The 72,089-nt window shown below is 34.2% G+C and overlaps 3 protein-coding genes and 3 long non-coding RNA genes across 11 annotated transcripts in view; 3 read left to right on the top strand and 3 right to left on the bottom strand.

The window, feature by feature from the left end:
- Positions 1–5,352: 5,352 nt before the first annotated feature.
- LOC127837514 (uncharacterized) lies at positions 5,353–14,870 on the bottom strand. 2 transcript variants are annotated; one of them, XR_008029323.1, is made up of 3 exons: positions 14,300–14,870; positions 8,238–9,374; positions 5,353–7,324 (listed from the first exon to the last, which is right to left on the bottom strand). XR_008029323.1 is itself a non-coding variant. In XM_052364666.1 (3 exons), the coding sequence occupies exons 1-2, from the start codon at positions 14,629–14,631 to the stop codon at positions 8,363–8,365; spliced, it is 1,326 nt and encodes a 441-aa protein (XP_052220626.1). In that variant the 5' UTR covers positions 14,632–14,870; the 3' UTR covers positions 5,353–7,324; positions 8,238–8,362. The 2 variants fall into 2 exon arrangements, 1 of the variants encoding a protein (XP_052220626.1); XM_052364666.1 differs by having other exon boundaries at positions 14,318–14,870.
- LOC127837519 (uncharacterized) lies at positions 14,866–19,329 on the top strand. 3 transcript variants are annotated; one of them, XR_008029328.1, is made up of 5 exons: positions 14,866–14,999; positions 16,073–16,125; positions 16,608–16,684; positions 16,928–16,990; positions 18,325–19,329. It is a non-coding gene; the product is annotated as an uncharacterized LOC127837519 (long non-coding RNA). The 3 variants fall into 3 exon arrangements; XR_008029329.1 differs by lacking the exon at positions 14,866–14,999 and adding an exon at positions 15,053–15,296; XR_008029327.1 differs by lacking the exon at positions 14,866–14,999 and adding an exon at positions 15,303–15,513.
- Positions 19,330–25,555: 6,226 nt separating this feature from the next.
- LOC127837516 (uncharacterized) lies at positions 25,556–34,948 on the bottom strand. 3 transcript variants are annotated; one of them, XM_052364671.1, is made up of 7 exons: positions 34,604–34,927; positions 31,520–31,666; positions 30,882–31,034; positions 30,616–30,765; positions 30,111–30,263; positions 26,234–26,398; positions 25,556–25,758 (listed from the first exon to the last, which is right to left on the bottom strand). In XM_052364671.1, exons 1-7 carry the CDS (start codon positions 34,656–34,658, stop codon positions 25,571–25,573), a joined length of 1,011 nt encoding a protein of 336 aa, XP_052220631.1. In that variant the 5' UTR covers positions 34,659–34,927; the 3' UTR covers positions 25,556–25,570. The 3 variants fall into 3 exon arrangements, with proteins under 3 accessions (XP_052220631.1, XP_052220633.1, XP_052220632.1); XM_052364672.1 differs by lacking the exons at positions 25,556–25,758; positions 26,234–26,398 and adding exons at positions 28,861–29,562; positions 29,848–29,994 and having other exon boundaries at positions 34,604–34,867; XM_052364673.1 differs by lacking the exon at positions 30,616–30,765 and having other exon boundaries at positions 34,604–34,948.
- On the top strand, positions 34,750–37,755 carry LOC127837517 (uncharacterized). Its single transcript, XR_008029324.1, has 2 exons — positions 34,750–35,053; positions 36,278–37,755. It is a non-coding gene; the product is annotated as an uncharacterized LOC127837517 (long non-coding RNA).
- Positions 37,756–50,924: 13,169 nt separating this feature from the next.
- LOC127839084 (uncharacterized) lies at positions 50,925–55,071 on the bottom strand. The gene is made up of 3 exons (XR_008030144.1): positions 54,923–55,071; positions 53,095–53,235; positions 50,925–51,271 (listed from the first exon to the last, which is right to left on the bottom strand). It is a non-coding gene; the product is annotated as an uncharacterized LOC127839084 (long non-coding RNA).
- A 7,109-nt stretch (positions 55,072–62,180) lies between these two features.
- Positions 62,181–72,089, top strand: part of LOC127838464 (NMDA receptor synaptonuclear signaling and neuronal migration factor-like) — a 12,623-nt gene continuing 2,714 nt past the window's right edge. Inside the window, exons 1-11 of the mRNA XM_052366248.1 lie at positions 62,181–62,426; positions 63,047–63,500; positions 65,928–66,064; positions 66,656–66,882; positions 67,377–67,498; positions 67,886–67,960; positions 68,875–68,908; positions 69,199–69,269; positions 69,921–70,006; positions 71,028–71,130; positions 71,646–71,721. Of these exons, the coding sequence (XP_052222208.1) occupies positions 66,804–66,882; positions 67,377–67,498; positions 67,886–67,960; positions 68,875–68,908; positions 69,199–69,269; positions 69,921–70,006; positions 71,028–71,130; positions 71,646–71,721 (646 nt within the window). The 5' untranslated portion in view covers positions 62,181–62,426; positions 63,047–63,500; positions 65,928–66,064; positions 66,656–66,803. The remainder of the gene's footprint in view (positions 62,427–63,046; positions 63,501–65,927; positions 66,065–66,655; positions 66,883–67,376; positions 67,499–67,885; positions 67,961–68,874; positions 68,909–69,198; positions 69,270–69,920; positions 70,007–71,027; positions 71,131–71,645; positions 71,722–72,089) is intronic.

The following is a 72,089-nucleotide window of genomic DNA, read 5'->3' as shown; positions in this document are numbered from 1 at the left end:
TATTTTTTTCATTGTGTTCAACATGCTGTGCACGTGCTCGTAGTATTATTCCATTGAGATGTGTATGATAAATTCCTTCTAATACTTGTTTTTTTGATGTTATTTCCTTTTCAATTGCTTTGGTATCGTTTGTGTTTGTTTCATGAAATTGTTTTTCAAGTGTTTCAATGATTTTGATGGTTTCAGTTTCACGTTTGTGTGCTTCTTTTTGTTCAAATGATGTGTATCAAATCGTTGTGTTACGTATATTTCCTTTAATTACTTCCCATACGGTGTTTGGGTTCGCATCTTTATTATTTTGAACAGTATTGAATATTTCTTGTTTTATTTGCGTTTGATGTTGTATATCTAATAGGATGCTGTTATTAATTTTAAAGTATCCTGGGCCTCGTTCATGTTGTATTTTGAGCAGTTTAAGTTCAACTAGAGAGTGGTCAGTCATAAATCCTGGTTTTATGCTACATGTGACAATTATGTTGCAAAGTGACTCAGATATTAAAATGGTCTAATCTACAAAATATTGTTGGTTTTGTGTTTGAGTGCCAGGTGAATTTGCTTTCATTTGTATTTACTGTACGCCAGATGTCTATCTTATTGTAGTTTTCAATTATGTTATTTAAAATGTTTCTATTTTTAGGATGAGTACAAAGATTTCCCTTGTTTTTATCTAATAATGTGTTAAGAACAGTATGAAATCGCCACCGACTATAATATTTTTATCTTGGTTATTAATTATAAAGGATTGTAATGTTTCGTAAAAAGCGGAATCATCATGTTAGGGCCGTAAACGTTGATTTATGTTAATTGTTTTTCGTTTATTTTGATATCTATATTTGCTTGTCTGCCAATTATTATACCGTTAAAGTTATCGACTGTGATCCCCATATTATTTTGTATCAGAAAGGCAATGCCTTGTTTGTTAGTATGTTGTCCACTGAGAAATATGTCTCCGCCCCATTCATCTTTTATGGTTAGTGCTTAAGTATGTGTCAAGTGACTTTCTTGTAATAGGCATATGCTATACTTTTTTCGTCTAACCATTTGAAGATTTTAATGCGTTTGTCTTTATTGTTAAGCCCTTTTACATTCAAAGTACATAATTTAATCATTTAAAGAGGTGAATGGTGTTGTAATATAAAAAAAATGATAATGTGTGTGTGTTTGTCCAGTTAGTTCTATTATAAAACATGTCCAGTTGGTTTATATTATATGATATAAGATGTCCACACATACAAACAAAAATAGAAAACATAAAATAGGGATACAAAAAGATGAATATTCCATAGAAATGAAGAAGTAAAAAGAAATAACAGCAAAAAAGTATAAACAATAAACAAACAAACATTAAAGATAAATGATTACAATATATGAGCAGCTCGGTTTAACATTGCAAAGATAAACGAGCATATGCAGATCAGTACCACATTAACTTAAAAAGTTTCATTTTTATAGAGGTGGTTTTATTTCTTAAATATATTAACCCTATTATTACATTTATTATAAGTATTAATATACACATATTATAGTATCCTGAATTCTTTAAATTAATTTTGTTTGTCAAACTTTAAAAGTTTATTATTTATAAATCGTCAGTCAATAGCACTATTTAAGTGTATAATTATACAAATATAATGCAATCATGAATTTACAAGAGTGATTCTATTTGTAAAAAAACTAAATGTATATTACTAATAAATTCTTAAGGTGATTGCTTGCAGTTTCGTGTTATCAATACACTAACCTAGACAGGACAGATTCTATTTTACAATGATAATGTCATGATTGTACATATCTTAAGTAAGATTACAAAGCTGGTTACATGGATATGGTTTGTAGCAATACAAGTATACACACATACAGGAGATTAGTATACTGTCTACATGCATGTTACTAATAATTGTGTAATTTATCTACTTAAAAGAAAGAAAGTACTAAAAAAGCAACGACAGTGAATCAGACAGTGTAATTGCATTGAACATATACCATTCACTTAACACTTAAACAAGGCTTCATATGAAAGCGAAAATGAAGCAAGAGTGTTTATAACTAAAGGGAGAAATGCTAGCTTATAAGTGTTGAATGAATCAAAAACAGATTTTTTGTTCACCACTTATAGTACCTTCAAACATACGTTATATTTACAATAACAACTGAAAGGGAACCTTTGGCATTGAAGGTATCAAGTGAGTAAAACATAATGTAAGTGGTAACACTGAATGACCGGGTATTGTTATTAACATTCACAATAACCAGTTTATTTTCTAAATTTCAACGTGCACAATCACATAACATTGAGATTGTATGCAGTATCAATATTTGCGAACTTTGGTGAGAATAGTATAGATTTAGATTGCAAAAAAATCATGGATGATTGCTCAATTTACGTGCATATTTAGGCACAAGAACATTCACAATCATAAACATAATTGAATGTTCAACACATGCAAATGTAAAAAAACAACATTTATGTGGAAAGTCATACGTGAGAAATAAAACACTATTTACATAAGGCACAAGAGCATTCACAGTCATATACATAGTTGAATGTTAAACACATACAAATGTAAAATAAAACATTAAGGCAAAAGAGCATTCACTGTCATTAACATAATGGAATCTTCAAAACATACATATGTAAAAAATAAAACATTTAGGTACAAGAACATTCACAGTCATAAACATAATGAAATGTTGAAAGCATATAAATGTAAAAAAATGCATTTATGGGGAAAGGCATACTTGAGAAATAACACAATTTACTCGCATTGTATAAAGTTACAATTTTGTAATTGCAAAAATACAAATAGTATTGCCTAGTGTATTTGCGATTTCATGTATACAGACATAAACAAATACAGAAAGTTATTAAGAAAGGTAGTTCTCGTCAGATATTTTTTATTCAGATTGGTAAATATAATTTCACATCCGAATAAATTATCATTGCTTAAGTTGTTGTAGTTCATGCATATTTTAGTAAACAAACGTAAAGCAGACAGTTAGCACTTTTATAACATACATGAATACAGAATACTAAAATGCGTTCACGAAATGCACATTTAGCTAGGCAGCGAGCACGTTATTTTAGCTTTAGTATAACATTATACGTGCAGCCGTGTTAACATTGTGAAACCAATGTATTTTTGTTAAAAAGGAACGTAACTATGTACAGGGAAAACTATATTATCTGCATGTGCGTAGCATGATCAATTACTATACTAGACACAAAGAGAAATGTTTTATTTATCCATAGCATGTTCTTTTACTTTGGTTTTGTCGAATAATGTATAACATATGTTATAACATAGATTTTAATTTGTAAGTATTAAATTAGGAAGGTTAATTTTGATAGGCAGCCTGGGAGCACATTACTGTAATTCCGATACACACATAGTTTTTATAAATCTCTGCTCCAAACTGGAACAACGTTGCAAAATGCTATAGGTGTTATTCGTTAAGCCCTAAAAACTTATATTTATATAAATATATATATAGTAATATTTATATTTATTATTATATTTATATATATAGTAATCAATGTTCATCGATACACAGGTCGTACATGTGACTAGCCTTAATAAAGTTGATAAAATTTATATATTTATATTTTTATATAAATAGTAATATTTATTTATATTTATTATTATATTTATATATATAGTAATCAATGTTCATCGAAACATAGGTCGTACATGTGATTAGCGTGGTGATACTCTGTTATTGCACAAGCGGGGATCCCTACACACTCGGAGTAGGATTTTTTGGGCCACTGGTTTTCAAGCAAGGTTTTAAATTCAGAATGTTTTATTTGCGTGGCGTGTTGGTTTTCTTTTAATCGCGCGAATATTTTCCCTTTAAATGATTACGATTTTTCGACAGCGCTAGGCTGCTTCAGACGGACGGACGCTTGTACCTTTGCATTGAGCTTGGTGAGGTCCTCATTCACGAAGGTGCCAGACCCCTTGAAAAGCTTGGCTTTGCGCAGAATGTCAATCTTAGTTTGTCGCCTAACGAATCAGAAAATCACAGGCCGATTTGACTTAGGTTTGAATTGACCGAGCCTGTGGGCTATGCCAATATCATAAGGCACTATGGACATACCCAGATGCGTGTTAAACCAGTGTTACGAATTTGTTTGTTACCGACTCCGAGGACTGTCGGTCCTGGTCTTCTGGAACACCGGCTATTCTTAGGTTGTTACGCCTGTGTATTGTTCCGTGGCGTTCGCGAACTCGACATGCCTCATTGACTCATTACCTTTCTTTTGTTCTAATGCCGCATTTTGTGTTTTGAGATCCTCGATTATTTTGCTTTTCGAAGCATTTCGTTTTTAAGCACTTCGATTTCTCGTTTGTGCTCCAAAGCGTCGCTTTCAAGGATTTCAATCCGGCGAATGACGTTGCCTAGGAGTTTTTCCTTTAATTGTTCTTCGGTTTCTTTGATTATGTCTTTAATGAATGATGAGTCATCTTCGGTGAGGACGTGAGGCAATTTACTGCTTATGTCATCAAGGCGTTTCTCAATTGTTATTTCGCTTTTATCACGATTTTCATTTTGTGCACTAGTGACAAATGTCGTCATTGTTTTTTGTTTTTTCGAGTCTGCTTTCGATTGTGTCTTTGTATTTTTTACTTGACTGCTACTTTCGCTATTTTCGCCTTTTTGAAACACTGACGTTTCCAGCAAGCTTGTGTTTGTAGAGGTTTCGCTAGCTGTAGACGACAGATACCGCTTCCCGCTATTCATTGTTAATTGAGAGCGTCTTTTAAAGCGTGAAATTGTGGATAATCAATAGAGGTAAACGTAGCAGCTTGATTAATGTGATAATTTCTTCAAGCATGACGACTGATTTGCTACGTAGAGCGTGCCGGGTTACGGTATAACGGTACTTGCTAGGCGCTCAGATGCTAAAACTAGTATCAAGTGGGAAAGATTCCCCAACCGGCGAATTAAGCTTTTAGCATTCTACAGTTTATCAAATTACTTAGTTTGTATTTCATTTTATACGTACATTTTCATTGATTCACAAATCCATTATTTTCACTTTGTATTAAATACAAAGTTTCTTGACATGCCGCAATATTACATATTTGTTACTAGTGTAGCAATACTTGTAATACAGTTTATAAGCAAATTGTTGACTTAAACTAACTAAAGAATATGACAATTTTCAAAGTAACATTGCCTCTTATTATTACATAAGTGCTCTTCCCAATGTAATCATAAACATTACTAAATCATTACCAGAATTACAAACAACAACAACACATTTCATTAAAGTATTTATTATCATATTAGGAAACAATACTTAAAATATCAATATTGTTTTCAATGTTGATGACAAAAATCGTTCTTCCAAGTAATTGCTCAAAATAGAATTCGAACATATGAAGAAATATCAATCTTAAAATTGCCTGCATGTCATGTACATGTTTGGTTATCAACATACATAAAATTTCGAACTACATTTGCTTACATGTTCTTTGACACACAGTTATTGTAAATGTGTTCAAAGACAAAAATAACTTTATTTACTTTCAATTTTATGATCAGATAAGGATATGAATTTAAAATCTTATGTAATATCATTTGCACAAACGTTTGTTTAGTGAAACACACCACAATATAGTGTCTAACCTGTTTTAACGTAACCGCTTAAGTGAATTTGGTTATCTCTTGGATGGTTGATCATCCGACAGAATCATCATCATTCAAAGATAAAAACACTCAAAAATCAATAAATAATTTTAATGTATAAAGTAATAAACAAGTAAATTTCTATGTTAGACTTGCATGTACACAGAGTTGATAAACTATAAGAAACATAATGTTTAGCTTCGCAAACCTTATTAGCACACAAAATACTCACAACCAGCATTTTGTATTCAAACAACCATAGCACATCGCTAAATGTTAAATATTGAAAGAGCGACATACTATATTAATTCATGTAGGTATCTTCTAAAGCACAGTATGCATTAATTGATTAAGGAACTATCACATTTGTTGTTGACGAGACATAAACTATCAGCAGTGTTATGTGTTAATATTTTGTCCTGATAAAAAGGACGCACACATGCTGCTGCATGTATAATGGCCTGTCATCCGCATGGAAAGCGCTGGTGTATTAAATTTTTAACAAAAACATTTTAGCTCGAAAAACTTAATATTGGTTTAAAATTGTGTAGAGCATTTCAACAGAATTGCATCGCAAATAATTTGGAATTTATATGTTCATTTAAATCAAATCTTGATCTACTGATGTGACTTATTGTCGGGAAAAATAAGGTACATGTACTCAACGTTCTTAAGTTTTAATTAGCGATCATTGTATGAGCAATAATAATTTGAAACGTGTAACTCACTCTGAGTCATTTTAATTAGAATATTTTTCGTTATTTTTACTGTTGAACACACCATATCAACACCCTATTATTTGTTAACTCGCATTTGATGGGATATATTATATCACATGTTGTAACCAATATCAGATTCTGAACCCATGAGATATCTTTCGTTGTTAATTAAGCTTGTCGCATGTGCAAGGTAAACATTTAAGTCAATTGTAATTTCTAATGATTTTCGTCAGGGAGGAATCTAGACTGACCTCTTATACCAGGTAAACGCTAAAGCGAGGTGTCACAACGATACATTATCTATTAAAATTGAATCACTTATTCATACTCGTATTACTAACAAATTTACGGTCTATATGTCTGTACAATGTTATTTACTGATTGTATCTACATCTTTTATAACAATACCTTTTATATATCAAACAAGTTAAACAGATTGTTAAAGTAATTGCATTGTACAGTAACACATTAAAATGTAAAGTAAGAATTTGTAGTTTATGTAGATGAACAGAAGGTACATAACTTAACAAATAAACATCAACCCCCCCCCCAAAAAAAAAAGAAAAACACACACACAAAAACAACAACAAGCAAAAAGATTAATGTAGAAGTCAACTATTGCACTTTGAACACCAGGATACTGTCGGCTTGTCCCACAATGATAGATGATGTGGTGCTGTTGTAGCAGACTGATGCTGATTTCATAATGCCTAATCCATACCTTAGTTGTGCCAGAGTGGCTAGCTTCCTGTTGCCCTCTCTGTGTACCTGCAGGATAGGTCCGTTGAAGCTTTTATAGCACACCAGCACCTGGCCTGCAGGGGTCACATGGACACTATTTGGATATGTTAGCTCAGGGTCTCTGAAGGTAGCAAGGACTGATCCATCCCTGGCCAGGGTGATGAGCATGTGCTCAAATGTGTTGATGATGTACAACTTGTCCCCTTTGGGACTCACAGCACACTTCCATACTGCAAAACACAGTGATTGCGAGATAGTAAATTACTGTAAATTATAAATAATCTTCATAAATGGACCTCATTGATTTTGCATTAAATATGTGCTGTTATGCAAATACACATTAAATATCTTCAGGTAATTCAAATATCATAAATATTGTGACATTAATGTTCAGTGAATTGTCTGAAAGTTTAATGTGTGGATATGCTACTGGTGAGTGAGAAATAATGTGTATCACATTTGCATAAATTGAAACAATTACACAGTACACTATATTATGCAAACTTGAATGTGTCAGTGGTTTTAACTACCCTTATATATATATATATATATATATATATATATATATATATATATATATATATATATATATTGTATAAATGTACACGTGATTTTAATATGTCGACATATAAGTGAAATTGACACCAGCCATAACGATACGTCATTCATGTACAGTATTATGACTGTGATTGTGTTTTTTAGAGTTTATTACTGGACAACGATGTTTCAAAATATCCAGTATCAAAATCTTTTTTATCTTATCCATCAACATTCACAAAATAATTTTGTTAAAAATAGTCATAATTACATACATATACATACAATTGAACAAATCTTTAGGCTCAGTTACAATCTAAAAAAGATTATTTATTTTTAAAATGTTGTGAATTTTTTTTTACATATTGTACGTGTGTACTAATTTTGCAACCACAAATAGCAAGAAAAAAGTATTTGTCAGAGGAACTCTGTTATTTTTTATAGACATGTCATGTAGTGACGCTCCAAATACATGATTCCCATACTCATATATTTACAAATAAATACTTTTAAAATAAAAAAATGTACACTAAACATGTAGTTTACAACTACTTCATTATTTATATGTGTGTTGATATCAAAATGTCAATCCTCCGTAATTCTTACCTGTTTGAACACCTGATTTATCCTCGTATAGTTTACTGGTTTGTTTACCACTCGGTGAATACTTGTACACTGCTGTATCAGAAGTAATAAACAGGTCTCCCTGATGGTGGGAAATACCTATACATTCATGTTGTAGCTGAATCGTCCTTTCCGGTCACAAGCTCGCTAGTAGTGACTGTGATAAACTGGACATCATGAATTAGACTATTATTTACAGTTAATGCCACCTCTCTGGGTGTGATCTGACATATTTCACGGGAAATAGCAGCAACCCCACAGTGACTCAACAACTCGTAGTGCTGGTCCAGTAGCTTGATAGTGTGATTATTCATGTCTAGAACCAAGATCTCTTCACCAGGGAGAACACATAAGGCCGAAATAATGCACATGTTTGAATCACTTGGCATTTTTAACTTGTGCTCAGACTTCAGGCTCACAGTTAACACGTAGTTACTGCAAACTATTATCGAAAGACCGGACAGTTTGGACAGGTACTGTTCAATGTCATTGTGATGCTTCATACTCTTTACCAGCCTCCCAAGACCTGATAATTTAAATATGTACTGCTCAGTGTCTTTCATTATCTGGTTTAATACCGAACATTCTACTTCAACATAGTTTCTGTTAAAGTATGACTCAACATTCATTATTGTTGTAATACATCTCCGGATGGCTATGAAGCGGAGTTTTTTCTTGTTCTTGTCACTGCTGTATAGAAGGAGTTCATTAAGTGTTTTTAATTCATTCTGATAAAGGATGCAGGTTTTTACACTTGAATTTGTAGAAGCTTGAAGACTTAGTAGTGTCCTTCTTGTTTCATCCAAAGTGTTTTTCTCTATATTATACAAAGTGGAACGCATTGATTCATGGATTGTTTTAATCATGTTGTGCTCATTCTTAGCCGTTTTCTTCAAAGTGCTCCTCACATATTTGTCCATGGTGAAATTAATTTTCTTGTGCATTTTCCGAACCATAAGTTCTTGTTCATGGTATGAACCTTTCAGATCCTTGATTCTGGACTCACAACAACTCTGAAGCTTCTTCAATTTTAAAATGTTGATCCGAATCTTCAAAGACAGTTCATTTACGTCTGCTGAATGTTTCTTGGCTGAGTCAAGCGCCACTTTTCTGCATCCACTGAAAAAGGACTGTATTATAATAAATCTCATAAGCCAAAAAGCCCTGCGGGGCTTATCTGTTCTGAGCAGGTGATTTTTACAAGGATTCACAATATATTTAAAAGAAAAACTTTCCCAACATCGGTCAGCCATGTTGTTAAAATACAATCATTTCGAAAGTAAGCCCAGTTATAATTTTTGTGTAATGTCCTTAACAACTTTGAAGATGAATGTTTAATTTACATTTGCGACGTAATGGAAACTACTTCGCCTTATGTCATGTTTTAAACAACACGGGAATTATATCTCTATTTAGGCGGATAACTAATTAAACAAAATGTTTTGAGCAAGTTTTATGAAGATTGCGCAAACAAATCTTACTCCAGGAGTGTTCACAAACCGTTTCTTTAATTTGACCAAGTCATTTAGAACATATGCGCCCCAGTTTAAGCTGGGCTAGACCTAGATTTGTGATGGGCTAAATGGTCTCACCACCTTTTATGAAGATTCGAAAATAAATGTAGCCTCTAGTATTCATAAACTGTTTCTCTACTTTAAGATGGTGATCAAGTTTATGACCCGACATAACCCTGATTCGAAATCACCTTAGATATCAATCACCTCAGACAAATTTTGGACCAAAGGTAATGACAATAGGGCAAGGAATACGGCTTCTAGAATGTTCTCAATCCTTTATTTCATAGATCTAGTGTTTGAACCCTTGTGAGAAAGTTTTGATTTCTGACGACATATATTTGGGAAAACTGTTTTTACCAAGTATTATGCAGATTGGACTGTAAATGTGACATCTATAGTCTTCATTAGCTTTTTATTTTGACCTAGATTTTATGACGCAAAATCCCGTTTCAAACTTGGCAGAGCTATCATTGGAAAAAAAATTCTCACCAACTTCGTGAAGATTGGGCATAATATGAGATCTGAATTTTTTTTTCTATTCTTTATGTGACGTAGTTTTTGAACGCCTATTGTCAAGTTTTGAAATAAACTGAGTTATAAGTCGAACAAATGTTCTTGACGTTTTTAACTAAGCAAAATTACATGCTCTGACCAAGATTCACGAAGATTGGGCCTTACATTTTGTCTTTTGAGGGATCAAGTTTTAGATTCGTCATGACCAATCTTTTAAACTCAGCTCAGATATCATTCATGATTTGGAAACATGTTGTAACCAAGTTTTTTTTATGATTGGACTAAACATGTTGCCTCTGTAGCGTTCACAAGCTTTTTCACTTATTTGACAGAATGACCAAGTTTTTGAATCCAAATGACCAATTTAAACTTCGATAAGATATCATTGGCATAATTGTTCTGACCAAGAGCCATGAATATTGGATAATGTGGCCATCTAGAGTGTTAACAAGATTGCTTGGTAATTTGACATAGTGATCTTTTTATTTATTCCATCAGACCAATTTTTTACCAAGGATGAATTATCATTTGCATAAATGTTCTTATCAAGAATCATTTAGATGGGGCAATAATTGCCTTATGAGTGTTAAATAACTTTATATTTAATTTGAACTCTTGACTTTGTTTTACAACATGTGATCCAGTCTTAAGTTTGCTGAGATATGATTGGGACACATGTTCTGACTACGTTTCATGAGGATTGGTTTACAAGTGTGGTGTCCAGTGTGTTCATATTCTTGTTCTGTAAACTTACCTAGTGAAGTATGTTTTGACAGCTTATTACATAGATTCAAACTCAGCCGACATTTTATTAGGGAAAAATGTTCGCACCAATCTTTATGAAGATTGGACATTCAATGTGGTTTCTAAAGTGTTTATAGGCTTTTCATTTGCTTTGACATAGTCACATAGATTTTGACCCCCATGTGATCCAGTTTCAAACTTGGTCAAGATGTCATCGTGAAAAATGTTCTTAAGTTTCATATAGGTAGTTAACCATCTTTTCTTTTGTTTTGACCGAATGTTTGACACTAGGTGACTCAGTTTTGATCTCTGCAGAGAAATAACATTTTCTGACAAACATGAATGACGATTGGGCATAAAATGTGGCCTTAAGAGTATTCAAAGGGTTTATCCTTTATTCAACCTTGCGATGTACTTTTGGCCTCATATTACCCAGTTTCAAACTCAGTTGCGATATAAGTTGGACAGATGACAAATTGTACGACGATTAAGCTAGAATTGTGGTTTCTAGAGTGTTCGCAATCTTTTTCTGTAATTTGACGTAGTGACCTATCCTCATGTGACCCAGTTTCAAAATAGCGAACATACCAGTGGGCCTACAATGTCTCACCAAGCTTCATTGAGATAGGTCAATACATCTTTCTTGTGGAGTATTTACAAGTTTGATTTGACATTGTGACCTAGATTTTGACTTCATGTGACCCTGTGTCAAATTTGGTCAATACACATTTGTAAATCATTGCGATAAATGTTCTGACCGAAATTCATTAAAATTATCAACAAATGAATCATCCAGGCAGTTTTAATATTTTTTTTAATTTGACATAGATACCTCGTTTAAGATCAAAGATAAGGATTATTTTCTGAATATGTTTTATCAGGAAAAAGGATAGAAATATTGCCTGCATAGTGTTAATGGAGGTTTTTTAGTAACCTTCGTTTTGGTCACACATAACCCATATTTGAACAATTATTGGCACAAATGATCTGACCAATTTTCATAAAGATTGGGCAATACATGATGTCCTTTGAGTGTTCACGAGACAAATGTTTATAAAATTTTAACTAATTTAATTTAGTTCAATTACATCGAAAACCTAATGCTTTTTGATGCGCTCTCAAGTCCGTTTTCTGTGGTAACCCAGTACTTGGCGTCCTTTGGGGAGATCTCAAAAACGCTGCCATATTTGTGATCGAAATGGTGACCAGTGGACTCCATATCCACACGGCACGGTAACACTAAAGGCAAATTTTGGCCAACGGACATATAACAATCACAAAATAATCACTTCAGGTTAGCCAACATTTTCATAAATATAAAATACACCCTCTCGTTAAAAGGTTCATATGTATATGTGCCCATGGCAGCTATAACAAATTTTTAATGTATGCAGATTAACATAAATGGCCGTTATTCACGGGCGCGATATATTAATAAATAAGTCAATGATACTTCTGAGGAAGCTCTCAGGACCGGATGTTTTGAAATATCACGTAGTGTAATTCTACAGGGTGAGTAAGTTTTATATCTTTCTTTTCAACATATTTCGAATTATTTAAAACAAAAAATGGACAATGTAGTGCGATTCAGCGAAGATGTTTTTCACCCACATGTCTACAGATACACACAATAATAACTCATTTGAGGTGATTACCTTTATATTTCCTTTATAGTTGATGTATGGTGAAGCTTTTAAAAGGAAATCGATAAATTTTGCCTCTATGCAATCAAATTATCAACCAATGAAATCGCTTACGACGTCAAACAATTTCTTTAACATGTACACGTTGTTGCATGCACAAAAACATTAGCGTAGTGTCGATACAATGGGTTATTTTGAATTCTTCCAAAAGAGATGGAGCCAATGCCAAAGAGGTGGCGCTGATGGCAGAAGGTGGCGCCAATGCATATTTTCAGTTTTTAATTTTCGTTGCCGACAATAAATTTTGTGTGTGGTATTCCAGGTTGAATGTTAATGCTTTGTCTAAATTCGATGATAATGAAATATAATCGAAAAAGTGAAGTCCACATTATTATGCAGAAATATCTTATGCATTCAGCTTTTTGAAGGATTCTGTCATTGAATATACTATAAAACTGGAACGTAACTTAAGTATAGTAATAACAGTTAACGATTAAAAACCGACCGAGCTTATTATCGGAGATGTTAGTGGGAACAAACGACATATTGTAGCCTTATACAGATTTGTTCACCTTTGCCTTTAAGTGAATCAAGCATTTGGATAAGGGGACAAATGTGGAAAAGTAATATTATCTATCAAACGTAAGTCATTTGATGATTCATTTATCGTGCATTGGCACCACCTGCTGTCCTTAGCGCCACCTCCTTGGCATTGGCTCCATCTCTTTTGGAAAAAAACATAATTAAGTATTAGATCTTCAATACGTATTTGTACATGCAGCAACTATTATATGTTTAACGCAATCGTTCGATGTCAATAGCGTATCAATCTGATGAAAAAGTTCTTGTCACACAGGCAAAAGACATCCACCATGGCACAACTTATTAAAGTCCCCACGTTTCCCAAAAGGGTTGTGAGTGTATGCTTCTGTACATTTGTGGATGAATTAATCTGAATCGCAGTACATTGCCCGATTTTCAAAATAATGCAAACTATGTTGAAAAAGATATAAAATCAACTCACCCTTAACACCCGGTCCTTAGCGCCACCTCGCCAGTAGCATTTGCTCATTTATTAATGCAACGCCAAAAAGGTGGTGCCCGTACACATTGTGTTCCGATTTCAATGACACTTGAAGCTATCACATCTTCAAACGTATTCATGTAAACAAAAATGTTGTTACATGGTCATAGTTAGTAATTGGAAATGGTAAGGTTCTATGTCACAAATGTTTTAATTTTAACAATGGTTGTTGTTATTTTAAATGAAAAAGATGTGTAATGTGTAACTCTGAAAGTATCTAGTACCTTCCCGAATCAGTTAATTAAAGTAAATGAAAGACCGTGCTTTAAACCTGATCATCAGTGTTTTGAAGCATATATCTATTTTGTACAATTTAAACGAAGGGGCATACTTTGCATGATTTATTGTAGAAACCCATTATACCACATTACCTATTTATTTCCAAAGAGAGTAGATTATTTAGGAAATTTACTATTAACATTTGTACATACAATTGGAACAGTTTTATGTCAAGGGCAAATAAATGGACCTGAGCAGAGGATCACATATCTTGTAAAGCAGAAAGACCTCTAATTGTATGGTTTCAAATAAATTTTAAAATACCTATGCTATAAAACACACTTTGAGCAGCACAGCATACTGTCGTCTTTGCAGAACTTCTCTAGTCGTTTATTAGTGTGTATTTGACACATTCGTAAAACAGTCTCCAGCTCCTTTGAAACTGGCCAGTTCTTCATATTACTCCGGTCGTACTTGACATGTTTACTAAACAATTGATCATGTAACCCACAACACTTTCTACAAAAACACTGTTGACATCGTTCACAGTAACACACTGCATATTCAACAATTTCCTTGTCCTTGCATGATGTGCAACAAAAGAAGCTAACCCTATCAGAATCAGTACCAATGGGAGTTTGAGAATATGTCGCCATTTTGTTATCAAACTTTCAACAGAGTTATCTTAAGCATTTGTCTTAAACTGTACCGTAAGTCTTTGTTCTTTTAATGATATTTCATAAATCACGTTCATTGTCTAGAGTCCTTAGAGCGACAACACAAGAATTTAAACATCAATGAAACACAAAACTTACAAACCACTTTTATCATAAAAATATCAATAGATTAGCTCTGCCAACTTTATTGCCGGCTTTATCAGGTGATGTTTGGTCGATATCAGAGCGCCACCAGGTTTAAAGGAATGTATAACCACTTATGTGTGCATACAACTTGAAGGGTTTTCAACCTGGTAGAATTTTGACTAAAAGAAAAGTATTCATCAAAAGTTTAATATTTAAACCATGTGAGTTTAAAAAAATTTACTAATATTATATTATGAAATTTTATTCAATTAAACCATTCACATCTGAAACTGAGAAACTGCGTGTAAAGTGACACAATCAACTCCGATTACATGAAACAGGAAGTATACAATACAAGATAAGGTTGGATCATAAATATAGTTAAAAAACAACTGCCAACATTGTAAGGTACTTCACTGCGATGGACAATAACTTGAGTTTGGATGATAGTGTTCTTTAATGTGTTGTGTATGTAGCTTATATGCAGACTTTTCTTCCAAATTGAACTAAACTTATTGGTAAACATTGTTTTTTTCATAAGAACTTTTTTCTTGTTTTAAATAATAAACGCTCATCTTTATTTTTAATGTGGTGAAGTATGTTGAACAGTTTGCTTGCGTTGTCACATTTGTTTTTTAATTTAATCTATGTACTTGAAACATAAGTTACTGAAGCATGGACAGTTGTAAACGGTACTCAAACAATCCCTTGACATGCCCAAAGAAAATGAATTTAGTAAGTATAATTATTTAATCATAAACAAGTTTAGATCAATTTATAAACTAAATTGAATGTGCTTGGTATTGCGACTGTGTAGCGGGCCTGACACAATTTTTTTGTCGGTCAGGCCAAAAGTCTGGGACAAGTTTCGTGGAGACTGCTCATGTGTTGAACACAGACACATATAAAATTCAGAAATTACAGAGGTGTAAAGATAAGTTTAGACATATATTTTACATTTTACGTGCACTTTTGTACTGCGGGTATTTTTGTTTGGATTAGTGATCTTTTAAGTATAAAATACATGTTTTGGCAACAGAATTCATTCAAGTACTTTTTTCATAATTTATCACTCCATTATAAACAAATGTGCAATAGATTTGCCGTAACACTGTTTTCCATGCGTCATCTTTTGCATTAGAAAATGCATGTGTGTGCAATGTACAATTTACTTATACTGTGTCCAAAAGTCATCCTACAGGAATTAGTGTATGGAAGTTTATACATTTCTTCCCTCTAATATTGAATACACGAAGCAAATCTTTGTAATCATTGATTTAATATTTAATTTCAGCAATGTGTTAAGTGTTTCAAGACAGAAACAGAGACGGGAAATAGACACTACAGGTAAAAAACTGGAATCTAATTTAGTCCAGAATTTGTTGTATAATAAACAAACATGGTATATGATAATTAAATTTTATTTGAATGTATAAGCGCTTATGCGCATTGACTAGTATCCAGTAAGATATCAAGATTCCCAGAGCTTAAAGTGAATTTCCTGAAAAATAAGCCACAATTTTGGTTTCTGATATGTAGAAAGTAAAGCTCAAAACCCCAGGTGCTTAAAATGTTCGTCATTTACTAGGTAATTACAATACAGAATAGTACAACTCGACCTTACAGTATTTAATGCAATAACATTTACGTTTGGGAAACAACGTTTTTGATGGTTTATGGAGAATTAAACGATACAATTGTTTTCCCTTTTTTAAGAAAACTGATTGTGTCCATATATAATATATGTTTTACAACGATATCCCTCACATTAATGAACGTTTGGAGTATTTTTTATGTTCTTATAATGCTTGGTTGAACACTTGTGTCAGGGATGATGTTCATAGAATTCTCTTATACAACTGCACTGGTGACCGGGATTCCTTCACTATGATGAAGCCGTTTTTTGGTGTGTATCCGCTTTTCAATTCAAACTTTTGAAATGAGTGCACTATTATTCTAAACAAAAATTTCTTTATACATTATTAACTATTGGTAGTTTATGCTTTGTAGCCTGCGGAGTAGAAAATGAGTTTGGTATTTTGCAGAGTAAAACAGTAGATCTCACAATTTTACAAATTTTAAAATTGCATTTTTTAAATCATCTGCGTTTGTGAACTTTCTGAAAGAGATGACATGATGTTTTTTTCAGTCTTGTGGTGTTGATGCAGTACTGTTTTTTGTAATCTTGCGTATGAAATTGCTCTCAGTGCAGGTAAAGAACTTGTATAAAAAAGAACACTTCTGATTGATTGTTTAATGCTCTTGCGTATATATGTTCTTTTATTTATGTTGCAAATAGGGCCAACATGTTTTTGATTATTTATTATACTCTTATGTCATCATGGCATTGGTGGCATTAGGATTTGCACTCGTCCATACTTACATATGTTCGTTTCGTCCCGAAGTTTGTGTTCTCAGCTCATCTTTCTAACTTTAAGATGGATCCTTTCTGAAAGTTTTACAATTTAATGACCCTAATGGGTTAACGATCGGAAAAAATAGGTTGTGGCAAGTTTTGGCAGAAGTTTGGCCCATTTTCTGTTTTTTTTTTCTACAAAAGAATGAATATTCCAAATATTTTCGCTTTCAAGTCCTCTTTTGCAACAGGGTAGATTTTACTCAAACCTTTAGAGCTTTGTTACTTAAATGTTTTAGTGAAACGAATTTTAGCTGCCATAAGGTTTGGCACAATTATGGTCCTTTGTCTGTGTTTGTTTTCACTATAAAACATATGTATATGTTCTCAATATTTTCAATTATTTAAACTATTGGGTGGATTTCGATTTAACTTTTACAGTTGAGTAAACCCAAATGTGTTCACGATTGTAAATAAAGGAATTTAAGCTGCAACAAATGATGACAGAATTAATGACCTTTTTGAGTTTTTCTACTATACAATATGTAGTCCCACTATTTTGTGTTGTCAACTTGTATTTTTGTTATTGATAAATCTCGCTTTAAATTTCACAGTTGAGAAAAATTAATGTGTTCATGATTTCTAATTAAGGAATTTTAGCTGCAACTAAAATGTAGCTAAATTATGGTCATTTGTCTGATTTTCCTTTAAGAAATATATAGTCCGAACATTTTGTATTTTCAATTCCACTAACCACATAGATTTTGCTCAGATTTTCACAGCTGAGTGAGTCAAGATCACCATAAAGAGAGGAATATTGGCTGAGAACACATTTGGCTGAATTACAGCCCTTTTTCGTTTTATTCTATTGCGAAAATCTAGAGGTATTGTCTTTGGCCAAACACGTGTTGTGGAGGCATAAGTGTCTGTGACACATTTCTAGTTCATGCTGTATTGTCCACCATCATTTGGGAATACAATGATGAAATTCTGAGCATACTATTGTACAAGCACATCATTCTTTGGTCTCCGATCTTTATGTACATAATCTGTTTGTGTATATTATCAGTCATTTAAATAATAGTTTTAGGACTTTAAAAGCTGGAAATGACTTGCATTAGCTAATTATCAGTGTCTTTTTATTTGTTATTGTGTCAGTTAACACTTTCGCTTTTGAGTATATTTTGCAGATCAAACAAACAATACAGTCACTAAAGAAAACCAGTGCAAGCCATGTGTCACCAACGAAGAGAATTTCAAAGAACTCTAAAGACAACAGTACAATATGGCAGTTGTAACAAGATGGTGATGGGTGACCTTGGTACCAAGCAAATGATGCTGATAATACTGATAAACGACATGTGGAAGTCTTGATCAAAGAAAGCTTGTCCTCGGTAGGCGGAGCTAAAAAGGTCTTGTGGGATAGGCGGAAGTAAATGAATCCTTTTGGAATAGTGACAGATTTTGGGCTGTCTTGTTATGCAAGTGGATAGTTCACGTGCATCTTGACTAGGCGACCCAGATACAATCAGCGATTGCGATGCATGTGAGCTTGGTTTGTTGCCAACATACCAGACATTAGGGGTTTCCTTCGGGTACTCAGGCTTCCCCAACAGCACCATGCCTTACCAAAATTGAATATCTTTCTGTGAAAAAAATGAAAATGCTAGAAATTGCAGCTCTACTTAAAAATTCATCCCATCTTTCGCAAGTCTAGTAAGTTACTATTAAATTGTGCTGGTCAAAAATCCGGATCTTCACATAGTGCAGCCACAGGAGCAGAAGGACTTCATAATTGTCTGAACGCATACACTTGATGGATTTTTGCTCAGGACAAGTTCACAAATCATAAAATAGTGTCAATAATAATGTTGGTTTCATGAACATCTGATATATATTTACCATAGTATTTATGGGACATTGTTAACATACTATCTCGTATTGGGGAATATGTTCATAGAATAAATTGAATGTACATTTTACTCATTTGTGATTTAATCTGGTTTGTACAAAGCATAATTTATTATAATTGTGTTTAAAAGGTTTGAAACAGTTTCAGGAATACTGAAGATTGAAAGAGACCATTGTTCAAGTCACGCAATGGTATCTTTTTTAAAACAGAATTACTCTTGAAAAACGTGTATGACTATCATACAATAGGACTAATATTTAATGTTATATTTAATGAAATCAAGTTAAACGCACCTGTGGTTCATTATCAGTAAAAACAATAAATAACACAAAACGTTCTTACATACTTTTTCATTTTAATTTATTATTCAGATACGAGGTAGTGCTAAGTATTTGATATATCAAGTTAGTATGAAAAAATGTGATTTGTGTCAACTCTGTGTGATTGTGCAAAGTTCTATCACTGAACAAATATTCGTATTATGGCGAGTTCCCGTCAGTATCGCGGCCCCGAGATTTCAGTCACGTGATGAAATATGTCATCGATTCATCAATGATGGCTTTTTTTTGAGCTTTCGGTGATTGACTTTAAAAATACATATTATTACTGTAAACAAGCACGAAATGAACTTTCTGTAATTAATTCTGTAACGGTTCTTATTTAATTCTTATAAATAATAACTCACAATCTTTGACACCACGTTTTTTAGCCAAAAATTAATTTTTCGTGACTCTAAATTTTCGGACATAAGGGTTTTCGTCCATAATTTATGGCTCTAAATTTTCGGACAGTTTATTTTACAATGCTATTTTACCAGAATTATGCCCTTTGTCGCATAGCTGGTGGCACTTCGATCATGCGTTTTACAACCGGTTAAGGTCATGAAACCTGGCAGACGAATGCCTCTAGGCCATGGGTCATAACATTTGACGTGTAATGTACACGGACTATTTCTCTTCGTTATGCTGATTCAATTTGTATTATGTATCGACGAACCTCTCTCAATAGGAACAGCATTACATTAACTATGTATATCAGTAATAGACAATTGTTTAACCCAACAGCTTAAAGTAAAACATTTATAAAAGAAATGTATACCACAAGGCGTGGTATTTTACAAGCACGTGATATTATTCTTTTAAAATATTGACGCTATACATATTGAATACCATTATCCGATCGTCAATGTAATCGTCATAGTGGGTCTCTAAATTTAGGAACAATCGTATCTATTTTGTCTCTGAATTTGCGGACGCCGGTGTTTTTTAATTTGTTTTGTCTCAAAACTTTCGGACTCAAATTTATTTTTTATGTCCAGGTGTCCGAAAATTTAAAGTAATTACAGTATTTGGTGATGAAAATTATCAAATTACCTATGCATCGTTTATAGAGTTATAAGACTCGGAAGGAAATATATAAGTAGGACTATATAAATATGTTTTCATGTAACATGTTTTGACGTTACGCTTGTCATCTTATCTTGAAATATTGTCTTCAAATTTACAGACATGCTGTATCGCAAGCGTACGAGTTAATGCTTTTATCCACACTGGTTACATTGTCTACCATGAATACATGTGTTATTGCGCCATCGCAGATGTGTGTTTTAGATCTTGCTTAAATTATTATATGTTATTACTGGAGGAACCATCGATATGTTTGTTTCGTTTTGTACATTTTTATAAAAATTGTTACACGTTTTTTAATATAAAAATTTCACGCGTGTCTTTAGCGTGTACACTCGCTTGATTACAAAAAATACTTTTACATTTTATGACCTCGCACATTAGAAAGCAAGTGAAACATGTTACTTTGTTCGACGTGAATAAATTAAAAAGATGGGAAAATGGGAACAGTAGACAACATTTTTGTACTACATAGTGCTATTATGCGTCTGATAAACAATGGTAAGAAAATATATGCAGCTTTTGTCCATTTTTAACAAGGCATTTGATTACTTGGTTAGGGATGTTATTTGGTTTAAATTGATAAAAGTTGGGGTTAGAGGTAAAATGCATGATATAATTAAAGCGATGTATATTACCGTCAGATCGAAAGTAAAAAAGAAAAATCAGCTGAGGGAAGATTTTGAATGCTTTCTTGGTGTAAGACAATGTGAATCGCTCGCACCATTTTTATTTTCAATGTACCTTAACGACATTGAAGAATATTTTATATCACGTGACTTCCGAGGGCTAGATATAGGTATCTTAAAATTATTTTGCTGTTATATGCAGACGATATCGTACTGCTGTCAGAGACTTCAAAACGGATTACACTTGTTAGAAGCTTACTGTGAAAAATGAAAGCTGTGTGTAAATACTAATAAGACTAAGATTATGATTTTTAGAAAAGATACACTGATAAAAAAACGTTATTTTTAAATATATGGAGAAACGAATAGACATTGTTCAACACTTTACTTATCTTGGGATTGTCTTTACAACGGGGGGGCTCTTTTAATGGTACGTTTAGTTCACTGACAGGTCAAGCTATGAAAGCTATTTTTTAAGTAAAAAAAGTTGTTTTACAAGATTTCCCACAATGCCAATAAGTCACAAGTTAGATTTGTTCGACAAATTAATTGCACCAGTAACAGGATCAGAGGTTTGGGGGCTTAACAAAAATATCATACAAATAGAAAGAATACATTTTAAATTTTGCAAAGAACTACTCGATGTAAAGCCCCAAACACAAAATAATTTCGTATACGGGGAACTGGGCAGAACCCCAATGAAAAATAAATTTTATATAAATGTTATAAAATACTGGTTTAAAATATTACAAATGGAACCAATTAAATATGCAAAAATAGTATATAATACCATGTTAAAAAATGTAGAAAAAAAATAATGATACCAAGTCATGGGCATATAGTGTAAAGATTGTATTACAAGCTTTAGGTTTTCCCCATGTGTGGATATATCAAGGTGTTGGGGACATAGATATGTTTCTCTTCTCGTTTAAAGAAAGGATCAGGGATGTATTTTTACAAAATTGGACAAATTAATTAAACGAGTCAACAAGAGCTAGCTCATATACTATGTATTCTATTTTTAAATTACAACCATATACCAGATTAATAAAGATAGTTGTAGGATTGCGTTATCAAGATTAAGCATGTCTGCACATAATTTAGAAATTGAAGTTGGTAGATGGAAAAAACCAATACCTACCCCACGCGAAAATAGAACATGTTGTATATGCCATAAGTTAGAAGACGAATTTCATTTTTTTATTTGAATGCCTACATTACACTGAATTAAGAAAAAATACATTTATAATATTACTATGTAAGACCAAACGTACCGAAATTTATCGAACCTCTTCGGTGCAATAATAGTAAAATAAATAGAAACCTGGCAATTTTTGTTAAGAAAGCTTTCAAATTAAGAAATACATACCATACATATTATGAATTTAAGCAATTTCATAGTACATACCTCTTACACGCTCACCTAACACATAACGTGATAAATATTTTCCTCTGTACATTTATTATTCTTTATAACGTATTATATTACAAATGATGGATTGTAAAACATTTCATGAGTTCATAATTCTGTGTATGTGTTATAGAGAATATTTGTTCTTCATAACATTGTGTAACAATATGCACGTTTAATTCTGACCTTGACATCGATGTCTGTAGAACATATTTTTGTATAGTTTTGTGTACTCATGGGCATTTCTGCCCCGATGTATTTGAAAATAAATCCTGTAATAATAGTACACAATTGATCGATACATTATGTGTTTTTGCATCAATATTAAGTGACAATGCGTTATATATAAAGCCTAATCAGCTTTTTGAAAATTTGACTTGTCAGCACAGCAATATCTTAAAATTAATAACTTCTTTAGGGAATGATATTAATAAAGTATAATTATCAAGGTGATGTCGAAATAAAAAAAATCAATGGAACTTTCCACACATCAGCAATAATCAAGAATACTTTGAATAACTTCGTGCCGAGGCAGTCTATTTATTTAACAAGTGCATATATGCCGTTGCCTATTAATGATTTCTTTATCAGTACTTCTTATTGAGTACGCGTGAAAAAGATAATACATAAATCTATAGTACGAAATTAACTTTGTGATTTTAACCAAAATTATTCTGGAGATATTCATTAGCAAATTTTATGCTGATGCAGACTTTGTTTATTGCAAAGTTCATATCTGGCTTAACATGCTTACTTATTCATTATTATTTTTGCATTTTTTGTATCATTTATTAAGGAAGTACAAACATCAACCCATCAGTAAACATTGACAAATCTTTGGCTTACATGAATGCAACCACGTTTTGAAAACCAATGGGCGTAGTCTAAATATTGCATTTGCGCGTGACGTCATTTCGCAACTCGATTAGCCCTATCGAAAGTTATTTGGTTACTAGGAAAGTATGGTAAACCATCAATAATTAATCAAGGATGTATATAATTGGTTATAACTGTGTTTCCGAAAACATTTCTCTTAAATATAGACTGCTTAAACCTTGATATTTAAAAAGGTTTATATACATGTAGTTATGTCATACGTCATAGTAATGGCATCATTTGAAGAAGTATGTGTCTGAACGTCCGTCGGTATGTTGGAAGTGAAAACCTTGTCCGAGCGATAAGCGTACAATATCTAAGTGTAGATTCTAGAAATTTGGTAAGTTATCTACACTAGTTGTGTTGGCTATACGAGGCAGAGGAACTTAATTGACAAAAGTGACAGCAGGTCAAAGGTTATGGTCAAACTGCGATATTATCCAGTTCAACCCGTTTAAATGGCAACAAACGCTGTAAAAGCATTTTATTAAAACAAATCTGTTTCGCGTTGAATGATCATTTTCAATGAATTCGTGATCATAGAAAATAAATGTTATCCCTCGTGACCGCGCCATTCGTGAAAATATAATATATCTATCTCGTGGATTTGATTGATTGTTACCGAAACTTAAAAAAGAGGTCCGCTTTTAAGAAGCGCAGCGAGTCCAAGAAGAGATAAGCTTTCAAGAAGCGATTTAGTCCAAGATATCGTCAGCTTTCAAGAATAGGAGCCAATCCAAGAAGGGGTCAGCTTACAAGAAGTTCACCAAATCAAAGAAAATGTTAGCTTTCAAGAAGCTCAGCAAGTCCAAAAGAAGGTCTGCTTCCATTAAGCGCAACAAGTGCAAAAACAGCTCGACTTTAAAGTGGTGTAAAGTAGACCATCATGCTCACTTTCTAGTAAGCACCGAAAAAAGTCTACAAATACGCTCACCTACTTACTGGAATCGCAACAAGTAAACGATTTTGACTTCCTTCTTACGCCCACTTACTAATAGAAACTGCATCAACTGAACTATAACTCTCACATACTTATACGGCCGCAGCAAGTCAGCGATCACCTTACCCTCTAACAGACACCTAAGCAAGTCTACTATCACGCTCAGAAGAAGCGCAGCAAATCAAAGATGGCAACTAGACCCTAGTCGACGTTAATAGTATGACATTGCTTTCCTGTCATAGGCTCTTTCAATAATCGAAGAAGAACTTGATTTGATAGTAAAACTTAAAGTTGCCGTCATCAGACGGTTGAAATAAGTTGCATTTTCGCATGTTCTGAAAGCGCTAGACACAATTAAGAATTTACTTGTTTAACCACCAGATGGATTGGGTAAATGACATTGTCTTATATATCATTGGATAATGGCAACGTATGTTTTTTGCAAAGGCAACACGATGGCCGTATCAACAAATAATTGACTATGAAGAAAATGTTGGAACATTTTTCAGTCTATCTAGCATCATCCATTGACTGAATCTGGGCAACAAGCTTAAAGTAGCAAACGCAAGCAGCTACCAAGCACCGGAAAGCCTTGACCTTGTGGATGGAGCCATGTGGATGCTCCAAGATCCCCATTCGCACGACAAGCAGTAATGGGTTGTATCAATATTTCCGAACCAAGTAATCTGGTATCAACTATCATTTGTAACCTATTTACGCCAAGTTTTCAAAATTGCAGGTTTATCCGAAAATTTAAATATCAAGGATATTAAGAATGACAAATGAAAAGGCAATATGACTTTTATTTGCGGGGTTTTATTGTAGGGTGACCACATTGGCATACATGTACACCATGGTCATGGTTTTCGGTTATCTAACGTATTGAACTGAAATACATGTATGCATTTTCATTAGAACAGATACCAGTTTTGGAATTGTTTAAACGGATATCTGAATACGTTTTTAAAAGAAACACGTTAATACAGCATACATTTGCCGTTTTATTTGTGAAATAAAGAAGACGAGTTTAATAAAAGAACATATTCATGTTATTTTTATTCATTTCAAAATGATGGATTAATTTTTTTTGCAATAGCGCAAATTTAGTGGAAATCATACTTTGTCAGCGTTTATCTTAATAATTAAAGCTCATGCAAAGACATTTCACTAATGCGAAACGTTAGTTAAAGTTATCATTTTCAAATGTGAATTCAAAAAGTACAAAAACAAAATCCTTCGTTCTTTAAGAATTTCTCAATAATTTATGCAATTATTCGAATGAGCAAGATAAACGATACTATGCCAACTAACAAAAGCGTAGACACATAGTAGTTGGACGAGGCGGCGTTGCAGAGATCTTTCTCGCAGACACACCTCTTTATACCATCATCGCCAGTTGAACATGTGTAGTCGAACGTTCTTCCTGGAGGCACGCAGCCTCTTTGTACACCTACAAACAAAATATTTAGAGAAAAAAATATTGTAATCAATGAACGGACGTTTTAAACAATAATTGGTAAAATTAGGTAAATTCACATTCAATTATTGTTGACTACGCACTTAGTCATTATTGTATAAGTCATTTTAGTTCAACAAGAACCATATGCTTTAATAAGCGTAATTGAAACATGAGAATGTCTAGTATTTAAATGTTTAAAATAAATTTAATTTATATTTCTTTTTAGAATAACATAATGAAAACAATTACTTTTTTTGCAAATATAAATATATTGCTGACACCGAGCTTTCTCAACCGATTAAAATAAAATTTGTCACATCTGAAGATATATGATTATATATAAAAAAAACTAATAGATATCTCCAGATTTTACAACTTCATTCTCATCGGTTGAGAAAGCTCGGTGTCCACTCCATACCATAAAATCAAATACTCAGACAGGTTTTATAATTTTGCAATCACACACAATCGATAAAAATCGTTCCGCCACCGGCGTATGGCGTGTAGCATTTCTTCTGACAGTTATCTAAAACTTCGACACCAGGTGCGTTGGGGTCGATTGGATCCAAACAGCCTTGGGTAATGTTTGCATCTCCAGTACATGCATAGCAACGGACGCCGTTCACAGGAGCTATATAAATAATGCACATATATATTAATAATTACAAAACATTGACCAGTATTATATTTTATGAAATGTATAGTTACCGTGTGTTTATGATAATTAGATGAATAAGTCATTTGTACTTGTTATATACATGTATACCATTCTACCGTATAAATGGTCATACATGCATGTTTTGAATAAAACTATTCTCTGTAGATCTGCTTAGTATTGAGCGTCAGCAAATTTTGCAGGTCGACAGGATGGCGAGATAAATTATAATCTAAGGAAACGGCTAACGCTTTAAAAATGCAATCTTTTTCGAGTGTCTGTGGGTGAAATGTGTTACTTGAATTGATCATTTGATAAATTGTATTCAAATCAGATCCTCCCGCGTTGCATGTCAGTTTTATTAGATACTGATACTCCTTTTCGTCGGTTTGTAATGTTATAATAATAAATCAGCATGGTTATCATTCCCAGTGCATTGTGGCTAATGATAGTTTGCATTTTTGGTACGGCAGTGCGGGATAGAGTATATTTTCAGTGATGTCGCATCGTTTAGTGCATCATGATCAAAGCATTTGTAATCCAGTTTTCGTTTTGTCTGAACGACTTATATATATAAGTGACATAAATAATATACGAATTGCTTATGAGAGCTAGATGTACAAGCAATACCTTAAAATTAATTATTTCTTTAGGGAATGATATTAATAAATTATTATTATTAAGGTGACGTCCAAATTAAAATTCGATGGAACTTTCAACAGATCAGCAATAATCAAGAATACTTTGAATAACTTCGAGCCGAGGCAGTCTATTTAATAAAAAGTGTCATTGCCTAATAAATTATTTCTTTAGCAGTACGTCATATTGAGAACGCGTTTAAAGAAAAAAACCTAAATATATAGTTTTAAATTAACTTTGTGATTTTAACCCAAATTGTTCTGGAGATATTCATTAGCAAAATTTTAGGCTGATGCAGACTTTTTTTATTGAAAAGTTCATATCTGGCTTTACACACTTTTGTATTCAGCACTTTTTGCTTTTTTTAGGAAATACAAAAAATCAACTCATCAGTAAACATTGACAAATCTTTGGCTTAATGAATGCCACCACTTTTTGAAAACCAATGGGCGGAGTCTAAATATTGAATTTTCGCGTGACATCATTTCGCATGTTATGTTGGAAGTGTAAACCTTGTCCGAGCGATAAGCATAAAATCTTAAGTCTAGATTCTAGAAATTTGGTAAGTAATGCACCATAGTTGTGTTGGCTATACGAGGCAGAGAAACTGACAAATGTGCAGGTAAAAGGTCATGGTCAAACTGCGATATTATCCAGTTTAACCGTTTTAAATGGCAACACACGCTGTAAAAGAATTAAATTAAAATCAAATATGTTCCGCGGTGAATTATCAATTTCAATTTATTTGTGATAATAGAAAATAAATATTCGTGAACAAATCATTTATCTGACTCGTGGATTAAAATTTGTAATTACCGAAAAAGAGGTCCGCTTCTAAGGAGCACAGCAAGTCCAAGAAGAGGTTAGCTTTAAAGAAGCGAATAGTCCAAGATATAGTCAGCTTTTGAGAATAGGGGCAAATCCAAGAAAGTGTCAGCTTTCAAGAAGATAAGAAAATAAAAGAAGAGGCCAGCTTTCAAGTAGCGCAGCATGTCAAAAAGAAGGTCTGCAATGAAGCGCAGCAAGTGCAAGAGCAGCTCCGTTTGAAATCAGTGTAAAAAGAAGACAATCACGCTCACCTTTTAGTAAGCACCGCAAAAATTCTACGAACACGCTCATCTACTTACTGGAATCGCAGCAATTTAACGATTTTGCCTTCCTTCTTACGCTCACATACTAATAGAAACTGCATCAACTGAACTATAACCCTCACCTTCTTATACGGCCGCTGCAAGTCAACAATCATCTTTTCCACTAAATGGCACCTTAGCAGGAGAAGGGCAGCAAATCAAGGAGGGTAAAATGAGCTTAGTCGACGTTAATAGTATGACATAGCTTTTCTGTCATGGGCAGTTTCAATAATCGAAGAAGAGCTTGCTTTGATAAGAAAACTTAAAGTTGCCGTCATCAGACGGTTGAAATAAGTCGCTATTCGTCTTTTCGCCTTTTCGCATTGTCTGAAAACGCTAGAAACAATTAAGAACTAACTAGTTTAACCACCAGTTATATTGGGTAAATGGCATTATCTAAAATATCTTAAGAAAATTGCAACGTGGTTTTCTTTGCAAAGGTAACACGATAGCCGTATCTACAAATCATTGACTATGAAGACAATTTTGCAACATATGTTTTAGTCTATCTAGCATCATCCACTGACCGAATCTGGGAAACGAACTGAAAAATAGAGCTACCAAGGACCGGATAGTTTTGACCTTTTGGGTGGAGCCATGTGGGTGCTCAAAGACCCCCCATTCGCACGACAAAGCAGTAATGTTTTGTATCAATATGTCCAAAACAAGTTATTTGGTAATTACATGTTTATTCGAGGGTAATAAGAATGACAAATGAAAAGGCAATATTACTTTCATAAGCGGATTTTTATTTATGGTGACCGCATTGGCATACATGTACACCATGGTCATCGTTTAAGCTTAACTAACCTGTTAAACTAGAATACAAGTATGCAATTCCATAAGATCAGATACAAATTATGGAATCGTTTAAACGGATATTTGAAAACGTTTTGAAAAGAAACACGTTAATACAGCATATATTGGCCTTTTTGTTTGTGCAATATAGAAGAAGAATTTAATTAAGAACATATTCATGTTATTTTCATTCATTTCAGAATGAAAGTTGTTTTTTTCCAATATCGAAAAATAAGTGAAATTATATCATATCATATCTCAATAGTAAAAGCTAATGCTAAGACCTTTCACTAAGGCAAAACGTTAGTCAAAGTTATAATTTTCAAATGTAAATTCAAAAAGTACAAAAACAAAATCCATCTTTCTTGAAAAAAATCTCAATAATTTATGCAATTCTTTGAATGAGCAAGATGGACAATGCGATGCCAACTGAAAAAAGCGTAGACACATAGTAGTTGGACGAGGCGGCGTTGCAGAGATCTTTGTCGCAGACACACTTCTTTATACCATCATCGCCAGTTGAACATTTGTTGTCGAGTTCCATTCCGGGAGGTGCGCAGCCTCTTTGTACACCTTATAACCAAATATTTACAGAAACAAATAATTTTGATCAATGAAAAGACGTTGTTTAACGATAATTTATAAATAAGGGTAAATTCGTTTTCAATTATTCTTTACTACGCACATAGTCATTATTGCATAAGTTATTCTAGTTCAACACGTACCATATGCTTTATCAGTGTAGTCGATACACATAAATATCAAGTATTTAAGTATTTAAAATATGTTAAATTTATATTTCTTTTAAGAATGCTAGAAAGAGAACATTTGAAATCACATGATCGATAAAAATCGTACCGCCTTCGGCGTATCGCGTGTAGCATTTCCCCAAACAGTTATCTACAATTCGAACACCAGGTGCGTTGGGGTCGATTGGATCAATACAGCCTTTGGTTATGTTTGCATTTCCAGTACATGCATAGCAACGGACGCCGTTCACAGGAGCTATATTAATAATGCACACGTGTTTTAATACTTATAAAACATTTACCAGTATTATATTTTATGAAATACATAGTTACTGTGTGTTTATGATAATTAGATAAATAAGTCATTTGTACTTCTTGTAACTGATGGAAGCGTAGACACATAGTAGTTGGACGAGGCGGCGTTGCAGAGATCTTTGTCGCAGACACACCTCGTTATATTATCATCGCCAGTTGAACATGCGTTGTTGAATTCAGCTCCAAAATATAAGCAGCCTCTTGATACACCTACAAACCAAATATTGACAGAAAAAGTTCTTTTGATCAATGAAAACACGTGGTTTAACGATAATTGGAATGAAAATATGAAGTATTTAAATATTTAAAATAAGTTTAATTTATATTTCTTTTTAAAATGACAGAATGAAAACAATTAGTTTTTTGCAATATATAGTGGACACCGAGCTTACTCAGTCGAGTAGAATGAAGTTTGTAATGTCTGACGATATCTGATTATATATAAACAATCTAATAGATATCTTCAGACTTGACAACTTCATTCTAATCGGTTGAGAAAGCTCGGTGTCCACTCCATACGATCAAATCAAATACTCAGACACACAATCGATGAAAATCCTACCGCCATGGGTGAAGTGCATGTGATAGCATTTGTTCAGACAGTTATCTGCAATTTGGACACCAGGCGTGTTGGGGTCGAATGGATCCATACAGCCTTGCATAAAGTTTGCATGGCCACCACATACATAGCAACGGACGCCGTTCACAGGTGCTATATTAATAATGCACAAGTTTATTAATTATTATAAAACATTTACCAGTATTATATTTTATGAAATATATAGTTACAGTGTGTTTATGATAATTAGATAAATAAGTCATTTGTACTTCTTGTAACTGATAGAAGCGTAGACACATAGTAGTTGGACGAGGCGGCGTTGCAGAGATCTTTGTCGCAGACACACCTCTTTATACCATCATCGCCAGTTGAACATGTGTTGTCGATCTCCATTCCAGGAGGTACGCAGCCTCTTTGTACACCTACAAACCGAACATTGACATTAAAATTGCTTGTAATCAATGAAAAGACGTTGTTAAACGATAATTGGTAAATTCAGGATAATTCACTTTCAATTATTCTTGACTACGCAACTAGTCATTATAGTACAAGTAATTATAGTTCAACACGCACCATACATGTATGTTTTATCAGCGTAGTTGATACATGAAAGTATAAAGTATATAAATATTTAAACTAAGTTTAATTAATATTTCCTTTAAACAATGACAGAATGAAAACAAATACTTGTTTTCAATATATATGTAGTGGACACCGAACTTTCTCAACCGAGTAGAATGAAGTTTGTAAAGTCTGACGATATATATAAACAAACTAATATATATCTTCAGACATGACAACATCATTCTATTCGGTTGAGATAGCTCGGTTTCTACTCCTTACGATTAAATAAAATACTTAGACACGTATTATAATTTTGAAATCACACAATCGATAAAAATCGTACCGCCATAGGCGTATTGCGTGTAGCATTTCTTGAGACAGCTATCGTCAATTAGGACACCAGGTGCGTTGGGGTCGATTGGATCCAAACAGCCTTGGGTAATGTTTGCATCTCCAGTACATGCATAGCAACGGACGCCGTTCACAGGAGCTATATTAGTAATGCCCACCTTTATTTATACTTATAAACAATTTACCAGTATCATATTTTATGAAATATATAGTTACTGTGTGTTTATGATAATTAGATAAATAAGTCATGTGTACTTGTTATATGCAACCGTATAAATGGCCATACATGCATGTTTAAATATGACTATTCCCTGTAGATCATCTAAGTATTGTGAGTCAGGAAATTATGCAGGACGACATAAAAATGCAATCTGGTTTGAGTGTCTGTAACGTTAGTTGAAATGTGTTTCTTGAATTGATAATTTTATGAATGTTATCAAAATCAGAACCTCCCGCGTTGCATGTCAGTTTTAAAAGATACTGAAACTCCTCATCGTCGGATTGAAATGTGATAATAATTTATCAGCATGGTTATCATTTCCAGTGCATTGTGGCAAATGATACAGCAGTGCGGAGTAGAGTATATTGTCAGTGATGTCGCATCGTTTAGTGCATCATGTTAAAATCATTTGAAATCCATTTTTTGTTTTGTCTGAACGACTTCCTGCCTATTGCTTATAAAATGTGTTGCCCATGTTTTCATACATCATGTCAATGAGGTTCGCATGTTTTAACGCATTTACTGCATGCAGTACCATAATTTATCAAATAATACAGGAGACCATTTTAAAATGGTGTTTTATAATAATTGAAGATCATCCCAGTGGATATTTTTGTGTGCAATAACGGTACTTCGAATGACTATTTTACCTGTTTAGTTACATATTACAAAGACCATGAGATCTTGGCCTTTGACGTTTTGACGTCGCAATCGATAGTCATCGTTCTTTCATCTCAAGTAACCAGCCTCCACATTTTAATTATGCTAGATCTTAGCGTTCTCTAGTTATATTAAGGGAAATAAAAATATGGACCAATAATCCGACCCGTAGTGGTCCCGCTTTTTGGAAACGGGCACAATCATTTATGCATATATTGAGTATAAATATACATGTAAATAAAATATACCGATTCACCGTCGAGGAGTTACCTTGTGTATGGTGTATAGTATGCGCTTAAAGGGGCCGTCCAACAGATAAAGCGTCGTGCGACGCGAAACGATATTTTGGGAAAACTACGAGGATTGCTTATATAGCTAAAAAATACATCCGCTCTAAACATGAGCGTGGATGGTCGAGTGGTCTAGGAGGGAGGCTTTTGACTCGAGGAGTCCAGGGGTCAGTGATTCTAGCCCTGATGAGGGTTACTTTTTTCCTTTTTTTAAATTGTATTTTTTTTTCTACTCGAGAATTTTAGTTCAATGTTTAAATTTATCAATATAAAGCATTTACAACATTTAATGACAAGCTTCAATACATTCCAAAATCTGTTGGACGGCCCCTTAATATTTTCGCGTCAGTAAATTTTACAACCGAGATAAAATGACGAGATAAAGTATTATCAGAAAACAGGGTAGAACTTGCACACGAACTTTATCGAGGTCAAGTTTTAACATATCTCGATTGTATTGATAAACTTATAAAATACAAGGAATATTACACCCCCTTCCCTTGTGTTGCCGCTTCATAGTCAGAGGAGAATGATACGCCATATCATTTGTTTGATATCAAATTATTATTTTTAAATAAAGAGGTGTAATGATGAAAATTGTCTCTTAGCAAATGATATGATGCATTTGTGACGACTAAAGCATGTTTCAACAGTGTACGTATGCTCAATTCAATTATGTTTGAATGTAGCATTAGTCCCCGGGTGGTCAAGTGTGTAATCAAAATCGGTGTTTCGCTATCAAGGCGAATGTTCAACCGAGTGTCTAACCGGGTAGTTTAAACAGCTAATCATCAATCCCGCTTAATTTCGGTTACGGTTTTTTTCCCCTGGCACTCTGGAATTCGTACTCTAACAGGGGACAGTTTAAAGCAGATCCCGAAGACCCCATGGACAGCCGTGGCGTAGTGGATATGGTGTCCGCTTAGAGACCATGTTCGATCCCCATTGTGAGATCTTAAGATCCCACCCAAAGACACCAAGCACTGGTTCTACCCAGGAACGGACTCGAGAGCGTTTCAATAAGATCGAACGTAAATAAGTATAAACTAACTTCACTAAATATGCGGTATATTAATCATTTCAAAACTTAGCGTAAATTAAACTTAGATAAGTAATCATCATAAGAAACTGATGAACTAATAAGCGTTACAAATCGATTGAATAATTTAGTATTACTGTGTTGTTTTCGTTATATTTTGTAACATTACGTGCATTTCTTATATAAAGTATAACATGCAATGCGCAATGTATCGTCCCGGTTTTACTGAGTTATTAAGTCAATAGCTTTTTAATCCAAAGGTCATTGGTTCGAGCTCAGGGTGGGTTAAAATATTTATTTTTAAATATTCTTTTCTTCTATAATAATAGAGCTCTTAGGTACCGATTTAATCATTTATCAATCGAAAGAATTTAATGGCAAACTTCAAAAAAGCCAACATCTGTGAACAAGTCTCTTTTACAGAATTAAATGTGTTTTTGACGTTTGTATTCTGTTTTAAATTAGCGTATATTGTAAGCAAACATTAGACGTAGTATAATAATCCATCAATTATTTCGCCATTCAACGTTTAATAATGAAGTATACATAATTTAAAAAATGTTATATTATAATTTTAATTTGTCCCTGAACGGTCAACAGATTTACCACTTTTACCTTAACGCGGTCGCTTAATTCAAGACTTTGGCATCAAAAAGCACTAAAATCAGCGGTCGCTGGTCGCGTAAGACAAAAGTCGCTTAGTACAATATGAAAATATAGTTAAAACGCTCGGGCAGGATTTAAAGTGTTCGCATAAGACAAAAGTCGCTTAATTCAAGTGGTCGCAAGCTCAAGATTGACTGTAACGTATAAATGTGTTAGAGAGAGTACCATGTTGTGTCGAAATTTAAAAACAAAGCTTCCCACCTGTCATTATACAGCACCAAGCGACGACCAGTATGCAGAAAAACATCCTCTCCATTTCTCAAACTTCCCAGTGCATGAATGACAGGCCGAAGCATAAAGATTGCATGTATCACTTTTATCTCTTTTAATTCGAATAATTTTGATGGGTAACATGACAATACACCTATAAACACTAAGCGGAAGTTTTACTTTCGGTTTTGGAGTACCCGGATGTTCGAGTAAAATCCGTAGGCAGCGTAAACCGCCATATGTAATGTCTACTGTCACTATCAAAATCCTTTAGAAATGCTGTAATTGTTTCGGTTTATTTGTTAATGTTTTTGTCAAGATGGACGATCTAAGTGATATGAACCTTGAAAAAATTAAATTATGGTCGATTCATGCGCTTAAAGTGTTTCTGTCAAAAAGGAAAGCTGACGTAGATGGCTCGTTTGATGAACTCTGTGCGAGGTAAGTAAAATTCGATCATTTCTCATAAAATTTGATTTGTACCCAATAGTCATTGTAGGCCATTTGTTTGGCAATACACGAAGGATATTTAATTTACTTAAAAGCTGTATTGTTTTTTAAACTATTAAATCCGTCACTTTTGTTTTACTTCCTGATTTGGGAGGGGGTGGGTGGGTTAGGAGGGATCATTGTTTTACTTTTTCATTTATACTTGTTTTTCTTCAATGAATGTAAGGATACGATTTATGTTTACAATTTTAAACATATATAGTTTATCTTAAAACTAAGAATATAAAAGCCATTAGTTTGTAAAAATAACAGCCAGCAGTCTGTTATTGAGCGGTTTGTTTCACCCAAAGTGGCACGCATTAGCTAACAGTTAGTTTTGCTCGATTGGTCACTGTCGGCTCGGGTAATACTTTCGTGTACCCCGGGTACTCTTAAGTATACTTACATGTACCCCGGGTTCGGAAAATATACTTAAACGTACCCAGTCTATATTAGACTATACCCGAGTTGTATTCCCGCCCATAATCCAATGCTTACAACGCGCTATCGATTACTGCAAAACTTTATTGTTTATCTTAAACAAATCTATCGTGTTATAAAACTGCATCAACATGGAAACTGGAAATTGACATAACTGTGAAAATAATTAATTTAAAAAAAAAGCCGATAACGACCGATTTATCTTTAAAATTCCAGGGTACGTTTTAGTATATTTACCGTACCCGTGGTACATGTAATATACTCAAAAGTACCCGGGGTACATGTGAGAAGTACTCGGCCGACAATGACCTATCGAGCGGTAGTTACATATTGATATTATCCCTGCAAACATGCAAAGCCTCAAAAACTAAGTCAGTCGTGAATACGACATGGAATACAGATTTTGAACTCCGACTCTGCCAATTTCTTATATTTAAAGAAATTGACGTCAAATGAATGATGTATTTGTCCCTCATACAAATATTACAAAAATAAAAATATATAAACTTAGAAAGATGAGGATTTTGGTCCTTGCGCATAACAATCCTCATTGATATCTATATACCCATTCAGTTTCATGCCGAAATCTTATATAGTGTCTGCATTATAGCCCATGGAATTTCTTGACACACGGACTGACACAGCAAAAACTATATCCCTCAACTTCTGTGGGGGAATAATAAATATGTATGAACTAAACAAAACTAACAAAAATTCTTAATCACATATCTTCAGAGCCTTTAGTGCATGGGAACAACAGCTTCCAGTTGATGCAAAGGCAGAGTGTAAAGAGATGCGTCTCTTAGGGAAGTACAGTGCGAAACTTCGTGTTGATGGTGGAGTATTGCCAGACCCCATGATGCTGAAATCTGGATGGAAGGGTGAGAATGCTGGCATGAACTTATGGCCTTCTATTTACATTACAGACATCTCAGCCTACATCGACGGTACATCCCCTAGTGCTGTTGTTCATAAACTCATGAAGGAATATAAATGATAATGAATGGGTCAGAGAAGTTTTAATGCACCAAATATCTGACGAATTTGATAAGTGTTTTTTGAAGGCAAAAGTTAAACCTTCACAAAGAGTGAACAATGCAAGTTACAATGTTTGGGTATGTGTTATGAAAGACCAGAGTGAAAAACCTGAAGGTGAAATTATTTCAGCTTATTGTACCTGTACAGCTGGCATGTATGGCACAAGTAATCATATTGCAGGACTCTTGTTCCGTTGTGAACATGCTGTGAAAACAGGGGCGACCAAAATCGCATGCACCAGCAAGTCAGCAACTTGGGTTGTAGCAAAAGGGAAACAGTTGCTGAATTATGCAAAAGCAAAAGATGTCGTATGGAAAAAAAGCCACTATCTAACATCTCCCACAGACCGTCAAGCTGAGGTTATGGCTAGGAAAATGAAACAGGCATTCACACCACTTACGAAAAAAAAAAGTGAAGATGTTAAAGATGGTGCCAAAATGCGCGTAGATCTTCACACCTTACTAGCTCCTGATATTCCAGACTCTTGCTTTAGTTTAACAATGGAGGGAAGACGACACGAGAATAAATCCATTGAACTACCGAAAACAATCATTGAGCTAAGCAAAGAAACATTAACATCAGATGAACTCAAATCAAAAAAGTCGCCGTGGTGTAATGGATATGGTGTCCGCCTAGCGACCGAGAGGTCACGGGTTCGATCCCCACCGTGGGAGCGTTCTTTAGATCTCTCCCAAAGACACCAAGTACTGGTTCTAGGCCCAGGAAACGGACTCGACAGCGTTTATATAAGCCTCAGGCTTTCGATGCAATCGAGCTAAAATAAATAGGTTTAAACTAAATTTATGGCTTTAAATCGGCGTAAAATGGGCATTTTGTTTCTGACAAACACATCTCTTGTTTATGATTTATCAAAGAAATCAACAATCAATCAATCAAGAATATTTCTTTGTCAATTTGTTAGTCATTTACATTTTTTTAAATGTCTGTAACAAATCTGTAAAGATTGGCCATGCATGTTTGTCATATTGTATTGTATTTGTACATATTGTAGTTGTACAAGTCATGGATAAGATGATAAACTTGTGAAACTGCATAAAATTGTCAATAACTGCAATTGTCTTGGAATAATATGTTTACTTAGAAAACAAACTAAACCCTTTCTGTTAATTTGTATGCATGTTTAGCTAAAATAAAATGGTAACAATACAAGTAAACTAAGTCTCAGTATTGAACTATATTGCGATGCCATTTTAAAAGCATGGCCTAGTAATAGTAGTATCACAAACCAACTTTATTGAATAAGCTGGCTCAACTTTGAGTTTGTTCTAAATTAAAAAAAAAGTGATTGAATTGCATGCTTTTTGTATGCCTTTGTTTGGCTTGTAAATGTGTATCAGTCTATAAACAACCATTTATTGTAATGGCCTACATATAGATGATAAAGTGTTGTTTATGCATAGATAAATAATTAGTGGAATTCAGAAATAATTTGATCTGACTAAATGTTGAAAATTGGGAAAATTTATTCAACATTTGATAAATCATAGTTTTGTTCCATGAATATAGAGTTTTATAATTTGTGTTCATTATGTTATGGATTGTGTTGTTCTGGTTTAAAATATACTAATAAATTACATGAAGAAATGAGAAGCTAGTGGTTCAATTTTGATTTATTATTTTATTTCACAGCAAAACATTACTGCAAGAATGTTAAGTGAACAACTTATTATTATACATTTTAGTTCAACACTGAACACAAGCATATGCATCAATTAAAAACGACACATCATACATCATTATATGAAACTGCATCATGATACAAAAGAGCATATAGACTGCTATAATCTAAAAAGGCGAGCCCAGCTCTGGGAAAACGGAGCTTAATGCATGTGCATACATTGTCATAAAGAGATCTGATGCAGACTTAATTAGTTAATAAAAAGAATTAGTTGATAAGATTTGCAGTTTTAATCCATCTGCACTTATTTATGAAATACATTAATATGTATATAACTTATGGTGGAAAAAATTGCAGATAAAAATATTAATTATTGCCCTAGGGGTCAAAGACAATTTTTATAAGTACCCATGGCAAAGGTTCTGATGAAAGTAAAAGATATTAACTGCACAAAAACCTCATGGCCCATGACTCAGCCATTACTTATATATGGGTTGCTTCAGGTTGGACAAAGCAGCACATACAGTCACAATGTCATCAATATGTTCTATTATATTAATAGGAATTTTATTTGAAAGTATCCTGAATGTTTTTAGTCGGCGTATCACTTGTTCAATGAGTATCCTGTGGTTTGCAATAGTCTTTGTTTTTTCAACTTGCTCAGATGTCATTTGAGAATTTCCCCGTTTTCCTGGAGGAACGTACAAATTCAAACTCTTTTTGGCACACTCCTCTGCAATGTTAAATCCTTTGTCTGCCATGACTGTTGAATGAAGAGGCACCAAGTCCAAATATTCACAATCTAATGTTAACGCTTTGTCGCTTATACGTCCTAAGTATGAATTGGACACAAACACTATTGTGCTATTTGGGGAGCATGAAACTAACAATTTTAAGGTGTTGTGATGATTATAGTCAGACCAAGTTGAGCTTTGCAGTTGAAGGTCTTTAGGGGTCTCAATAAACAGCTCTGTACAATCGATGATCGAATGTAGATTTTTAATTGACCGAAACTTTTGGGGATTAGAACCTAAAATCTGTTTCTGATCAGGAACAAAAACCAAGTTTTTTAAAACAATGCTTGCAGCTCGTAATCATGTGAAAAAAATTCTAAAGCACAAAGTCTCTGAGATATTAAAGCGCTTTGCCAAATCTTTATTTAAAAGTCCTAGTCGTAGTTTCATAAGCATCATTAAAAATTCACTTTGTGATGACAATTTTCTTTTAAATGCCCACTCTGCCTTGAACGTCTTAAAGTGTTAAATGTCCGTTTTGCATCAGTCCATCTCCTTGTTACGTACTGAGAAATTATTTTATGTAATTTATTAAAAACCGAAACACAATTGAGGCCAGTGTAGAAATTCACATTTTCATCATTCTTGAAAATATTGTCACAGTAAACATGTTTTTTTAACTTAAATAGTGATGCCTTTAAAGTGAAAACTTCTTTCTTCAGCTTTTTAATTTCTTTTGTCTGGTTTCTACAATGTTGTAGCAAGGCCAGAAACATGACAAATAAAACAAATATCCAGGGAACAGGTTTTGGAGTTGGAGCGGGGATCTCTTCAACAATGGGATCATCTGTAATTTCTACCAAAGTATCTTTCAAAACGACTGATTTGACTTTCATCTGTCGATTCGGTTTGGTTGCTTCAAATCTAGACATCCTCTGAACTCTACATTCAGCATCCGCACAATTACTTGGGTAATCAATATCTCTTTTTGTTTGAGGTTGATAATTCCTTCAAGAAACCATCAAGCACAAAATACTCTGACCACACTTAACTAACCTTTTTTTATTAACCTCTCTTGGAACTTTACTTTTGCAATCAATGTTTCAGTTGAGTACCTTTATACATAGAAATGTTAATGATTTTGAACTGAACTGGTTACACATTGAGGATAAAACTACATAAAGAATTGACAGCCCACCAAGATTAAGCTTGGGTTTGCAAATGATATGAAATGATGTCATCCATATGTAAATATAGCTGATTGCACCGATAACTTGTAAGGGTAAATACTAGTTTAAAAACAAGAGATGTGTTCGTCAGAAACACAATGCCCCCTATTGTGCCGCTTTGAAATTTTATTTTTTTTTACCTTTGACCTTGAAAGATGACCTTTACCTTTCACCACTCAAAATGTGCAGCTTCATGCGAACGCCGCTTTGAAATTTTATTTTTTATTTTTTGACCTTTGACCTTGAAGGATGACCTTGACCTTGAACTTCCACCTCAAAATGTGCAGCTTCATGAGATGCACATGCATGCCAAATATCAAGTTGCTATCTTGAATATTGAAAAAGTTATGGCAAATGTTAAAGTTTTTTTCGGACGGACGGACAGACTGACTGACGGACAGTTCAACTGCTATATGCCACCCTACCGGGGGCATAAAAATAAGTACATACCGTACCCCATATCAAGACACGGTAGGGGATTAACTGCTGTTGGTTTTCCATCACGAAAATGTCTCGAGCACACTCTGCTGTCCTTTGATGGAGACCAAGTCGTGTTGCCTACACGCCGCCCAACAATATGCAGCCATTTGTCACGCGCCTCAGGATTGGTCTTGCGGGTAGGGAAAGGGTACAGCCTTGAAAAATATAGATAATAAATTCATACGACACTTAAAATAGGAAAAAAAGTAACTATTTTAAACATAATATGCATGTATTATATTAATGCGCCTTTGTCAATTGATCTGTCTTTGACCAGTCGAATATATTGAAGGTTTTTTAATATCGCTACATTGGAAGCAATCTGTAAAGGATCAGTGTAAATTAAACGCAGAATTTGTTAGCTAGTGGGTGCCTACATACGTGTAATATCGATTTTAATTGTATAATGTTTAAAGTTGAAGGTGAACGGAAATAGTGAATAAATATGCAGTTTGAGAACGTTTATTGTCTTAAGGTCATTGTATTAACAACCCAGAATTTACTGAGCAGTTGTCGGTACAGTAACACTCAGAGATCTACACAGTCAGTAGAACGCTACAATATTAAACGAAAAAGGGCATATGTTGAAACTAATTTGAATACACCTTAAACAACACCTAACACATGAATCGTTGATTTTCTTATCCCACATGCACTATCTTTTCCATTCTCTTTTTATTGGATATCCGTCCTCTGTTCAGTGTGCATTCACCCAGGCTTTGTTTGTTATATCCAATCATAATAATTAATTGCTCCGATGCAAAATTGTTATTGGTCATTCAAAAGAACTGAGTTGATTTCAATATGAATTTACTGACCATGTTTGAATGCAGCCACAGAAAAAGTAGACGTACAGTTTTCTTTTTATACAGGTGCAAATTATCTAAAAATTAATCACACTATTCTGTCTTCAGAAATAAAATGTATAATGGAAACTATGGTACATAATGCATGTGCGATTAACGTCTGATTTACGTCTGATTAATTAAACTTTTTGATAAGCCTTAACGTTTTATATTTAAAGTGGCTCTTTGAAACAATACATTTGAAAACAATAGATCATATGTCAGAATGATGTTTGAGAGATATTAGGATTTGTATTGGTAGGTTAAGGCAAAATTTAACTTAATATCAATAACTACAAATAAATTAATACAGCTAGGATGAGTACATTCTATGCATATATCTCTGGGAGGACCTTAATCTACACCTGTAATGTTATTAATTGTAATGTTCTGTATTTATTGATTTTCTTCAATGTATTGTTTTCCGGTCAGATGAGACAATTAAATATTTAATTAAAAGAATGTTTACAAGGAATGTTCAAGTATTCAAACGCAAACTTCGCTTATTATTGGAGTTGAGGAGATTAAAGACCCAAATTCAAGCCTCTATAACGCAAAAAATCAACGAATATTTCGTAAAGTGTTTCGTAAAATAAAGTTAACACCTAAACAATCAGTGTTCCTTATAGCAATAGCCACAATTTCAACGCTAGATGTGGTATGATTACCTAGATTTTTGAAGATACAAAATGCTCGTTTTTATTTATTTGTGACACAATTAATTCAATTTTAATTTACCGCGAACATATCTATTCAAACGACACACGAACACTAAAATGGTACCATGTTAGTGTTCATATGTCGTATGAATAGATATCGTTGCGGGAAATTAAAATGGAATTAAATATGCAAAACAATAATAAAAACGAACAGTTTAGATCTACAAACATCTATTTTACCAGACCACGTCTGGCGTTGAAATTTCGGCAATTTTTTAATTGTTTAACTTTTGTGACCCAGTTGACATGATCATGCAGTCTTTAAGACTGAAATTTTCACGGAGTAAAGGGCATCTTCCCTACAAAGTTCATGTACCTCGATACCATAATTCAATAAAACGTATGAAAAAAGATTATTACCGTTCTTGTCGTTACATTATGCATCAAGACTAACTGTCCAGCGCCGTTTGAAACCTTTGTTTACATACAGTTCAACTAACTGACATTTTAAACACACAAGTGATTTCATTGGTCCAATACGGAGGTGTGTCGTTACCACTGGAGATTTCATTCATAAAGACTGCAAGATCATTGTCAACTGGGTCATGCGAGTTGTGTATTGTGTTATTTCTTAAAAGTTGACCCAGCATTTGAAAAAATATTGCAAGACATATACATTTCCAGAAAGGAAATTTATTTCTGCTTTGAATAAGACCGAGATCGTGAAAATCGCTGCACAATTGACGAAGATATGGCTGTTTAAAGCGATGCACCCCGTTTTGGGATGATTTTGAGTTGCATACCTTGTTATATATATATATTTGATAGTGATTTGTTTTTCAGAAAAGTTAATTTTTCGTTATTATATGATTATTTATCATTCAAAATGATGTTTTCACTAATAAATATCATAGCCACACGCTAACCACCTTTGACTAAACATGCACGTTTTGGAAAAAATATATTTAAAAAGCAAAACATAAAAAAAATAGATTAAAGTGCAATTTAATTACTCAGTTGTTTAATATTCATCAGAAAAAAAGGATTTGAAATGAAGAGTAAAAAACAAATATCAGCTAAATCCCTTCGTGTTAACAAATTTACAGAACCCGGCAACATAAAGTACACATTCCAGATCAAAGTAATGTATACCAGACAGAAGCCGTAATGCACTGTGTAGCATGTCCCACTTTATAGATATGTATGCACAATATTAAAATTCCACATAATCGAAATCGTAACTATAGTCTGATTTAAATAAATCACGATTAGGCCACTCCAAATTGGTTTGTTGGTCTACGGATTTTTTAGAGAAAAAAAAAATTGAAGAGGCGAGCGAAAAAAAAATTGACAACAGGAAAATTCTCGAGTGAACGAAGAGCGAAGAATGAAAAAAAATCACATTTCGATAGAACAATATTTCATTAACAAGAGATACAGGTTTAAATAGCTATATTTTACATTCAAATCAAATCATATACAAAGAAAAAATCTATGTACAAACAAGCAATAATATATATATATGAGTTACATACTTTTTCAAATACAAATGCACTAAAATTAGGTTTCAGCACTTAAACTTTAAAATGTAGAACACAAGGGTAAAGCTAGTTTCACCTTTGTATACTTTAAGGTTACAGGTTACAGTTGATCAGAAGAAAAGGTAATAAATCTTTATTCAACACAATATCAAACTAGTAAGGTGGTTACATTTTAATCTGCTATTCATAGCAGTAAGTCATGAAATGAACAGTTGAGAGAAATACCTGCTGGCTTATATATTATGTATGCACTTCATGGCACTTAGCCTAGTGCCTAATCCCCAGCCTAGTGCATTAAGTTTCCTTTCACGATAACACTGGGCATAGAACATAAAATGGACATTATATATACAGACAAATAAAACAACTTACGTATTTCACATATTCTATCAGGGCCGGATTAAGCACTAGGCTAACACGGCTGCAGCCTTGGTACCCCGATTTTTAAGGGGCCCCCAACGGCAGGCCAGTTTCGCAATGAATTATCTTTCTTTATTACGCCATTTAACGACTCTATTGGAATTGCAGTAGAAACTTTCTTTGTGATTTTACCAGTTTCCTTCCCGACGTATATCCAATTGTAATCGTTTAGTTCTTTTCGAATTACTATGCTATCAATTTACTTTCTGTGTTGTATACCTATTTAGAATCATTAGTTTCTCTGTGTATTATACGACTTGCTGGTATGGTCATGACAACATCTGGACACGTTTGACGACATTGAAGAAAAGGCTAAATCGTGCGTTACAATCAACGAATATAAGGATGCGTATAAGCGTAAGACACGGCGGAAACTATTTCGTGACGAAAGTTCGACACCAGATGCAAATTTGGAGCTAAGTGCACGCGTGACAACTTTCGAATTAACACTTTCAACGGCATAGTTGATTGTCTCACTGTTGAAACTCGCAAGCGGTTTAGCGCATATTCTGGTCTTTACAAACTGATTTCATGACAGAGTTTGAGTCTCTTACCGTGGATGATCTACGGAAATGTGCAATGCATCTAGTGGAGTCTTATCCAGATGGCATTGAGGCGTCTTTTGTTGACGAGTTCTTTCAGTTCAAAGCCATCTTAGAAGCGGACCAAGACAGAACCATCACCTACATGAGTGAACTGCTAAATTTAGATGGAGGTTAACTACAGACAACTTTTCCAAACGTTTCCATCGCTGTACGAATATACTTAACTATTCCAGTGAATAACTTTCGAAGTGAGAGGTCATTTTACAACATTATCACGCCTGAGGAACACAGTGAGTCACGAAAGCTTGACAGCATTGAAGCTACTGTATATTGAATGTCAAGTCCTCCGAGAACTACACTTCACACAGCGGATCGATGACGTTGGTCAGCTTAAGTGTCGTAGAAGAGACTTTTAGGCTGGAATCTGTTACATGTAACACGTGTGTTAAATGCAGTTAATAAAATAGTTATATATTGTTTAACTTGTTTTGATATATATATATATATATATATATATATATATATATATATATATGCACGTTTTTTTATCTTTGTAGTTGAAGTATCAAGTATGATTTTCAATATACAGAAGGGGACCAGAGCGAAGGGGGTCCCCGAAACATGTACAGCCTTGGGCCCCAAAACAGCTTAATTAAACCGGCCCTGTATTCTATGACTTTTTTAAAACATCACAACAGACTCTAAGTCAAAAAAGGTACTTGTACATCACCATCTTCAGTCTCCCATCTGTACATCATCATGTTAAATCTCTTTTATACATATCAATATAAGGGCGGTAACCAAACCAGTAGGCCAAGCATAAATGGGCAACCAGTTTAACTTTTTTTATTATAACATATATGTGAAAAACAATCTACTTTGATCAAAAGACAGAAAGAACTTAATGTAAAGAATGCACAATTGTTAATGCAATACCTTAAGGAAATTGACAATTCAAATAAAAAAAAAAATTCTCAAAAATACAATCCGTATATTGGTTGTAAAATATCTATGAACAGGTGTGAAGTAATTTAATCAGTAATTTAATTATTCAGGCTTAAAGATCACCATTTACGTTTAGTTTCATGAAACTCCTTGCAGTAGATGCTGAGAAAAAGAAAAAAAAACATGCGCTATGGTTACAGAAGGACACAAAATTGAGTGCGAGCGGTAAACAAAATATATAAAAAAAAAATCCATTTGGAAAAAATAGGTGCGGCAAATCCGACGACCAACAAATCGATTTGTAGTGGCCTTATCAGTCATTGAAATAATATTTGAAGGAGTTTAAAAGATGGAAATGACTTGAATTGGTTTAGTAGAAGTGTCTTTTTTATTGTTTATTGTGTCAGTTAACACTTTCGCGTTTGCACATATTTTCAGATCAAACAAACAATACAATCACCAAAGAAAGCGCTGTGTCACCAATACAGAGACTTTTGACGAACAGCTGAATATATGCAGCAGTAACGACATGAAGAAGGATAACCTTGGAAACCATCCAAGCACAAAAAGCAAAATTGAATGTCAGTCTCATATGTTCTCGTCCATTCGGAGTGGATTACATGGATATGCAAACGAAAATGGGACAAGAACAGGGTAGACAGTAATATTTGATTCCGAATTGTGTATGAATGGGGACTCAGAAATTGAGTAAGGTATCAATTGAACCTGTATCTCAGACATAGTAGCAACCAATAGTGTTAAATTAAGTCAGAGGAGAAACAGTAATGATGATGTATACAAATTTACCCATCAAGCGTCTGAGAATTATGATAAAAATCTGTTGAAGTCTTTATCACTGGAAGCTTGCATTTGGTAGGTGGAGCTCTAAGGGTCTTGTGGGATAGGCAGCTGTAACTAAAGCCTCTTGAATAGGGATAGATGTTGGGCTTTCCAGTAAGCACGGTGGATGGTACGAATTCAAAAGTCATCCGTGCTTTGCCGAGTCAAGTAAATTAAATTAGGTAGATGTGTTGGGACACAACCCAGATCCTTACATAATGCAACCTCAGGCATGTCTTAACACAAACACATAATCGATTGTGGATTCTTGTATTGCTGACAATTTTGCAAATCTGGAAGTATTTTTCGTGAATAACTTTGGTTTTATATACATGTTGGATATTTACGATAGTATTTTCGTAAAATAGTTTACATGCTACCTCTAATTGGGGAATGTGTGCAACACACGAATAAAATTAATGTACATTTATCTCATTTGGTATTCATTATGTTTTTGGGAATAGTAAGATTGAAAAAGAATATTACTATTTTTTGAGAAAATAAATAGTCTTGAAAATGGTGTATGACTATCATTCATTAGGAATAATATTTTATGTTGTTTCGTCCAGACGCATGCGTGCTTCACTATCAGTAAAACAAGAAATGACACCAACATAAATGTTTGAAAAAAAAATACGTATTGTCAATTAGTAGACGGAGTCTAAATTTTGCACGTGCACGTGACGTCACTAGTAAACTCGATTAGCGCTATTCATTTGTAATCAGGGAAGTATGATGTACGTTAATCTGTTATCAAGCATGTATACACTTGGTTATTGCAGTGTTTCACGAAACATAAAAAATAATATTGCTGAAATAAAGATATGTATCATCTACTAATCTAATTAATGGCACCTTCAACGATGTAAATGTCTGTATGTCCATCGGTATGTTGGAAGGGTAAATCTTTTTCGAGAGATAAGCACCTAACCTTTGTGCAATATAAGTATTGCACCAGCTTGTTGGCTATACCTCTAGTGGAACTTACTTGACTTAAGTGACAACGGGTCAAAGTTATAGTTAAACTGATCATAATGTGATCAAAGCATATACAATGTACATGTATTATAAACGGTTGCTCGGATAATTATTCTTTAAGTTTATATCCTGTAATGTAATAGGTTAGTAGGTCATGAAAAAATGAGAATCCAGTCCAGCCTTGTGAACATTTGGGTAAAGGTCAAAGTTACCAAAATGAATAAGCATAAGAAAACGTGAAACGTCCTTTCTGTCAAGGTTTTATATTTGGTTGTTTTTTGCTTATATTGTATACCATTATATTAAGATCTCTTGCACCAAAAGTAATAGTCTAATAAGAGACAATTGAAAGTGCGTCGGTAAGATATTGAGAATATTCTCTCAGGACAAGCGGACAACATGCCACCGACACCACGTTGACTATGTAAGGTTTAATAAAAAGAAGAGCATGCCCTGGAATTGACCTCCGGTCCGTATTGCACTGACTTGTCAAACTGTAGAAGTAAGGTAGATATTGACTTGTATTGGATTTCATTATTGAGTCGTGGGGTGAAAGGTCAAGGTCCCATCTACATCCAAAATAAAACTATAGTCTCAGCTGCAAGTGGGAGATCTCAATACGAGGTCATGTAGAGAAGGCAAGTAACAAACACTTGAGTTGCGTAAATTATAAGTTTCTCTTTCGGATTGAAGTCGAAATTACCACGAAAATTAAATTACAAAAGCAAAGCTTTTTGATTGTATTTAGAAACTGTTTATAAGTGATATCACTGCAAGCTACTGACAATTAGAACGAGAAACAAAACGTTTGTACAAAATAGTCTCTTCTTCTGTACGATAAAACAGATGATATGTAGTTTTAACATAGTCTGATAAACAAAATGTAAGAGAGTAAGATACAATCATTCAAAAATGACATAAGTCTTAAAGGAACGCAGCATACGAACATATGTGTTCAAAAGATTACAATCACTAAACTTACTCACTTATTTCGAATCATATTTTGCCGATTAAATATCCGTTCAGAGAATGATTCGATATGTGTTGCGTTACCTATGTTATGTGATTAAATAATTATTACCACCAACTGCGAACTTACAGATTTAATTAATGTAAAAAACACATGTAAACATGTAAGAATGTACGTTGTGTTTATTAAACAATGGCAATTGATGAATAAACAACTGGGAATGGTTTTCTTTAAACAAAGTGTGTAAGTGCTTGTATTGAATTATAAATGTATCCTTGCCAGTGCTAGCATCTTTAACAAATTTAAACATGGTTGTTAAGCACGAAGCACCTTTTCAATTATACAATGTTATACCCAAATGTGTAATGTTCCTCATATGGCTACACACTACCTGCTGGTTAAGGTGTATTATGCAATGAAACTGCGCACATTTTCGAGACAGACCATCTAGCATGTTATTATTATACGCACAGCTGCTAAATATGTGTTAACTGTTGTCATAAAAATGCAATGGCGGTTTCACGATTACATATGTAAGTCGCTCGCTCTGTCTCTCTGTCTGTCCTTAAAAATGTTGGGCCTGTAACCTGATGAATACGATATAACAAATTTGTGAAGCTTCATTCATAGCTCTATTGGTTGATTTATATTTTAATTTGTTAAAGTTTCTCTTACTTTCGAAGAACTGTTAAAGCTCTATTGACTGAGCTAAGTTTTATATATCAAGGAAATGACTGTTATTTATTAAAAAAAGGTTTAGTGAGTAATTAAATCCAAAATGTAAAGGATTTTGGTGAACTTTTGAAACCAAAACGTAAAGGTCTCCGGTGTTTTCATCCGTGGCGTAAAAGTCTCGATCGTAGTCATATGGAAGCCATTCGTAAATGGCTCGGTTGTTATTGAATCCTGAAGGGGAATGACTCTGTGAGTGATTAAATCACTAAATATTATGGTTTAAAAAGCCCAAATGGTAACGGACTTTGGACGTTAATTAAGTTTTAATTGCAGTTGGTGTTCAATTAAGAACAATACTTATAAACATTAATTCTACTTACTTTGTAAAGGGTTACCAATTTTAGTAATGCACTGTTTGTTTGTATTGTGGTATTTTTCATATATCTCGTCTAGTTATATTATGCTTTTGTCGGCTGTCTAACACTTTCGCGTTGAATTAGTAAACAGTATTTGACCTACCTTATTAAATAAATGGATACATTTTTTGACTTGCAATACCCATAAATTTATTCAGACATGTTGTTTCGTCACAGCCGTAGTTTGAACTACTGTGATTTCTAAGGAGCCGAAATGTGCACAGGTATCTCGATGCCATTATTAGTATTTTATATACAGCATCGTCACTTACCATGAAATGTCTGAGACATTAAAACAGAAATGCGTAAAAACGACCCCAGTAACTATTACACGTCGCATTCCTCGGCTTGGCAACAATCAAAGAATGGATTGCCTGGATTATGAAGCCCAAAGAAGATGTCAAGAGAGGGTCAAAATCTGAGAAACAAACCTCGATAGTTATCTTAAAGCCAGCCAATACTGATGAAAAGCGGTTCCTCAAATACCACTTAATTCACTTCTTATATATCAAAAATGTACTCTCACTCTCTACTTAACGAATCTCAAAATAAATAAAATGTATTTTCTTACTTATCGCAAATAAACAAAACAAGACTTATATAATGTTGAATACATTTTCCGTATTTGGTAAAGCATCTGGACAGTCTACTGTCTGAGTCAGACAGGACGTACATCAAAATGATATAATAATTCAACAAATACATATTCACAAAATAAATGTTATATACGTGAAAAATAGTTCATTCATACACATATAAAATATACGCTTTTTTGTTTTTCATCTCTAAGTTAACCGATACGTACATTCTTAATTAAGTTCGACAATTTATTCACACTATAATAGTAATTAGAATTTTAAAAAAAGAACGCAAACACAAACGTTAACTTTGTTTATGCAGTTCGATTTTCTAAAGCTAAATGACGGAAAACCGGCTAACACACTCGATTTCCTCGTGCACACTTTTAGTGCGCCCAAGCGTTCATTACATTGCATTAAGGAAAAATAATTTTCTTCTTATGCGTTAATTCAAACGATGATAAATTTATTTCAGATTTTATCTTGCTGATATCTTGTCGAAGTATAAATGTGGCTCCCATTGAATTAAAAACGAATCGACTAGGACCAATCTTCTTAAACAAACCTTGTTAACATTGAAGATACATAGGTTTTATTTTTAACAAGATGAAACTGTTCTTGGAAATACAGTTTTTAAGATTGAAATAAGTTAAACTGGGTCCAAAACAAGGTCACAAGGTCAACTCATAGCAAGACCTTATAATGGACTAAATTTGGGTGTTAATCAAAGACTCCAGATGAATTTTGTATTATGTATTTCAGAATGATAATAATTGCAAAACCATTTCAACAATGACAATCGTTTCATATTCTAACTCATATATTGAAGAAGAAGAGAACAACATTTGAATTATAGCAAAATAAGCATGTTTTATTTTCCATTTATGATAAGCTTTGTGGGTTATAATAAATATGACCAATGCATTTTAATAATGCAAAACGTGTACTTGAAAGTATCTGTATTTAGTATGTACTACTACGAACACCAACAAGCTGAGTGGTTTTCAATAATTTATGTAAATGCTAGACTGAAAAAGATTAACAATACGAGGACAACTGACAAAAGCGTAGACCAATAGTTGTTTGACGAGGCGGTGTTACAGAGATCCGCATTGCATACACACCAATCTGTACCTTCGTCCGTTGCACATCCGTTGTCGATCGATATATCGGAAGGTGAGCAGCCTCTACCAAAAGCTATAAATCAATGTTAGATTTTCACATAAATAGTAAAATCCTTCATGTAATGCTTAGTCCTGAAATTTTGAACATGATCATTAAAATAATTCACTACATCTATCTCACTAGCCTGAAAAGAGACTACCTTTTTAAATTTTAAATACATTTGAAAGTCAGTCATACAACTTTTTATCATATGAAATCATCAAAAAGAAGTTAAAATTAATAGCAGCACATGTTACAAATATGGTAACAACAAAAACAAAACCAGTGTCCCTCAATATGAAATACGAAAATATTGAAATAATAAAATGCCTTTCAAGTTATTTATGATAGCTTTGGTATTTCCTCAGTCGTCTTTGGCTAGGGTGACTATCAGACCATGTCTTAAGGGTATTGAGTTAACCCGCCATACAACCGAACTTGTCATCCTGGTACCCACGTAATTTGAAAATCAAGAGCGTGTTTTATTTGATTCTGGGCTCCGCGATCAATCTGCCATCAGGTTTTCCAGGCTATGTTTCCAAATCAATGCTGTTGACATTTCGAAGTGTAAGAGAAGACAACATGCAATACCTATAAATACATACTTTCAGAACACACTTCCAACGGTTACTGCTGACAGATTTGCATTTTTAGGAGCATGGTTGGGTCAGAAGCAGCGCCTTATATTTTTCGTTTTAAATAAAGTCATTAAAATCGAACATGGCGCTGGAGTGTTGATTTATTCATCTAATTTCTACAGTAAACATCAATGAGAAAATATTCGGGCCTAAAACGTCATAAAAGACGCGAACATATTAAGCGATGACATTTAATAAAATTTAAAACAACATAAACACTTCGACATATGCTATATCACATGCATGTACGTACAATGAACAAATATAAAACGGACGTCATTATTTTGTGGCGAATATTGCTCAATATTTTCGCAAAATAAGTTTTTTTCTCAGCTAAAAATACGTTTTCGCAGCAATTGTGTTCCTTCCTGTTATAATGACGTCATTAAATGACAAGTTCTTAACACACATGATTACTCTTTACGCCTATCTTATGCATGAATATTACTCGTCTTGATCTTTACGGAGATGTGTTACCTCGCTGGTTTACTTCTAAAGTCAAACACTATTAAATGTATAACTCAAAATAGGGAAGACGTGAAACTGACTTTCTGTTGTTTGTTACCATTGTTAACCAAGAATACAAATGGATGGGTAAGAAAACAAAAATTTAATTATTGCATTTGGTAGAGTAAACTATATGCTAGCTTTCAGAAATGAGATATTGCTTTCATCGTCGACTGACCGAGCAATTTTGCCGATTTTAATATTAATGCTCTTAATAATCAAAATAATAAAAAAAAGTGGCGCCATATCGTTTAATAGGGTTAAACATTCGGAAAATAAAATGTATTCCAATCGTGATATTTATGAATATTTCAGTTCAAAAGAAGTATTTTGTACTTCTGCGAATATTGCATCGATAATCCTAGCAATAAAAAGTAATTTGACACATAAGGCTGTATAATTCATGTTAAATCACTATACGTTGCATCAATAGTTAAAGCCTGCTTTGACCGAAATCAAGCTTTTAAAAAATGCCACAAAATTACAAAAGTGTACGACAATAATTCAGTTTTAAAAATGTCGCATTCATTTAAACAAGAAATTAAATGCATTTAATTATTTTGCTATTTTTTAAGCGAATTGGGATAATATTTCTGTGTACAATAACGTCCTTACCTGTATTGATTTACTACCATCGAAAAGGCTTTAGAACGTTATTTATGTAACACTTATTATCATATTATTTTCATTTCGTTAATATAAAAAACTTACAGAACTTGTTGACAAAATGATAGCATTTCTGACAGTCCTCTATTTCGACACCAGGTCCTTTCGGGTTAAATGGATCAGTACAGGCATTAGATGTGTTTGCGGATTCTGCACATTTATAGCAGCGGACGCCGTCCACAGGATCTATATGAATAATGCACACGTGTATTACTAATAACAAAACATAATCTTACAAAGTTTACCAATATATTCTTCACATTTATAGCAGAAGACGCCGTCCACATGAGCTATATAGAGAATAACAGGTTACTGTGTCATCGTTTTGTAATATATCAGACGAAGCTTAGAATAATATAACGGCGAGGCTTGCCGAGCCGTTATTTTATTCGAGCCGAGCCTGATATATTACAAAACGATGGGATAGTAACCTGTTTTTTTGTTTATCATACCACACTCTTAGATTTTATCCATTGTAATTCGATGTTTATGCAATACGTTAATTGAAAAACAGAAGGTACGATGAGAGAATAGTAGAGAAACGCGGTCGATCTGTTGGTCTTCCAGCAGTCCGATATGATCTCAAGTGTGTTTAAGATCGATATTTTATCTGACTTGTGTAGTTAATTAAACAACTTTTGCTTTTGAAATAAAGACACACTGAAAGTGTTCTATTGACATCCGATATTTTACATCAAAGTAATGATGCTTTCGCAAAATACCACCATTGTGTACACACCGGTCTTACTGACCTGTGTACTAACGCGAAAGGAATTGTGGCCAGCACTTCTTTTACGAGTGAAAAGTGAAAGCAAAAGTAGGTCAGATAAATCATGCTTCTGATAATTGCTATCCGTCTTAATAGAGATTCAAAATCACGTTTAAACATAATACAATTTCACTTCTTTAAACAACATTCCATTTTAAACATATGATAAATAACGATTTTCTTTCATTATAAACATTCTCATTCCTACGCAGAACTACTTTGGCGGAATCATAAATCCCCAAACCAGGGGGGTGTGATGCGTCTTAGTATAGAGGTGACAATAACGTAGTGACTTCACCATCTATGTATAGAAAAAAATACCGCTCGAGATACTAATCACGTGCATCGAAAATGCGCATTGCGATTGTTTATAAATAATATTATTATTCACGTTTGATTGGCTAAGTTGATTGAGATACGCTTTGAGAAATACTTGAAATTAAAAGGATTTATTCACATATTGTTGAAATGACCATTTTCCAGCTTTTTGATAAAAATTGAAACAATAAAAGAACACTGTACATCGGCGTGCAACATAAATCTAATGACGTAGACTCAGAAATGTTGGTTTATGAAAAATCATCATTAGAAATTCTATTTATTTGATAAATTTAATATATTTTGTAACAATACGTGGATTGCTTATATAAAGCATAAAATGCATAACGTTATGTATCAATGTTGATGGCCGATTGTTACGGCAATAGCTTAATCCAAATGTCGGTTGTTCGAGCCCACGTGGGGTAAACATTTTTACTTTTTTTTGTTATATTTTGTCTTATATTATACTATACTCTTAAATACCGCCGTTACATTTATTAATCGAAATCATTTAAAGACCAACTTTAAAAAAATGCCAGAAACTGTGAACAAGTCCTTCAACTGAATACAATGTATACAGGCGTTTAATTTGCATTGAAATAAGCATTCTCTTGTTAATTAGAGTCTAGTGTATGTTAACATTGAATGTTTTATATGAATCCATATATATTGTGGCGATTCATCGCTAAATAAATCATGTATACATCAATAAAAATTATGTTACGTATACATATGTTCATAATACAGTACCATGTTGTATTGAAACTACAAAACAATGCTCACCACCTGTCATGACAAAGCACAAAGCGACAAACATAACGCAGAACAAAATCCTGTCCATTCCTCAATTCTTCAAGTGCCGAAATAACAGACCAAAAGCATTAAGATTGCATTTATTACTCGTGCTGGATACGTTATCATCACGGACGATTTGAGTTAGAATTGCTGATACAGTATCGGCCCAGACTTTAATTATGTATCTATATTACTTCAATCAACGAATTCGCTATGAGTCAAAAATTGAGAAGCGAATTTAAACACTTACATGTGACCTTGCACGTATGCAAGATACAGCTAAGTGTTATTTTCTGTATTTCACGGAAGAAGGCATACGATGAAACACATTTGAATAACCTTACTCAACATCTAGCACTAGACTCGCTAACTTTCTTATATCCCATGTAATATAAAATTCATTCATCTTTTGTTGGACATCTGCCCTCTGTCCAATGTGCATTCACACATGAAGGCTTATGCAATAGTTGTTATGCCCAATCATAAAAAAATACTTTTTCAGATAAAATATAGTAGTAGTAGTAGTAGTAGTAGTAGTAGTAGTAGTAGTAGTAGTAGTAGTAGCAGTAGTAGTAGTAGTAGTAGTAGTAGTAGTAGTAGTAGTAGTAGTAGTAGTAGTAGTAGTAGTAGTAGTAGTAGTAGTAGTAGTACTAGTAGTAGTAGTAGTAGTAGTAGTAGTAGTAGTAGTAGTAGTAGTAGTAGTAGTAGTAGTAGTAGTAGTAGTAGTAATAGTAGTAGTAGTAGAAGAAGTAGTAGTAGTAGTAGTAGTAGAAGTAGTAGTAGTAGTAGTAGTAGTAGTAGTAGTAAGTAGTAGTAGTAGTAGTAGTAGTAGTAGTAGTAGTAGTAGTAGTAGTAGTAGTAGTAGTAGTAGTAGTAGTAGTAGTAGTAGTAGTAGTAGTAGTAGTAGTAGTAGTAGTAGTTGTAGTAGTAGTAGTAGTAGTAGTTGTTGTAGTAGTAGCCGTAGTAGTAGTTGTAGTAGTAGTTGTAGTAGTAGTAGTAGTAGTAGTAGTAGTAGTAGTAGTAGTAGTAGTAGTAGTAGTAGTAGTAGTAGTAGTAGTAGTAGTAGTAGTAGTAGTAGTAGTAGTAGTAGAAGTAGTAGAAGTAGTAGTAGTAGTAGTAGTAGTAGTAGTAGTAGTAGTAGTAGTAGTAGTAGTAGTAGTAGAAGTAGTAGTAGTAGTAGTAGTAGTAGTAGTAGTAGTAGTAGTAGTAGTAGTAGTAGTAGTAGAAGTAGTAGTAGTAGTAGTAGTAGTTGTTGTCGCAGTAGTAGTAGTAGTAGTAGTAGTAGTAGTAGTAGTAGTAGTAGTAGTAGTAGTAGTAGAAGTAGCAGTATTAGTAAAAGTAGTAGTAGTAATTGTTGTAAGCGAAATCTGGATAATACAAGTTTTATTCGTAAAAGTTGCAGACTTCGACTTGGCATGTGGTCGCTGATATCAGACGGAGTCACCAAACTATTCATTTAGAAATTTGAAGTCCATTCAAGCTAATCTAATAATCTCCTTCTCCAACTTTGATTACATATCTCGCACATTCTATGCCTCTTATTGTACATCGATATGTCTACATGTGACCTTATACACTTCAACACCGTTATTTCGAACACCGATAATCCGAAGTCACCGTTATTTCGAAGTATTTTTCGGGTCCCGAGTTTGGTTCTTCTTTGTTTAATGTAAAATTTCATTGTTAATCCGAACTTCGTTAAACCGAAGAAATCGTTAATTCGAAGTGATTCAGTCGGTCCCAACACTATAATTCGCACCTAATTATCAATCTTTAATCCGAAGTCAAAACTGCAAAATACTGAGCGTAATTTCACACCTTTGTCGTGGCGCGTCAAAAGCCGATAATTACACCTTTGTCGTCTGCGCGAACGCCGGTGTTCAGAGAGACATCGCGTATTAGTTAAAAAAAATGTTAATTCATTTCCGAAAATGTATTCATATGTATGTATGTCTGATCATTTGTGATATTCGTTTTATTTTATATGTTGTGTAATTAGACAAAAATAGAAACAAGAAAAAGAATCGTTTATTCCTCCGTTTGTTACAAGTGGAAATCTATTGCTATCTGACTAGTTTACGCTTTTCAGTAAGCGTGTAGCCGAACCATGCGAATTCCACAACGTTTTTTTTACAGAATCAAAGAAGTCTTCGGTCAAATGTTTATTTCGAATTATCGTTAATCCGAAGTTTTTTTAACGGTCCCGGCGACTTCGAAATAACGGTGTTGAAGTGTAGTTCATAACGTTATTCATTTTATCAAAGACAGTTAATATTGTCGGTGGTCATGTTAAACTCTTGCCAAAAAAAGCTACCTGAATCGTAAATATCAACGAAAAACGAATATTGATTCTGGTTAAATAATTATCACATTTTTTATTGAGTCTGTGCTTACCTATACCGTCGTAAGAACATGTGAATGTATGTTCCTTATACAAATAGCCACACTGTTAACGCTAGATGTGGTCTGGTTACATAGATTTAACCAATCTCCACACAGAGTTGTCGTTCCTTGCTCTCACATACACTATCTGCCATCACAAGAAAATCCTACCAGATTTGGTTTGTTTTTTTTCAGTATTTTTTTATTAACAGTTGTATAATTTTCTTATATATTTTGAAAATCGTGTATAAGTTGAGGCTCATATAAAATTCCATTAATTAGAAAAGTAAAAATAAGAACGGAAAACATATTGTGCCACGTGGCTAGGCTATCATAACGTGCTTGGTTATGAAGGCGGGTATGTGATCCAGCTATGCTGGTTCTAGTCAAATCTCATCGCGGAGGTTGAGATTTAACAAGATACCAAATGCTCTTTTTGTAGGACAATATATTCAACACATGTTCATGTACCAGGCTAGTATTCGTGTTTAGTATGAATAGATTTCGTTGCAGGAAATGAAATTGGAATATATTGTGCCACAAAAAAACGAGCATTTTATCTCGTTAAATCGATGCCACCATACCACATCTAGCGTTGAAATTGTTGCCATTGCTTTAATGAACACTGATTTTTATGACTTTATTTTACGAAATGCTTTGCGAAATATTCGTTGATTTTGGGTAGTTATGTTACTTTAAAGGGCGTCACCGAGGTTCATTTCGGGAATTTTCTCAGCCCGACATTCTAATGATGCAAGCAACCGTTCTGTCCGTATCCTCTTCTGCGCGAGCTGCAGTAGTAAAACATGGTTCAGGATAACGTGACTGTGTGGGGTTCCCAATTAAACGTTAATGGATGTAAACACACCGGTTAGTGGTGCTTTTTGTTAATTACTTTTTAAAACATGTTTTGTTAAGAATTTTAACTAGTGCATAAAAGACATATTTTTATGCTTCCTATGGCATTTTGAAATACATCATAATTACTTCATTTAATAAGCCTGTGTTCTTGTTAAAAAATTATTGTGCACTGCACAGTTATGCATAACGCAACTTGAAATGTTTTCACCGATTTCAGACATATTCAGGGATTCATTCTTATACATTAAGATGTATTTTATGCACTTAATATTTTTGCAAATGTATTTCAATAACTTGATATATTTTTAAAAAAAGAGTCCTAAACAGTGAGTTTACATTTTGTCCAGCCCGTGTAAACTCCTGAAAAACCCGTTGATTGTGCACCCTGAAAATGTAATTGTAATGTTATTTCGCTTGCCTTGTTGCTTGTCCTTAACTAGTCCTGAACCTACAAAATGTGTTCACAATATTCAAACCACTTTTACCAGGATTAACTTACCGCAATGAATTTACTCTCTGGAGCTTTAATTAACAGGACACTGTTGTTGGCTTAAGGTGTTTAAAGTAAATGCGCAAGAGTGGCTATAGGGATTTATTAATAAAAGTTGACCAGCTCTAAAATCAACATTAGAATTTCGTGTTTAAAATTGTCTTTACATATTTAATAAATTATACGAACAAAGCGCACCGGAGATAAGATTGTAAACAAATAATTTGTGTAATCTTAATATCGGTTTTACCCCATATGAAGATTATGTCAACATTAATTGTACGAATTATTATAAGACGACTTTGCATAACTACCCTTTTTGTCCATAGTCTTTTTCCCTATGTGTGCAACAAGCCGATTAGAGCGGAAATAAGCACATACATAGAAAATATTTATAGAAAAACAGTAATTGTACAATGTATAAACTAATGGCATGCAAGCTTGGTTGTAAAAGTAGAATAAGTAGTAGAATTCGCAAGTGTAGTAAGAGTAGTTTTAATTTAAGCAGCGGCAGTAGTAGTAACAGTAGAAGCAGTGGTAGTAGTAGTGGTGGAGGTTGTGGTGGTGGTGGTGGTGGTGGTGGTGAAGGTGGTGGTGGTGGTGGTGGTGGTGGTGGTGGTGGTGGTGGTGGTGGTGGTGGTGGTGGTGGTGGTGGTGGTGGTGGTGGTGGTGGTGGTGGTGGTGGTGGTGGTGGTGGTGGTGGTGGTGGTGGTGGTGGTGGTGGTGGTGGTGGTGGTGGTGGTGGTGGGGGTGGTGGGGGTGGTGGTGGTGGTGGCGGTGACAGTGGCGGTGGCGGCGTCAGCAGCAGTATTAGTAGTAATAATAGAAGCACAATACAATTAGCAAACATAAGCAACTATTATGTATGCTATTATTTATAATACGTAACACATTCAGGTGTTCGCATTGTCACAGGGTCGTTGATATCACACGGTGTCATCCAAACGTTCACTCAGCCATTGGACGTGTCAGTTCAACCTTATCTAATGATCTCCCACTCCTACTTGGGTTACATATCACTCACACTCTATGACTGTTATTGCTCAGCGATATAACCACGTATGACTTAATTTCAAAGAGAATGAAAGCAAATCAATTGTCTTAAGGCATTTAAAATTAACAGAGGCCTTCGAGTACTTGTGGCGAAATCAACTTTCAAATTTGTTTTAAGAAGTAAATATTTACTACTTCTTTAATCCTTCAACGCAAAGCGAATAAAATCTAAATCGGAGAGAAAAATGAAAATAATTGTATCGGATCGGGGTTTAATTAATGACATATAAATGACATATAAAGCTATCACGTGCGTGCGATATTTATCTATTTAATGCAAACATAAACTTTGCGAATGCTGTATTGCGTACTGACCAAAATATTGCATTCCATTTAAGTCTTTTTAAATCAAAGATGACACTGAAGAAATATATCATCTCGGTAACGTCACTTGGGTAAATTTGCAGATAACGAAGTGATACTTTTGAGATCATAAGTTTGTGTTTAAGGCTTTTAACAGATTTAGAGGAGATTTAATGGATATATGTCAACGCGTCAAGATTTGTGTCCATATATGTTGTACATTTCATGGTTTTGTTTTTTGTAAATAATTCAAGATACCGTTCCTTTATAAAAGTGGAAGTGACTGGCACATCTGATTTGATCCAATGCTTTAATAATCAAGTGTGTGTGAGTCGATTTTTATCTAGTGCACCGCGATTCTCACATATGACTATCGCACCAAGAAGACATGCTAGTTGGGTTAGTCTGATATAATAAGGATATACGGAAGACAGACCGTTGCCGAGTCTTATAGCGCACGGTGTGAAACATCCAACACTGAACATCTGTTTAGTTTAAACCTATTTATTTTAGCTTGATTGCATAGAAAGCCTAAGGCTTATTTGCAACGCTCTCTAGTCCGTTTTCTGAGCCTAAAACCAGTACTTGGTGTCAATTGGGAAGATCTAAAGCTCCCACTATGGGGATCGAACCCTTGACCAGCCGGTCGCTAGGCGGACACCATATTCATTACGCCACGGCGACCTTGCACATCTGTTGAACATCTCATGCGAAGGACTTAGGAATAAAGTGTTGAGCGGGCGACCAAACCTGCGACCACTAAGTTTTGAGAGTGTTACCACTAGCATACCACGGATCCGCTCAATAATATTCATGCCCATTAAATTTAGTAGTTATACTGGACTATTCTCAATAAGAAACATGCTCTGACTTACTTATAACCCCCATGCTGTGCGTCGAGAATTTTGAAGGCCATTGATTTGAATGCGAAACTTCTTTTTTCATATCTATTTTAACGCATGATAATCAACAGAGTATTGTATTTGAATATCTTAGAACCTAGTGGTCAATCAGAAAAATTATCCATATACATATAAAACATATCACTTATTAGTTAGAAAGAAACTAGCCGAAATGTTTTTTAGACACTCGTTTTTACCATATCGAGATTAAGTAACTGAGAAAAAAAACTAGTTAAAAACTTGTTAATCGTATACTTTACATTACTGTAGCGCACATGTAAAAGCAAACAAATGCGTTTTGAAACCATGGATGAGAAATATTCATTTAAAAGACCACTGTTATTTACTTTGTTGCCTCAAATCGCTCTTACAACCTAGTTAAATATAAAAGTACACAGTTATTTATTTTGTCAGTAGGCATGGCTTTTAACAACTTCATTCAGTATAGTAGCCCACAATACTTTATTATATCGTCGGAAATGGCTTTTAAAAATATCATAAAAGAACACGGTTATTTATTTTGTCATCGTGTCTTGTATATAAGCAAGCCAATTAAATCTCACTAAGAACACTTTTTTAGAATTGAGCACACGGACCACACACTAAATAGATGTGTGTGAATGTGGCAGCTAGTGCTGGAGTTTGAAATGAAAGTCATTCGGGTTTGTTTGCCGTGTAGTTCTCAATTTTCTTTCGTTTCAGAAAATTTGATTGTAAGACTTTATTTGTCAATTAAATTCGAATGTCCACTACTTCTTTAACACATAGACCGGTTTCAATATCATTATTTTAGAAAATAATCTATATTTATATTTTTCTGGATTATTCTTGATATTTTTTATTAATTTGAATTTAAAGCTCTATTTCTGTACGCCGTCACAATTGGACTAAATTGTATTTTCTTCACTGCTGATGTTTTTCAGGTGCGATTTTAAGAATTTGAATCGCGGATTTTTTCTTTTAACTCCATCGGCATTTTGTCGGTTCGTCCGGCTAGATTAATCGACACTTTCATAGCGTGTTTTGGTTAAGTTAATCCTTTTTTAAATTTCATAGTGTACGCAAATAAGAATTACGCCTTAGTATGTTCAAAGCTATATTTGAGACGCTCTTAACTCGTGAATATTTAAATTCTATTGCGTTTGCAATGTTTAGAAACGCGTTTAACATTTTATAACTTCTTAAAAACCTATTTATGTGCTCTTGACGTTATCAACCTATCGTACTGTCAAACAGAATTCGTTATACAGTGAAAGTGTGCCTTTAAACGCACTGGCAATGAATTCCTTACGAAGTAACAGTAACCGAATGTCTATTGTTTGCTTACACTGTCCATGAATATTTCATTTCAGCTGTCGACACCTTTTTTGATTGGATTGTTAGCGAGCGTTTGACTGTATGAAAGCAGGCCTGGTTATAGACAAAAGTCAAGGGCAAAGAAGAGTGTTTGATGTCTTCTATAAACGAATTTTGGCTTTAACACCAAAACGCGTCTGTTTTTGTAAGTAAAACTTGAACACCTCGATTGCTTATTTCGTTTTAGATATGTGTTGATAATTGGATATTACGTATATAAATTAAACAATAAAACGACGAAAACGTTCGGATTTATAAATTGAGGTAATATATATGCAAGTTTTTTTTTAAATCATCTTATTTTACAATTATTATTTAAGATAGGTGTATACACTTTAATATTAGATCTACACAGAAAATTAAATGAATGTGAAGAAATAAAATGATTTTCTGTTAATAAACACACTTTTGAAAATAATGAAATTCGTCATTTAAGAACGGTTCTCTATAATGGCTTTTTAATAAGACAAAAGTAAACATGAAACTTATATTTTGTAATGAAAATAATTCAGTTGTTTGATTTTTTATACATTTTGACAAATTTACGAACGTGTTTTTTCAAATATGTCCTGAGTATGTCTAATATGTCCTGTGATAATCCAGAATTGTTTGAATGAATATTACGTGTAGTGATATTCCAGAGTTGCTTGAATGAATACTACGTGTGATGGCAAATTGCTGCTTTATTAAGTTAAAAATGACCGCTGGCTATGGCAATAATATTAGAACATTTGAAATATTTTTTATGTTATTTTATTTTTCCAGCCGTCGAAAACACCCACAGAAAATACTCATTTAAACTATCTTAAAATGAACATAACGATTTTATACATAATGGGAAGGCACTAGTAAAAAGGACAATGTAGTTTGTGATTACAAATTACGAACGTGTTATTAAAAGAAAGAGTCAATGAATCATCTGAACTTATGCACGGAAAAACAATTCGCAGATTACGTTATTCGGACATTACGGAATACCGGACATTTCCGGACAATTTCATCTTGACGCCAAACAAGACGGACTTTGAACAGCTGCGATTTCATAAGCCGCCGGTCGAATACAGTCGAACATATCCGATTCTCAAAGTAGCGAAGCAGACGACAACTGGGAAATCAAGATGGCGTCTGGATTCAATACCGAACCTGGATCGTCTGCCGCAGCAGACGTTATTACCGCCTCTGCGGAAGTTGCCGTCGCGAGAAGATACGTTTGATACCGGTTAGTAAATTATAGATTAGACTAACACCAAAATCATCTTGATTCTGTGGTTAAAAACTAATAAATGTTGGGAAACAAACCAAGTTCACCCATACAATAAAAAACTTCACATATCATATCCTATAATTATCTGAATTAACCACTGGTGCACATATACATTTGTATAGTCAGCATTGATTGTAATTACGCAAACGAAGTTTTTTCGAGGTTGTGGAGTTCCAGATTACAACTTTAGGTACGTCCGAACTCTTCATGATAACGGGGCTGTCAACGTGTGTTTAAACTTTAAAAGCATCAGTAACGCGCTATTATGTTCCTACATTATCAATACTAATATTGGTTCTTACACTAGTGTCGATGCAACACTTAACTTAAACGCATGAACAAGTGCGAGTAAGCAGAACTAATGAGTTTGTTTGTGTTTTTCTGTAAAAGTTTGCATCCCTATAGACACAACACAGGTTATCGAGCACACAATTAAAAATTGTCCAATCATCGCGTTCCAATTCTATTTAACGCAGCAAATAATTGTCGTTTTTGTAAAGCCGTTTATTGCACTTTTCTCTAAAGGAATTCGTTCACAGATTGTCGAAATGAAAAAAAAATCAGCTCCTTGGTTAGAGATTCGACAGACAACTACTTTTAAAAGGATGAACGGCGTTGATGTTTATTTGTTATGTGTTTGTTAAAAACAATAGTCACTAAAGTCAATAAGATTAAAGAGTTATGACTATTGGCGGGAATGCTTTTTGTGAACATTTCTTATCCGCATTATAAATGTATATACATGTACATACATTTTATTGAAGATGGTAATAGTTTACAAGCTCATCTCAGACCATAGTACGAGAATGTTATAGCCCAACGACAAATAATCTTGGAGATGAAGATGTGGTTATCACTCTATTTATCAATCGCCTGTTCAACCAGACAACTTAAAGCGTTCAAGATATTAATTAAATATTAGTTCAGCCACTCCAAAAGTGCTCCTGTATCAACATCAGAATATGGTTTGTAAATATGCCTGTTTCAAATCTTTATTTTAAATTTCAAATGGATATTTACATTTAATACGTTTCTAAGAAGATTAATTACATTGTTTTTGCAAACATGTAGTTAAACCAAATAATTATGCGGTATTGACATTTTGACAACATTACCGTAAGTGATTCTTAGTAGAAATCCGATACCAACCCGTCTACTCGTACAAGTCGCACAAACCAAAAGTGTGTCTATGTGTCAAATGTACTAAAAAGAGTGGATATTTCCCAACGACGTACATCCTTTACGCTACACTGCAGAACATACAAAGTTAACAAGTTTTTCATAATTAAATTAAACACTTTTAAAGGCAAGGACGAATGTTTTTCTAGTTTGATAAGTTGAGGTATTTTATCAAATGCGAAAATTCCAGTAATGAACTCGGGTCTACTGGCGCTTAATTTCTACTAACATTTAATTGGCTGTTGATAAATGTCAATTTAGGCGAAAACCTGGACAAGACATGTTTGCCGAAAAAATAAATAAAAGACCACATGACATCAGGGAGTAAACTTAATCTTTTGGCGCATTACATAGAAAATACATTATTGTTGATGAGTTATCATCATTAGAAATGGATTCAAGTATAAAGCGTTACAAACGCGAAGCGATCGACTATTTTTGAGTGTTTCGGTTGATATTTTATGTTATACGTTGATATCGTATAAAAATATTAAAATGCATTACATAATGTAATGGTCCAAATGGCCGAGTTGTTAGGGCGATAACTTTTTAATCCTGAATCAGTTCATAAAGCACACAACTTTATTTGTGTTGGCTTTTTAAAATTGTATTCTTGTTTTTATCCGGAAGCTCTTTAGTTCCAATGTTTTCATTTATCAATATAGCAATAACGAACTTCAAAGTACCAAAATATGTGAACAATTCCCTTTACTGCGAAAATGGTTTAAAGAAGAATTTTCAGATTTGGATATTGGAGTTTAAATTTACACACATGAATATCGTTCTGTGAAAACGGGGTTTAATGCTCGAGCGTCAAGTGTCGTCCTTGATTAGCCCGTGTAGTCCAGACATAATAAACATGGACGCCACTTTCTGCCTTTCCTTGATTTTTCGTTACGGAGTGACTGCCGTTTAAAGAACAAAAATAACGCAGAATGTGGCTTCTATGATTCGCATGTTTAGACTGTACATGCTTATCTGGAACGATATTTTCGCACATGCTTTCAGCAATGTTTTCCCCGAACGAGGCTCATATATTTTAATACCACAACATGTGACATATCCATTATGTTCCATTATTTACTATGATGCATCTGATAAACAAAACTGCTAAATAAAGAAATTATGAGTGTTGCCAACCATCGTTCAATCATACATGTTATGTTTTATATGGTTTATATATATATATATATATAATAACAGACTTCATGATGCCGAGTCGTGTGCGGGAAGTGCTGGAATCAGAGGGTCTCGAACATCGCGTCATAAATGGCGTCATAGGGACCTGCGGAGCGGAAGTACCAAGAGGCGCAGAGGAAAATCAATAATCCAGAGACAATGTATGTCCGTTACTGTCGGTTCAGTGTCATTTGTCAAAATGCTGATTGAAATTTTCAGTTCGACATTTTTATAAACAATGCAGGGAATTAACCAAACACAAACACTCACCACAATTTACGTATTTTTAACTTATGTCAGTTAGTCATGTTGCCCTATTGCGTTGTGAATATCATAACCACTAACAGATAAGTAGTACATTTATTAATTGCATTGACGCGATTATATGGATTTTAGAATGCCGAGATTTCTGAAATGCAAAATAAAGACAGGCATTGAAATGTCAATGTACATGTAAATGATAATCGGCTTTATTGATTGAACGAACGCATGATATTAACCCATTTATGCCTAGCGTCGAGAAAAAAACGCCTTGGCAAACAGCATAGACCCAGATGAGACGCCGCATGATGCGGTGTCTTATCAGGGTCTGCGCTGTTTGCTTAAAGGAATTTCTGTTCTATTTCTTAATATAGAAATAAATATACTAGTCATTTCCTTTTTTGGAAATGAATTGATCCAATTTAAGAGGATGGGAGAGTCCACTAGGCATGAACGGGTTAAAAAAAGAGTTCCACTATATTGGTGCACAGTGCTCAGCAGAAAGAAAAGCGACAGCGCGGTCCGATCCTCCTGCCGCCGGTGATTACCACAAAGAAGCCTGATCCCCGTCCCCCGGGTCCCGGCCCCCTCCCTAACAACAACCCCTCCTGGCTAGATCTAACGCGTCAGCAGCCGGTAATGGAGCCGCGGCGTCGGGAGCTCTGGGAAAACCCGCCGACACCGGCGACTAGGGACGCCTATCTTGCATGGAACTATGGTAATATTTCTGTTGAGACTTTTAGCGGATTTCAGTATTGGGACACTATAAATGTGTCATTTCAAAAGTACATCACTTATGTTTTAACCATAATGTTATTTTTATTGTACATCAACATACTTTGAAATTCAAGTAAACCCATTTATGCCTAGCGTCTAGAAAAAAAGCCTAGCGTCTCATCTGGGTCTGCGCTGTTTGCTTAAAGGAATTTCTGTAAGAACTATTCTAAATATAGAAATAACTATACTAAACACCCCTAATTTTGGAAAAAAATGATCCAATTTAGAAGGATGGGAGAGTCCACTAGGCATAAATGGGTTAATATAACACACATTAGTTGCAGAATAAATTTGTATTTTGCTTCATTTGCTCGCAAACGGTTTTGTAACGATATCAGCGTTTTAATTTTTCGTTGTTTTTTTGCCTATCTTTTCTTTAATTCCGAAATTAAAATCGGTAATACGTTGAATGTTGTCTTCTTCATTTTACGAAAGGCGAAAACCTTCGTCAGCCAGAGCACGAGTTTCAGGTTGAGCTTGACCAGAAGAAATTTCGCGCCGCGCAGCACGTTGAACAGATGCACACGGGAGACAACTTTCGTCCTCCAAGAGTTGTAGTTCGTAAATTTTATTACATTCAGGAATTTGGTTCAACAGACAGCTCCCCCCCCCCCTCTTTGAACCTTTGTACTTCCCAGTTACCACCATCATTTCGTGTTAGAAACTCTTAGATGTCAAAGATTTATAGTTAATAAATAATACATACGTTTATTTGCATTTTATTTAAATTGTATCATTATAAGCTCGTTTTAACGAAGCGCCCCGCCCCCCATATCCTCCAAACAAACACACGCACAATGCAACAACAAAATAACAAACAAACTCAAATTCCGCGTTTCAATACTGTAAATATATCAGGTTTAAATAATAAGATTCCCATCGCTAACTTAGACAGTTTGCTTCAATTGTTTTAATAAGTGCAGGCTTTAACATTCTATTTTCAGTTAATATCTTCGAAGATACCAAAATGCCATCTGCTGACGAAGATTTACAAGGACGATGTCATACCAGTTTTATACGTATGTATCTATCCAGGAAACTCACGCTGCTCATTATTCGTTAGTAAAATATTTATTATTTAACCCATTTATGCCTAGTGGACTCTCCCATCCTTCTAAATTGTATCAATTTATTTCCAAAATTAGGGATGTCTTGAATATTTATTTCTATATTTAGAATATTTCTTACAGATATTCCTTTAAGCAAACAGCGCAGACCATGATGAGACGCCACATGATTCGGCGTTTCATCAGGGTCTGCGCTTTTTACCAAGGCTTTTCTTCTAGACGCTAGGCATAAATGGGTTAAACATGATCCATTCACGTTTTGTTGTTGATGATGTGGTGGTGTTAATTGCAATGAAATAAGCCTGGTATTATATTTACCTTCGTATCTTGAAAGTATAATCCAGTGCACAGGAAGTTCTTGCCAATAGACCAAAAGGCAAGGATTATATTATGCAGTTGGCTGTTATTATGTATTCAGTTTTCATTGTAATTATATTTAAACCACTAGCCGACTCATTATGATTTCATATAAACAGACGGAAAATCCATTTGTCTGACACTACAATGTATTCATTTCTAGTCGCCCGAATAATATTCAACAACTCCGGTCCGTCGGACTTGCGTAAACCGTTGTAGTTACTATGACATATTCGCAATAAAAAGTTATTCCCAAGAGAGATCGCCTAATTATTTTGCGTTATTATGGATCGGCATTATTATCATCATACTGGTAAACAAAAACACGTGATTGCATACTTCATTCGAGTTAATACAAAACACCCTTAGGCGCACTGGAAGGATCTGTATTCATCCCCGTGTTAGTTGTCCTACCACATTGATTCCCTTTCTATTGACGACACTTGTACACGTTTAATTGTATATGGTATATACATGTATGTAATGCTTGTCTCGAACTTATTTTTCAGGATTTCGATTCCAACTCGTTCACAGAACTTCTAGGTAACGTTGTTAAAATTTCAAACTATACTAATTATTCGACACACGTATACGTTTAAATTAATTAATATGAATTCATAACATACCTTGAATGTATGAATTATTATAAAAAAAGTACAAAAGTAACATCATATCAACAGTATTCATAATACTTATACGTATCGCATTACGTTATCGCATATTCAACCCTGAGTTCTAGTTGTTTTAATATATTATAAAAACCTATTAAAATATATTATAAAAATAAATATTATTAACCTCACCATTATTAAAGCTACCTTGTCCTATCATAGATGCAATAACAAGACGTCTGGATGAATTCAAGAAGAACTGCAAAGCGCGGTCAATTATGGTGCTATGTCAGGTATAAAGTGTAGCGTCTTAATTGTAGAAATTATAAAACTAGCTGTATACGTCATCTTGAAAAACAGTATGTTATATTTTCGCTATAATATCTTTTTCCTTATTCGATAAGCCATGTTGTGTAGGTTTTGTCTTAACAGACCGATGCCCTTCTTCAAAAACAATTAATTTTCATATTATAAGATCAGTGTTTATTGTTTATAATATATTGCACGTATTGAGTTCGTTTATATTGTTCGTTTTATTTTTGAATATTTGTATACACACGTTCCAAATGAAAGGTTATTTGTGTATAATTCTGATAAATGCTTTATTTTAATAAAAACGATTATTACATTGTATAGCTTTATCAATTGATAAATGTAAAGTACCTTCTCAATTCATCATCTTGTATATTCGATGCGGTCCTGGTGATATTTGTTCGCTGGGTACTGGTGCCACTGATCTCAAACCTCGTAAGATATATTCATGGTGATTCTGTTTAATTGTTTTTTGTTGCTAAACGACACGTCCATGTTACCATGTCACCGCGCTCAAACCTAGTAGTTTAAAATCAAGGCGGCCCTGGTAACATTCATTTGATGCGGAACGAGTCGAACGACACGTCCATGTAACCATGTCACTGCGCTCAAACCTCGCACTTTATATTCAGGGCGGCCCTGGTTACATTTATTTGCTGCGGAACTACGCAGTCACGCCACAGAAGCTTCATAAGCCGTCCTATAGACCTGTCGTGGGGTAAAAATTACGAATCAGTAATTGGCACACATTGGTTGCATGTAATATGTTTTAAATCCGCAATTCTTTTTATTGAACTCGGCTCCAATTTAAATGTTTTTATTGCTTTGCTGTATGTATTGTCCCGTTTTAAGTAAGCAATTGACCACTTGACTTCAATAAAAGACCAGCGGTTTTCTATCATATTCTCAATCCATAGTTTTCGGGATAATAAATATTATTGATCAAAATATATCAAAGATAATTTAAAACATATTACAATTGGTTCAGTTACACATAACGAATACCAGGCATGTATAACCTTGTTTCTCAACTTAGAATCTTTCCGAAATAAAACCAAATATCGAATTCGTGAGAGCGATTCTGGCTGTTCTATGCAAGAACAGTTATTTTTTCCGCAAAAACAGACAGGCAGACAGGCAGACAGACAGACAGACAGACAGACAGACAGACAGACAGACAGACAGACAGACAGACAGACAGACAGACAGACAGACAGACAGACAGACAGACAGACAGTCAGACGGACGGAGGGACGGACGGATGGACGCACATACAGACAGACAGACAGACAGACAGACAGACAGACAGACAGACAGACAGACAGACAGACAGACAGACAGACAGACAGACAGACAGACAGACAGACAGACAGACAGACAGACAGACAGACAGACAGACAGACAGATAGACAGTTCATATTTATTCAAATATCCATCGTCTCCATGCTTAAATAAATACATTATTCTCTGTCAACTATAGCGAATTTTGCTAATTTTCATTGAAAGCGTATAATGCACATAAAAGCGCAAAATTAGAAAAGTGATTCTCTTCATACAATACACAATATCACACACAAGTACAAAGAGAAGCATCACCGTTGGCCACAATGACAAAGAGCTATGTGTAGATCTCATAAGACAATACTCTGCCGAAACTCGTGATCATAATGTGAATGTGATTAATGTCAAAATAAATGCACTTTGAAAAATTAAGAGTTAACTATGTATATCCGTTACAGATTTTGGAGGGCAATGGCAGGTCTCATTAGCAAACTGAGCCCACTTGAGTCTGCAATTCACATCTTCGGTTTTAATCTTGTCGGCAACGAGCAGGGCAAACAGGTCTGTATGACAAAGTCTATCATAGTATGATGCCACTTCCGGATGCGTTTTTAGTGTCTGGAGTAATATTTAAAATCATTGGCATGTATATGCAAAAATACATCGCCACAGTTTTTATATCGCATAAAAATGAACATAATTTTATTTTCCAAAGCATGGGAAGACGGCTTCTCACAATATTTTATTGTAGTTCGATACGTTTATAACTGGGTCGTGCTCTGAGAAAACTGGGCATAATTCTTGTGCGTAAAGAGTCGTCCCAGATTAGCCTGTGCAGTCCGCACAGGCTAATCAGGGACGGCACTTTCCGCTTTTATGGTATTTTAAGTTTCAAGGATGTCCCTCCTTACCGAAAATCAAGTTCAGGCGGAAAGTGTCGTCCCTGATTAGCCTGTACGGAATGCACAGGCTAATCTGGGATGACACTTTACGCACATACATTATGCCCAGTTTTCTGATAACACGACACATATTATATTACTTTAATGTTATTTAAATTCATATTTTCTCTGCAGCTGGTGCTAATGCTGCAGAGTCTAATGTATCCAAACCTGGTACGAGTGGAACCCGTCACGGAAGAAACCGACGAAGGTTTGCATATTCATTTCTGATCACTTTTCCTCAGAAAAGGTTTGTATATAATGCGTTTAATGCTAGGTCGAAGGTTAAGGAACGGTTAAAACTAGGATGTTACATGACTCCGGATGGGGACAAGAGTGCAGCTGGTTCTGTTATGAAGTCTGGGATATTTCGCTATCAGGGTAAGTTTTCTACCGAGACATCAATCCGCGTTGGTAACAAAGAAAATGCCGCATGTTTTCGGTGCCGCGATATTCTATTTAGTCCAGTTGGAATTTTTCCCTCTAGATTCGAGTCACAGAAAACAGTTGAGTGCCCCGGTAACCAATGTAATAACGACATAGCTTAACGGGTCGCCATAAGAATGATAGCGAAAGTTC

The sequence above is a fragment of the Dreissena polymorpha genome, chromosome 7 (assembly GCF_020536995.1).
Source record: "Dreissena polymorpha isolate Duluth1 chromosome 7, UMN_Dpol_1.0, whole genome shotgun sequence".
In the NCBI taxonomy this organism is placed as follows: Eukaryota; Metazoa; Mollusca; class Bivalvia; order Myida; family Dreissenidae; genus Dreissena; species Dreissena polymorpha.
Note: the sequence above shows the minus strand (reverse complement) of the source record. Positions and strands in the feature narration are given on the sequence as shown.

Bases quoted from the DNA above. Each gene is read 5' to 3' on its own strand.
- LOC127837514 (XM_052364666.1), bottom strand. From the start codon at position 14,631: ATGGCGACATATTCTCAAACTCCCATTGGTACTGATTCTGATAGGGTT. The intron at 9,375-14,317 runs GTGTGTTTTATA...GTCCTTTTTCAG, and splicing joins AGTATGCTGTGCTGCTCAAA to TGGATGCAGAAAAGTGGCGC.
- LOC127837516 (XM_052364671.1), bottom strand. From the start codon at position 34,658: ATGGAGAGGATGTTTTTCTGCATACTGGTCGTCGCTTGGTGCTGTATA. The intron at 30,264-30,615 runs GTAGGATTTTCA...TTTGGTTTGTAG, and splicing joins CATGCACTTCACCCATGGCG to GTGTATCAAGAGGCTGCTTA. The intron at 25,759-26,233 runs GTGTGTGATTGC...TTTTGTTTGTAG, and splicing joins CGGAACGATTTTTATCGATT to GTGTACAAAGAGGCTGCGTG.